The 72,089-nt window shown below is 51.6% G+C and overlaps 1 protein-coding gene across 1 annotated transcript; it reads right to left on the reverse strand.

Moving 5' to 3' along the window:
* Window positions 1–6,487: 6,487 nt before the first annotated feature.
* On the reverse strand, window positions 6,488–54,719 carry LOC134341274 (A disintegrin and metalloproteinase with thrombospondin motifs 5-like). Its single transcript, XM_063039137.1, has 10 exons — window positions 54,234–54,719; window positions 49,442–49,580; window positions 49,173–49,340; window positions 42,011–42,285; window positions 20,772–20,955; window positions 15,893–16,056; window positions 14,197–14,372; window positions 11,044–11,707; window positions 7,390–7,435; window positions 6,488–6,603 (listed from the first exon to the last, which is right to left on the reverse strand). The coding sequence occupies exons 1-10, from the start codon at window positions 54,627–54,629 to the stop codon at window positions 6,488–6,490; spliced, it is 2,328 nt and encodes a 775-aa protein (XP_062895207.1). The 5' UTR covers window positions 54,630–54,719.
* Between the last annotated feature and the right edge of the window lie 17,370 nt (window positions 54,720–72,089).

Here is a 72,089-nt window from a genome sequence, read left to right on the forward strand (position 1 = left end):
TGGACAAGGCTATCAGGACTGGAAATGCACACAACACAATATTCTACCCGTGGAGTGAAGGACAAGACTATGGAAATGCACACAATATTCTACCGGTGGCCTAAAGATTGTTTTAAGACCATAAGACAAAGAAGCAGAAGTCGGCCATTCGGCCTATAGAGTCTGCTCTGCCATTTTATCATGAGCTGATCCATTTTCTCCCATTTAGTCCCACTCCCCCACCTTCTCACCATAACCTTTGAAGCCCTGGCTACTCAGATACCTATCAATCTCTGCCTTAAATACACTCAATGACTTGGCCTTCACTGCCGCCCATGGCAACAAATTCCATAGATTCACCACCCTCTGACTAAAAAAAAATTTCTTCGCATCTCTGTTCTGAATGGGCACCTTTCAATCCTTAAAGTCATGCCCTCTCGTACTAGACTCCCCCATCATGGGAAACAACTTTGCCACATCCACTCTGTCCATGCCTTTCAACATTTGAAATGTTTCTATGAGGTCCCCCCTCATTCTTCTAAACCCCAAGAAATACAGTCGAAGAGCGGACGAGCGTTCCTCATATGTTAACCCTCTCATTCCCAGAATCATTCTAGTGTATCTTCTCTGAACCCTCTCCAACGTCAGCACATCCTTTCTTAAGTAAGGAGACCAAAACTGCCCACAGTACTCCAGGTGAGGTCTCACCAGCGCCTTATAGAGCCTCAACATCACATCCCTGCTCCTATACTCTATTCCTCTAGAAATGAATGCCAACATTGCATTCGCCTTCTTCACCACCAACTCAACCTGGAGGTTAACTTTAAGGGTATCCTGTAAGAGGACTCCCAAGTCCCATTTCATTTCAGAACTTTGAATTCTCTCCCCACTTAAATAATAGTCTGCCCATTTATTTCTTCTGCCAAAGTGCATAACCATACACTTTCCAACATTGTATTTCATTTGCCACTTCTTTGCCCATTCTTCCAATCTATCCAAGTCTCTCTGCAGATTCTCTGTTTCCTAGCACTACTGGCCCCTCCACCTACCTTTGTATCATCAGCAGATTTAGCCACAAAGCCATCTATTCCATAATCCAAATCATTGATGTACAACGTAAAAAGAAGTGGCCCCAACACGTACCCCTGTGAAACACCACTGGTAACCGGCAGCCAACCAGAATAGGATCCCTTTATTCCCACTCTCTGTTTCCTGCCAATCAGCCAACGCTCTATCCACGTATGTAACTTTCCCGTAATTCCATGGGCTCTTATCTTGTTAAGTAGCCTCATGTGTGGCACCTTGTCAAAGGCCTTCTGAAAATCCAAATATACAACATCCACTGCGTCTCCCTTGTCCAGCCTACTTGTAATTTCCTCAAAAAATTGTAATAGGTTTGTCAGGCAGGGTTTTCCTTTAAGGAATCCATGCTGAGTTCTGCCTATCTTGACATATGCCTCCAGGTACACTGTAACCTCATCCTTGACAATCGACTCCAACAACTTCCCAACCACCGATGTCAAGCTAACAGGTCTATAATTTCCTTTTTGCCTCCTTGCCCCCTTCTTAAATAGCGGAGTTACATTTGCAATCTTCCAGTCCTCCGGAACCATGCCAGAATCCATCGACTTTTGAAAGATCATCGCTAATGCCTCCGCAATCTCCACAGCTACTTCCTTCAGAACACGAGGGTGCATTCCATCTGGTCCAGGAGATTTATCTACCTTTAGACTATTCAGCTTCCTGAGTACTTTCTCTGTCGTAATTGTGGCTGCGCACACTTCTCTTCCCTGCCACCCTTGAGTGTCTGGTATACTGCTGATTTCCTCAGTGAAGACTGATGCAAAATACTCATTCAGTTCCTCTGCCATCTCCTTATCTACCATTACAATTTCTCCAGCATCATTTTCTATCGGTCCTATATCTACTCTCACCTGTCTTTTACTCTTTGTATACTTGAAAAAGCTTTTAGTATCCTCTTTGGTATTATTTGCTAGCTTCCTTTCATAGTTAATCTTTTCCCTCTTAATGACCTTCTTAATTTCCTTTTGTAAGCTTTTAAAAACTTCCTAATCCTCTGCCTTCCCACTAATTTTTGCTTCCTTGTATATCCTCTCCTTTGCTTTAACTTTGGCTTTGACTTCTCTTGTCAGCCATGGTTGCATCCTTTTCCCATTCAAAAATTTCTTCTTTTTTGGAATATACCTGTCTTGCACCTTCCTCACTTCTTGCATAAACTCCAGCCACTGCTACTCTGCTGTCCTTCCCACCAGTGTCCCTTTCCAGTCAACTTTGGCCAGTTCCTCTCTCATGCCACTGTAATTTCCTTTACTCCACTGAAATACCGACACATCAGATTTCGGCTTCTTTTTTTCAAATTTTTGTATCTCTGTAACATGGACATCCCTATTCCAGTGCCTTGTTGAAGGCAAGCTGCCACTTCTGCCTTCTGCATCACCCTCTCTCCTCCTGGTAACTATATACCTCCCCCTAGGTCAGTCTGTGATACAACACTCCCCAGGGCCCTATCATTCACTGTAAGTCCCACCCTGATTTCTTGTCTGAGTTAAATTCCATTTGCATTTTTCTTTCTCTTTCACAGTCAACGGAGATCCTGTTCTTCACCGTTCACCCTACCACCAGTTTTGGTGTTATCTACAGATGCACCGACCAGAACACCCGCAATCTCATGACAAACAACAGAGCACCCATCACTGATCTCTGCAGCACCCATCACTGATCACAGGCCTCACGTCCGTAAACAACTCTCCACCATCTCCCACTGGCATTCATGGCAAGAGGATTCGAGTACAGGAGCAGGGAGGTACTACTGCAGTTGTAGAAGGCCTTGGTGAGACCACACCTGGAGTCTCGGCCTGAAACGTTGACTGTACCTTTTCCTAGAGATGCTGCCTGGCCTGCTGCATTCACCAGCAACTTTGATGTGTGTTGATTGAATTTCCAGCATCTGCAGAATTCCTGTTGGTTGCTGGAGTATTGTGTACAGTTTTGGTTCCCTAATCTGAGGAAAGACATTCTTGCCATAGAGGGAGTACAAAGAAGGTTCACCAGATTGATTCCTGAGATGGCAGGACTTTCATATGATGAAAGACTGGATCGACTAGGCTTATACTCGCTGGAATTTAGAAGATTGAGGGGAAATCTGATTGAAACATAAAATTCTAAAGGGGTTGGACAGGCTAGATGCAGGAAGATTGTTCCCGATGTTGGGGAAGTCCAGAATGAGGGGTCACAGTTTGAGGATAAAGGGGAAGCCTTTTAGGACCGAGATGAGGAAAAACTTCTTCACACAGAGAGTGGTGAATCTGTGGAATTCTCTGCCACAGGAAACAGTTGAGGCCAGTTCATTGGCTATATTTAAGAGGGAGTTCGATATGGCCCTTGTGACTAAAGGGATCAGGGGGTATGGAGGGAAGGCTGGTACAGTGTTCTGAGTTGGATGATCAGCCATGATCATACTGAATGGCGGTGCAGGCTCGAAGGGCCGAATAGTCTACTCCTGCACCTAATTTCTATGTTTCTATGTTTCTGTGACTCCTACCACTACTTCAATTTGCTCTGCATCCCATGCGTTCTAACCTACTGGACTGGCCCACCACGAGACCTTGTCATGGACCTTACTGAAGTCCATGTAGACACCATCTACTACCCTGCCCACACCAATCCTCTTGGTCACCTCTTCAAAAAACACACATTTGTTGAGGCATTATTTTCCACACACAAATCCATGCTGACAATCCCTAATCAGTCCTTGCCTTTCCCAATGCAGGTAGATGCTCTCTCTCAGAATCCCCTCAGGGTACCTTCCCACTATTGCTGTTAGGCTCACTGACCTGCCGTTTCCTGGTTTGTGCTTGCAGCCCTTCATAAATAAAGACACAACATCACTCATTCTCCAGTACCTCACCTGTGGGTAATAAAAGTTGAAAAGTCTCAGCCAGGACTCCGGCAATCTATTCTCCTGCTTTGCACAATATCCCAGGATGCATCCACCTTACCCTTCATCTGGTCTCACCTATCATCTGCCAGGTTGACACACACAAAATTCTGGAGGAACACAGAACTCCTCCTCTTTCACTCTCCTCTTACTCTGGCTTCTTCCCTCTTCCTTTCCAGTCCTGATGAAGGGACTTGGCTGGAAGGATTAACTGTTTATTATGCATTTGGTGACTCCTGGGCAGTTATCCACCTATACATGCTTAAAGTCCTCCAGCATCTCCTCTGTAAGTTGATACACACCAAGATCCCGGTTCTTTTCCTAGAACTCACCAGCTTCTGTGTCTTTCTCCATGGTAAACACAGACAAGGAGTACGTATTAATTTAAGTCCTCTCCCATCTCTTATGGTTCCACATATAGGCAATCACACTGATCATATTTATTCCTTGGTTATTTCTTTACTCTTCAGATACTGTACTTCTACAAGCTGTTTGGAGTTTCCTTTTCCCTTCTCTGCCAAAGCTATCTCGTGACCTCTTGTTGCTATCGTGATTTTTCCCTCAAGTATACTCCTATATCTCTTGTGATATAGGAGTATATCCCAAGATAAGGTTGTGATAAGGTTTTCAAAGCTTGCAGAGGGACTTGGACCAGCTGGAAAAATGGGCTGAAAAATGGCAGATGGAGTTTAATACAGACAAGTGTGAGGTATTGCACTTTGGAAGGACAAACCAAGATAGAATATACAGGGTAAATGGTAAGGCACTGAGGAGTGCAGTAGAACAGAGGGATCTGGGAATACAGATACAAAATTCCCTAAAAGTGGCGCCACAGGTAGATAGAGACAGCTTTTGGTACATTGGCCTTTATTAATCATAGTATTGAGTATAAGAGCTGGAATGTTATGATGAGGTTGTATAAGGCATTGGTGAGGCTGAATCTGGAGTATTGTGTTCAGTTTTGGTCACCAAATTACAGGAAGGATATAAATAAGGTTGAAAGAGTGCAGAGAAGATTTACAAGGATATTGCCAGAACTTGAGAAACTCAGTTACAGAGAAAGGTTGAATAGGTTAGGACTTTATTTCCTGGAGCGTAGAAGAATGAGGGGAGATTTGATAGAGGTATATAGAATTATGATGGGTATAGATAGAGTGAATGCAAGCAGGCTTTTTCCACTGAGGCAAGGGGAGAAAAAAACCAGAGGACATGGGTTAAGGGTGAGGGGGGAAAAGTTTAAAGCGAACATTGGGGGGGGGGGTTTCTTCACACAGAGAGTGGTGGGAGTATGGAATGAGCTGCCAGACGAGGTAGTAAATGCTAGTACTTTTTTAACATTTAAGAATAAATTGGACAGATACATGGTTGGGAGGTGTATGGAGGGATATGGTCCGTGTGCAGGTCAGTGGGACTAGGCAGAAAATGGTTCAGCACAGCCAAGAAGGGCCGAAAGGCCTGTTTCTGTGCTGTAGTTGTTCTATGGTTTCTGTATATGCTCACTTGATCGTAGCTGCCACACGCCTCCTTTTTACTTTATTTTATTGTCGCCGAACAATTGATACTAGAGTGCACAATTATCACAGCAATATTTGATTCTGTGCTTTGCGCTCCCTGGAGTACAAATCAATAGTAAATATAGTAAAAATTTAAATTATAAATCATAAATAGAAAATAGAAAAGGGAAAGTAAGGTAGTTCAAAAAATCCAAGAGGCAGGTCTGGATATTTGGAGGGTACGGCCCAGATCCGGGTCAGGATCCATTCGGCAGTCTTATCACAGTTGGAAAGAAGCTGTTCCCAAATCTGGCCGTACGAGTCTTCAAGCTCCTGATCCTTCTCCTGGAGGGAAGAGGGACGAAAAGTGTGTTGGCTGGGTGGGTCGTGTCCTTGATTATCCTGGCAGCACTGCTCCGACAGTGTGCGGTGTAAGGTGAGTCCAAGGACGGAAGATTGGTTTGTGTGATGTGCTGGGCTGTGTTCACGATCTTCTGCAGCTTCTTCTGGTCTTGGACAGGACAACTTCCATACCAGGTTGTGACCAGTTTCCTGCCTTGAGCCTCAATATTCCCCATCCCTCAGGGTTTCCTAACCCTCCAGCCTTGCCCTTCGCTCTAACATGCTAACCTGATCTCACTCTCACTTTAAAACTTTTCCCACTTGCCGGACATCCCCTCACAATCAATCTTCGCAAGTTCCTGTCTACTGCTGTCAAAAATAGCCTTGCCCAATTTAAGACTTTAAGCTGTGGACCAGTTCTATCTTTTATGACTAGTTTGAATGAGTAAGATTGTGATCACTGGTCCCAAAATGCCCACCCACCGATACTTCAGCCCCTTCCCCAGCCTTATTTACCAAGAGAAGGTCCAGTGTTGTCGTCTGTAGTAAAGGAAATTACATATTGTGCAAGGTTCAAGATCCATTTATTATTAAAGTATGTATGCAGTAGACAAACCTGAGATTTGGATGATTAGATGGTGGTGTGCTCGGACTCAATGGCTTCTACAGGGCCAAGCAGAGGTGCTATTGTCTTTTTTAAATTTGCTTTTTACGATCACAAGACCCTGCTGGTCATCAAGAATTTAACGTACTGCAGGCCTATCTCATCAGTGCGTTGCTCGTTGGCGTAGAAACTGAAGGAGCTGGTCTTGGTGCGGTCCGTGATGCTGCCTGCGACAGAGAGGTGCTGGTGCATGATGGCAATATGCAGTTGAAGAGAGAACGATCATCTTAGTCACTTTTATTGTGATTGCAAGACCCTGTTGGACATTGTCAATGTGCAATTCTGCAAGTCCAAATCATGTTTTTTGGCCAACGGCAGGGAAGGGCTGGTCCCACCACTCAGAAGAGAGATGTTGGAGTCGGTGGCTGCACTCGAGGGCCGGAGGCGGTGTGGCGTGGCATACCTGCTGCCCCCCAGTGCCTGCTCGGCAGAGGGTGATGTATTCAGCTGCAGATCGCAGCCACATTTCATGGGCTCGGGGATTTGGACTATATTTTTTGTCACTGTATGTTTGATGCTATCTTAAGTGTGCCTGGTCCCCGTGTATGACTGTTGGTGCTGTGTTTTGCAGCTTGGCTCGGAGTAATGCTAGTTTGTTTGGCTGTATTCATGGGTATTCATCTATGGATGAAAGACAATTACACTTGAACTTAATATTGCTTTGATAATCTTGTTTGAACACAGTATTATTGTCTCTGCCTCTTGTCCATGGATCCAGACCCCCACCACTTTTCCCACTACCTCTGCTTTCTTACCAGCCCCATCTCCAGCCACGTCCATCGGTCAGCCACACCCTTTGGACCTGACTAACTCGGTGTGTGTTGTATCTCTTCCATAATGTAGGTGGCTTTACAGCACACTGTGTTAAACGGCATTTGCTACTTCTCTGCACAGTTCCCGAGTTCCTCCTTCCACTCTTCCTGTCTGCTTTCCTGCTGCACCCTGCAGCCTACCTGCTTTCCCCTGCTTCTTGGGTTCGAGGACGTCCCTCTGGTTGTCCTGAGGTGAGTGACGAGGTCAGTCTTTACCTCAGGTAGGACAGCAGTGTGTGTCGGGATGGACAAGTGAGGAGACCTCTCCCATTGCTCACGTAGGACCCCTGTGTGCCCCTGGTCAACAGCTCCAGATTTCCAACTCCAGCCAACGCTTGCTGCGGTCGTGGGCAGGAGATTCCCAGGAGTCAGTGGGGATGTTGTGTCACTTCATCGAGACTTTAAACAGATTATCCAGTTGTTTCCTCTGTCAGCTTATTGATCTCTTCCCATGATGGAGGAGGCTTGTGAATTATGTTGTTTGTCCGATGGGACAGGATGAGGATGTTACTGGGGATGTCAGTCTGGGAGAAATCACTGATATTGGTTAAATGATCCTTTCAATGGATTGGGAGGGGTTTGTGGGAACAGTAGTAGTGTTGGATCTCTCCAGTACCTGGCAGTGCCCATTGTAGGTACCCAGGCCTCAGGAATGAAGAGGAGAGCAGACTTTCTACCCCTTATGTTTCCCCTCTGACATCCACCCCTTCCCCTCCTACATTCTGTTCTCAACCTCACTGTGTATTAAACCGCACCCACTTTGTCCCTGCCAAATCCTCCAGCTCCTGCTCTCCCTGTCCCCTCTTCCCCCGAACCCTAACTTCAGAACTGATCACCCTCCCAGCAGGACAAAACATGTGAACAACAGACACAGCCCCTCAGTCTGTCTCCGAGTCCCCACTGGTACAGGCATTCAGTCAGTCCCTCTCTGATTCCATTGGTACAGGCGTTCAGTCAGACTGTCTCCAGGTCTCCGTTGGTACAGGCGGTCAGTCAGACTGTCTCAAGGTCCCCATTGGTACAAGCGTTCAGTCAGACTGTCTCAAGGTCCCCATTGGTACAGGCGTTCAGTCAGACTGTCTCAAGGTCCCCATTGGTACAGGCGTTCAGTCAGACTGTCTCAAGGTCCCCATTGGTACAGGCGTTCAGTCAGACTGTCTCCAGGTCCCCATTGGTACAGGCGTTCAGTCAGTCCCTCTCTGATTCCATTGGTACATTCTTTAAGTGAGTCCCCACACCCAGGGATTGGAACGACTGCATGGTTTAGGGTGAGACTTCCCCTCCCTCAAGAGTCTGACTCCTTGCCATAGGACAGGGACAAAACCATACGTGTGTCCTCTGTGACACTGTTCGTACGCACAGCCATGCTGATTGCAGTACAGAAGATGGGCGAGCGTTGAGATCAAACCATGTCCCCCCCCCCACAATCACCTGTATGGAACTGAGGAGCGGGGTGGGGCTGAGATTTGACAATCACATGCAGACGCACAAACACACACACACATGAGTGTTCCTCAAACAGATTCGTTGGATATTGGAAATATGGAAAAGACCAAATATCAGTAGGAGGATCAATAGATTTTGATAGACAAACAGTGAGCGATTTCAGTCTTCATTTCATTTCATTGTAACTTCATGTCTGACCCGTGTCCTGGGAGTGTGTGATGGGACAGTGTAGAGGGAGTGTGTGATGGGACAGTGTAGAGGGAAGTGTGTGATGGGACAGTGTAGGGGAAGTGTGTGATGGGACGGTGTAGAGGGAGTGTGTGTTGGACAGTGTAGGGGGAGTGTGTGATGGGACAGTGTAGAGGGAGTGTGTGTTGGACAGTGTAGAGGGAGTGTGTGATGGGACAGTGTAGGGGAAGTGTGTGTTGGACAGTGTAGGGGGAGTGTGTGATGGGACAGTGTAGAGGGAGTGTGTGATGGGACAGTGTAGAGGGAGTGTGTGTTGGACAGTGTAGGGGAAGTGTGTGATGTGACAGTGTAGAGGGAGTGTGCGATGGGACGGTGTAGGGGAAGTGTGTGATGGGACAGTGTAGGGGGAGTGTGTGATGGGACTGTGTAGGGGAAGTGTGTGATGGGACAGTGTAGGGGGAGTGTGTGATGGGACAGTGTAGGGGAAGTGTGTGATGGGACAGTGTAGGGGGAGTGTGTGATGGGACTGTGTAGGGAAGTGTGTGATGGGACGGTGTAGAGGGCGTGTGTGATGGGACGGTGTAGAGGGAGTGTGTGATGGGACAGTGTAGAGGGAGTATGTGATGGGACAGTGTAGGGGAAGTGTGTGTTGGACAGTGTAGGGGGAGTGTGTGATGGGACAGTGTAGAGGGAGTGTGTGTTGGACAGTGTAGGGGGAGTGTGTGATGGGACAGTGTAGAGGGAGTGTGCGATGGGACGGTGTAGGGGAAGTGTGCGATGGGACAGTGTAGAGGGAGTGTGTGATGGGACAGTGTAGGGGGAGTGTGTGATGGGACAGTGTAGAGGGAGTGTGTGATGTGACAGTGTAGGGGAAGTGTGTGATGGGACAGTGTAGGGGGAGTGTGTGATGGGACAGTGTAGAGGGAGTGTGCGATGGGACGGTGTAGAGGGAGTGTGTGAATGGACAGTGTAGAGGGAGTGTGTGTTGGACAGTGTAGGGAAGTGTGTGATGGGACAGTGTAGAGGGAGTGTGTGATGGGACAGTGTAGAGGGAGTGTGTGATGGGACAGTGTAGAGGGAGTGTGTGAATGGACAGTGTAGAGGGAGTGTGTGTTGGACAGTGTAGGGAAGTGTGTGATGGGACGGTGTAGAGGGAGTGTGTGATGGGACAGTGTAGGGGGAGTGTGTGATGGGACAGTGTAGAGGGAGTGTGTGATGGGACAGTGTAGAGGGAGTGTGCGATGGGACGGTGTAGGGGTAGTGTGTGATGGGACAGTGTAGGGGGAGTGTGTGATGGGACAGTGTAGAGGGAGTGTGCGATGGGACGGTGTAGGGGAAGTGTGTGATGGACAGTGTAGGGGGAGTGTGTGATGGGACAGTGTAGAGGGAGTGTGTGATGTGACAGTGTAGGGGAAGTGTGTGATGGGACAGTGTAGGGGGAGTGTGTGATGGGACAGTGTAGAGGGAGTGTGCGATGGGACGGTGTAGAGGGAGTGTGTGAATGGACAGTGCAGAGGGAGTGTGTGTTGGACAGTGTAGGGAAGTGTGTGATGGGACGGTGTAGAGGGAGTGTGTGATGGGGCGGTGTAGAGGGAGTGTGTGTTGGACAGTGTAGAGGGAGTGTGTGATGGAATGATCGAGGGGGAGTATGTGATGTGACAGTGTAGGGGAGTGTGTGGTGGGATGATCTAGGGGTAGTGTGTGATGGGACCGTGTATGGGATCTCTGAGCCTATCCTTTCCCCCTGCTGCAGCTCCCCCTGACACATAGTGCCGTGCTGTGTGGTCTCCTTTCCATATTGCAAGCCTTCACTTGTCTCCCTGCTTCGTCTGTGCAGACCACCCTTCTCGACACCCAGCCCACGCCGCAGGAGACAGAGCAGAACTGCCAGGATCCCGTCTGCCAGCTTCCTGAGGTGGGGCGCCCTGTGGGGAGAGGAACTGGAACCAGTGTGAGGACAGCGCTGAGGTCCTGTGTGGGGACAGGGGGGGGTTCCTGACTGGGGAAACAGGTGAGGTCCTCTGTAGGAATAGGGGTGGGCTGTTCTTGTGGGGAGAGTGTGGACTGCTGGCTAGAAGCATGGGTGTGTTCTGGTTTTGGGACAGGAGTGATGTCTGGTCTGGGGACTGTAATGGAATCCAGTTTGGAGACTGAGGTTACGTCCGGTCTGGGGACAGAGGTGGGATCTGGTTTGGGGGCAGGAGTAATGCCCTGTCTGGGGACTGTAATGACTTCCAGTTTGGGGACAGAGGTGTGTTCTGGTTTGGGGGCAGGAGTGATGCCCGGTCTGGAGACTGTAATGACTTCCAGTTTGGGAACAGAGGTGGGGTCTGGTTTGGGGGCAGAGCTGGTGTCCAGTTTGGAGACAGGGGTGGTGTCCAGTCTGGGGACAGGGAAGGGATCTGGTCTCAGGACAGGGCGAGGTTCTGGTCTGGCTTTCCCTGCTGGAGCCCTTGCCACCCCTCGCACTTCCTCCCCCTGCATCCTCCTCCTGTGTAGGTAGTAGGAGTAGGTGATGCGGACTGTCCTCCTCAAGCCCAGTTTGTACACCATCAGCCTCAGCTCCTCGGACAGAGGTGCACAGGTGAGTGCCTGCAGCACCTCCCTGTGGGAGCTCCAGCCCGAGTAGTGAAGTGCCACTCCACCTGCTTCAACCAGGCTGGGAAAGCCGCTGATCCGGCCCCGACCGTTCAACACAAAGCTTCCGTCCTCCCGCTGCAGCACCAGGCAGGCCGACAGCTGGAATGGAGCTCTCCTGGGCTGTTGGCGCACCTTCAGGTTGGCTGCTCCCCGTGGGATCACCCCCACCTCGCTGTAGTTCATCCTGCAGCACGGAGAAAGAGGGTCAGGACCCGCCCACTCATGCCACTCCACTCCCCACCCTCTGGGACAGTCACTCGCTCCCCATATACCTTGGTAACAGACCGCAGAGGGAGAAAATGGCTTCTCGTAAGAGAAATACAACATTTAGGAAGGATGTAATCCATTGACAGTGAAGACGAGTACCAGGAAATGTAATGGGATCTGGACTGGTGGCGTAGCTGGGCAGAGGAATGGCAAATGCAGTTTAATTTTTATTTCATTGAGTTGCAGCACAGAACAGATCCTTCGGGCACTTTGAGCTGTGCCCAGCAATTCCCAATTCAACTCCAGCCTAATCATGGAACAATTTACAATGACCAAGTAACCTACAAACCCAAACGTCTTTGGACTGTGGGAGGAAATCGGAGCACCTGGAGAAAACCTATGTGATCTCGGGGATAGAGTACAAACACCTTGTGGGCAGTAGTGGGAATTGAAACTGGGATACTGGTACTATAAAGCGCTTTGCTGACCACTTCACCACCAGGCCACCCCACGGTAATTTAGTTCAGCTAATCGTGCACTCACAAGGCACGAAAGCACAAATCAAAGAAGCAAGGTCACCTGAACAGGAAGATAGTGAAAAAGGAAATGGGAACATTGGCCTTCATCAGTCAGTGTATGAGTACAGAAGGTAGCATATTATGTTGCCAGTGTCCAAGATGCTGGCAAAGTCATATTTGGGGTGTTCGGCAATGTTCTGCTTACTTTGATATAGGAAGCAAGCCATTCAGCTATAGATAAGGCATCCGTTAGTCTTGCGAGACTATGGACCTGCGCCTGGAAAGTCTTCACTCTCCAGGGCGCAGGCCTGGGCAAGGTTGTATGGAAGGACCGGCAGTTGCCTGTGCTGCAAGTCTCCCCTCTCCACTACACCCATGTTGTCCAAGGGAAGGGCATTAGGACCCATACAGCTTGGCACCAGTGTCGTCACAGAGCAATGTGTGATTAAGTACCTTGCTCAAGGACACAACACATTCCCTCGGCTGGGGCTCGAACTCACGACCTTCAGGTCGCTAGTCCAACGCCTTAACCACTTGGCCATGTGCCCACACCATTCAGCTATAAACGGTGCAAAAGAAACGCTTGCAAGAAATTGAGGGACTGAGTTACAGGGAGAGAGGAGACAGTCTGGACTGAGTTACAGTGAGACATTAGACAGACTGAATTCTGTTACAGAGAGATTTGACTGTCTGGTTCAGTTACAGGGAGAGAGGAGAGAGTCTGGACCGAATTACGGGGAGACATTAGACAGTCTGAACTGAGTTATAGGTAGAAATTGGACTGTCTAGACGGTGTTACAGGGAGAGAGGAGACGATCCGGATTGAGTTACAGGGAGAGATTAGACAGTTTGAGCATTTTTTCCTCCAACATGTAGAAACTGAATCCAGGGAACAAAATTTTAAAGCCAGAGTTGAAAGGTTTTATATGAAGCAGAGGGGATTTTTTTTCCACACAGCGGGTGGTGGATAAATAGAACCACCTGTCAGAGGAAGTGCTTCAAGCAGGCTCAGTATGTTAGATACATTGAAGGAATCTGTGCTCAGGGATTTGGATTACAAGAGTTATGAAGGAAATTGGATTAGCTGGACTATATATCTTGGTCAGCCTGAGTATGGATGGTCTGCAGGGCCGTTTATTGCTCTGCACATCTCTGATTTGATGATGGAGTTAATTGAATCGATTAGTCTGGTTGTTTCCCACCGCTCTCTCTCCTGGGACATCTTGCAATCACATTCTGAGGGTTAGATTAAGGCAGATGAAGGTGTCCAACTCATTAGTTGTCTATTGATCAGTAGAGGACATGGTGAGTTTACCAGGAGCAATATGGTGAAAAGGAGTAGTGAGAAGGGTCAGGAAATCAAAGATCTGAGAGTGGAAACGGAGAGATGGTGAAGAAGCGCCCAAAGGGAATATGACGTTATTGTGCACCATGGTAGGTTATAGGTCAGAGCATTGGTCATCTGTTTGGAGGTCAGATGAAGGGTCAAGAGATCAACAGCTGAAAGGCTGAAGGGCTGCCCAGTTAGCGGGTTCAAGAATCAAGAGTGGGGGGAGGGGATGAGCTAGAGAAGGAAAATTGAAGAGTCAATGACCAAAATTTTTGTGAGGTTCCAGGGTCAAAGGTCAAGAGAGTTGTAGGTTTGATGGGTAGGGGGTTGGGGTTTGGCAGGAAGAAATTCATCAGCATTGGGATCTAAGGCAGCGGTGGTCATCATTTTGATGGAGTGAGGGGCATAGGTCCTTAGTGGGTCAGTATTTTAAAAGGTAGGGTTCAGAGGTTGAGGGGCAGGTCATGGGAAGGTTGTGCAGTTAGCTTAGAGTTCAATAAAAGAGTGTGGAGGTTGCAGAACAAGGTTCAGAAGGTCAAGGGGCAGAGCTTGTATACAGAAAGAGGGTTTGGAGATGCAAGGGCAGGGTTCAGAGGTGAAGTTGCAGGGTTCACTCACACTCTCCTATGGTAGTGATGGACCACCCTCTTGCAGTTTCCTTCAAGACCCCCGCACACACCACAAGAGCTGTAGCGCTTCCTGGAGCCAATCAGCCCATCACAGCCGGTCTTCACACACTGGCTGCGCACACACACAGCATTGCTGTGTGGGAAACATGATGTCCCATCCTTCACCTGCACGGAGTTGGGGCAAAGAGCAAAGGTCAGCCTTGGGTTACGTAGTGAGCAGAGGTCAGTCTTGGAGTCACACAGCCTCGAGGTCCTGCAGAGGGCAGGCATGAAGTTACACACAGAAGTGAGGTTAGTTGTGATGTCGCAAAGACAGGAGTGGGAATCCATGGGTTCATTTGCAGGGCGAGAGGTCAGTGTTTGGACTAAGGGACCGGGTCACTGAGGATCAGACACCCAGGCCACCCAGCGTGACCCGCATATGTTGTGAAATTTGTTCTCTTTGCAGCAACAGTAGAACACAATACATAATAATAGAAAAACACCATGAATTACCTTCAGTATATATGATGGTTAAATTAAATAAGTAGTGCAAAAATAAAAATCAAAAAGTGATGTGGTCATGTTCATGGGTTCAAAATCCATTCAGAGGGGAAGAAGCTGTTCCTGAAACATTGTATGCGTGTCTCGGGCTCCTGTACCACCTCCTTGATGGAAACAATGAGAACATAGCATGTCCTGGATGATTTCAGTCCTTAATGATGGGTGTTGCCTTTTTGAGACACTGCTCCTTGAAGATGTCGTGGATACTACGGAGCCTCGTGCCCATGATGGAGCTGACTGAGTTCACAGCTCTCTGCAGTTTGTTGTGATCCTGTGCAGTAGGCCTCACTCCCCTCACCCTATACCAGACTGTGACGCAGCCGGTTAGGGTGCTCTCCACAGTACATCTGTAGAAATCTCTGAATGTCTTTGGTGACAAACCAAATCTCCTCAAACTCCCAATGAAATATAGTCACTGTTGGACCTTCATTATAGCTTCATCGATATGTTGGGCCCAGGATATATCCCCAGGAACTTGAAATTCCTCACTCTTTCCATTTCTGATCCCTCTGAGAGGACCAGTGTGTGTTCCCTCGTCTTACCCTTTTGGAAGTCCACAATTACTTCTTTGGTCTTACTGACGTTGAGTGCAAGGTTGTTGTGACACCACTCAGCTAGGTGATATATCTCACTCCTGTGCGCCCTCTCATCACCATCTGAAATAGTTGTATTGTCAGCAAATTTGTAGATGGCATCTGGGATTTTAGCCGTGCCTAGCCACACAATCATGGGTGGAGAGAGAGCTGAGCAAGCACCCCAGGGTGTGCCCTGAGATTGTCAGCGAGGTGGAGATGTTATTTCCGACCTGCACAAAAGTTGAGGAACCAGTTAAGGAAGGAGGTGCAGAGGGCCAGGGTCTGGAGCTTTTTGATCACAGCTGTAGAAAAAACTGTTGGGGTCACCCAAGGGGGCATCAGCAGGAAGTCGCTGGGGGGGGGGGTGAAGCCAGAAGGAGGTGCTTGTTGACTCTGCTTTGGTGCTACATTGACCCAGTGTTGATGTGTCTTGACCCAATGTAGACGCGTTCCTCTGGGAAGGTAGAGGGAGCTTGTGTGGGCCCTCTGAATAGAAGTCTGGATGGGACTGGGAGGTGGCGGTAGGGGGGTCTCAATGGGGAGAGGTATGGAGAGGTTTAGACAAACCTTGACAGAGAAGACGTTGACACGAGATGTCCCCTTCAGCAGGCAGTTGAGTTTGCAGAGGTCAGCCCAGCGGATGCCATGGTAGTAAGGCTCCCATTCCAGCAGCGTCCCCTCCGGCGACAGCCCGTTCCTCTCCTCACACTGCTCCTGACGGAAGCTCAGGCCTGTCGGCAACAGGGCATCTCCCATTAGGAACATGCCACCTGGCCGCGGAGCGGATGGCGAGGGGAGGGGAGGGGAGGGTAAGGGCGGAGGACTGGGCCCAAGAAAGGGTGGACGTGGCCTTAGCCGCAGGGAACAACGGAGGGGATCAGATGGGAAAGGGCAATGAGGCAGCATGGAGGAGTTGAGGTGGAGGCTGGGGGTGACTGGACTGTGCAGGATGGGTGCAGTTCAGGACGATCACATACAGACTGCAAGGGAATGGTACGCAGACACAGTGGGCATAGCCCCTGCTTCTCAGCTGTAGAGTCTTGGGTGTTGCCTTGGGTGCTATCTTGGGTGTTGTCTTGGGTGCTGCTTTGGGTGCTGCCTGTGTGGTGTCTTGGGTGTTGTCTTGGGTGCTGCCTGTGTGCTGCCTTGGGTGCTGCCTGTGTGCTGTCTTGGGTGCTGCTTTGGGTGCTGCCTGTGTGGTGTCTTGGGTGTTGTCTTGGGTGCTGCCTGTGTGCTGCCTTGGGTGTTGTCTTGGGTGCTGCCTGGGTGCTGTCTTGGGTGTTGTCTTGGGTGCTGCTTTGGGTGCTGCCAGTGTGGTGTCTTGGGTGCTGCTTTGGGTGCTGCCTGTGTGGTGTCTTGGGTGTTGTCTTGGGTGCTGCCTGGGTGCTGTCTTGGGTGTTGTCTTGGGTGCTGTGTTGGGTGCTGTCTTGGGTGTTGTCTTGGGTGCTGCTTTGGGTGCTGCCTGTGTGCTGTCTTGGGTGCTGCTTTGGGTGCTGCCTGTGTGGTGTCTTGGGTGTTGTCTTGGGTGCTGCCTGTGTGCTGCCTTGGGTGCTGCCTGGGTGCTGTCTTGGGTGCTGTCTTGGGTGCTGCTTTGGGTGCTGCCTGTGTGGTGTCTTGGGTGTTGTCTTGGGTGCTGCCTGTGTGCTGCCTTGGGTGCTGCTTTGGGTGCTGCCTGTGTGCTGCCTTGGGTGCTGCCTGTGTGCTGTCTTGGGTGCTGCTTTGGGTGCTGCCTGTGTGGTGTCTTGGGTGCTGCCTGTGTGCTGCCTTGGGTGCTGCCTGTGTGGTGTCTTGGGTGTTGTCTTGGGTGCTGCCTGTGTGCTGCCTTGGGTGCTGCCTGGGTGCTGTCTTGGGTGTTGTCTTGGGTGCTGTGTTGGGTGCTGTCTTGGGTGTTGTCTTGGGTGCTGCTTTGGGTGCTGCCTGTGTGCTGTCTTGGGTGCTGCTTTGGGTGCTGCCTGTGTGGTGTCTTGGGTGTTGTCTTGGGTGCTGCCTGTGTGCTGCCTTGGGTGCTGCCTGGGTGCTGTCTTGGGTGCTGTCTTGGGTGCTGCTTTGGGTGCTGCCTGTGTGGTGTCTTGGGTGTTGTCTTGGGTGCTGCCTGTGTGCTGCCTTGGGTGCTGCTTTGGGTGCTGCCTGTGTGCTGCCTTGGGTGCTGCCTGTGTGCTGTCTTGGGTGCTGCCTGTGTGCTGCCTTGGGTGCTGCCTGTGTGCTGCCTTGGGTGCTGCCTGGGTGCTGTCTTGGGTGCTGCCTTGGGTGCTATCTTGGGTGCTGCCTGTGTGCTGCCTTGGGTGTTGTCTTGGGTGCTGCCTGTGTGCTGCCTTGGGTGCTGCCTGTGTGCTGCCTGTGTGCTGCCTTGGGTGCTGCCTGGGTGCTGTCTTGGGTGTTGTCTTGGGTGCTGTGTTGGGTGCTGCCTGTGTGGGTTTTCCACCTTCTCCCTGATTGCTCCATTTTGCTCCATGTCCAGAGATGTGCAGTTTGGTAAATTGGTTCATTACGTATTTGAGGAACCCCCACTGCTGAGCGTGAGCCAGGCTGACGAGGCGGACAATGAGGACACGTCAGAGGAGGAGGAGGAGGTAGTTCAAAGTAAATTTATTATAAAAGTATGTCTATATCACTATATACAACCCTAAGGTTCATTCTCAATAAAGCTAAGGATCACAATAGGGTACCACAGGCACGTAGTGGTTAGTGTGATGCTATCACAATTAGGGGCGTACTGGAGTTCGGAGTTAAATTCTGGCAGGAGTTTGTATACGTCCTCCCCGTGGAACGTCTGGGTTTTCCCCGTGTGCTCTGGTTTCTTCCCACAGTCCTAAGACGTACGGGATAGGTTCATTGATCATTGTAGATTGCCCAGTGATTAGGTTAGGGTTAATTGAGTTTGTCAGGGGTTGCTGGGGTGGTGTGTCTCAAAGGGTGCTGTATTGTGAAATAAAGAAATAAAATCCATGAAAGACCACACCTAGCAGGACAGACAAACAACCAGTGTGCAAAAGACAGTAACCATGCAAATACAAAGGAAATAATACTACAAATAATTAACACCTGTCTCAGAGATAGAGACCTCTTCCAGAAACAGAAGGGTTCCTTGTGGCAATACAGGATGTGTTTAACAGAACAAATGATCGAAAATACGTAATAAAATAACACATTCAAGATGGTGAGTGTATAAAATACCGAGAGAAACGAGAACCAATCCAACACATTGCAGGATCCTGTAGCAGTTTAGCTCAATCTGATGACTTACAGAGGCACAATCAAGTGGCAAATGTCATTCACCAAAATTTTGTTTTAAAATACAAACTCATAAAAAAACACCATACCTTGCTATAAATACAAGCCTGATCCAGTTTTAGAGTTAGAGTCCTACAAATTATATTACCACCGATCCATTATTACAGATAGGACAATCCATAGTGACTGTCTGGATATTATAATACAGGATAAACAAGCAAGAACAACTTATTTAATAGATAAAGCTATTCCAAACACACATAACTTATAGAAATTACTAAATGAAGAATCAGAAATATGCTGAATTCAAGGATTCAAAGTACATTTATTATCAAAGTATGTGTGCCCTCTACAACCCTGAGATTTCTCTTCCCACAGACAGCCACGAAACAAAGAATCACCACGGAACCCGTTCAAAGGAAAACATCAATCCCCAGCGTGCAAACAAAGAACAAATTGCACAGACAGCAAAATAATGAGCAAAAAAAACACAGAACATAAAACATCAAACCACAAAATCAACAAAACATTCAACTTCAGCTCAGTTCAATTCAATCTAGTGCCGGTCGCAGAACCAATCACTCGATCAACATCGCACAACATAACAACAAAAAATGGAAACACATAAACTGTGCAAGTCCAATCCACAAACCTCATTGATTAAACCTTGCCCAAGACCCAAGACTCTTAACACCATCCTTCAGCAGCAAGCGAGAGGGACAGAGAGAGACTGATCGAAGGCAACACCTTCCTCTGGTAGCAGTGAGCAAAGCGAGAAAAGAGGCAATTGAAAGACTATGGAACATGGACAAGGTATACATTGCCCCAGTAGTAATATCTACAAATGGCAGCAACCCAAAGTCACTACACAGCAATATCTACGTAAATCTCCAGAAGCCACAATATGAGACACCACTAGAATAGTCTGAAAGATCCTAGCAATTGAGAAATGAGTGTTCTTGGCTATTCCTGTACCTCAGGTTTTATCACCTTGAGAGGAGAAAAAGTAAAAATACAATAATAATAATAATAATAATAATAAATAAATAAACAATAAATATTGAGAACATGAGATGGGGTGCTTGAATGTGAGTGTTGAGTTTGTGGAAACAGTTCAGTGATAGGGCGAGTGAAGTTGAGTGCTTATCCCCTTTGGGTTCAAGAGCCTGATGGTTGAGGGGGAATAACCATTCCTGAACCTGGTGGAGTGGGTCCTGAGGCTCCTATACCTTCTTTCTGGTAGCAGCAGTGAGAAGAGTGCACGGCCTGGATGGTCGGAGTCCTTGATGATGGATATTGTTTTTTGCAACTGTGCTCTGTATAGATGTGTTCAATGGAGGGGAAGGCTTTACCCAGGATGGACTGGGCGACATCCAATACTTTTTGAAGGTGTTTCCATACCAGACCATGATGCATCCAGTCAGTACACTCTCCACCACACATCTATAGAAATATGTAAAAGTTTTAGATGTCAAGCCAAATCTTCACAAACTGGGAAGGAAGTAGAGGCACTGCCACACTTCCAAATTGCTCTTATATGCTGGAGCCAGGACAGATTGTTTAACAGGAATTTAAAGTAACTGACCCTCTCCACCTCTGAACCACTGATGGGCTCATGGACCTCTGATTCCTCCTGAAGTCAATAATCAGCTCCTTGGTCTTGCTGACATTGAGTGAGAATATGTTATTGTGGCTCTGCTCAGCTAGATTCTCAATCTCCCTCCCAGACGCTGATTTGTCAGCACCTTTGACTCGGCCAAAAACAGAAGTGTCGTCAACAGGAGCTGTGCTTAGCCGTACAGTCATAGGTAGTGGAGAAGGTGAGTGAGGGAAATTCAAATTGGTTCATTATGGTCATAAGAAGAAAAATACAGTGTAAAATCTGTTTTGCATACTGTTCAAAGAGGTTAATTTATCAAACAGTGCATTGAAGTGGGACAGGGTAAAACAATAATAGTGTAATAGAATGGGGCAATGGGCAATGAGCTGGGTGATGCTAATGGGCAGTGAGGCAGGTGATGTCAATGGGTAATGAAACAGGTGAAGGATGCCAGTGGGCAGTGAGGTGGGTGGAGGAGATGCCAGTGGGCAGTGAGGCAGGTGAAGGATGCCAATGGCCTGGGCAGTGGAAGATGCAGCAGGAAGTAACAATCAACGAGGGATCCTGATACAAGAGGGTTGGTGCTGCCACTGTCCCTGGGTGTAGACCTACCACCATTGTCTGGACAATCTTTCAGGTTACACGACTGGAACATCTCCCGCTTCCCAAGACAGAACTTGCCAAAATTAGCAGGAACAGGATTGTCACAATGGCGCCGTGAGAATTGGACCCCACCCCCACAGGAGCGAGAGCAAGATCCCCAAGGACCCCAGGAACCCCATCTCCCATCCACTGGAGTCTGAAAAACAGCAACAGACAGAGGGTTCAGTCATAAAGTGAAGCTCCCTCTACACCATCCCAAAACACACTACATCTACACTGTCCCATCTCACACTCCCTCTACACCATCCCAAAACACACTACATCTACACTGTCCCATCTCACACTCCCTCTACACCATCCCAAAACACGCTACATCTACACTGTCCCATCTCACACTCCCTCTACACCATCCCAAAACACGCTACATCTACACTGTCCCATCTCACACTACATCTACACTGTCCCATCTCACACTACATCTACACTGTCCCATCTCACACTCCCTCTACACCATCCCAAAACACACTACATCTACACTGTCCCATCTCACACTCCCTCTACACCATCCCAAAACACGCTACATCTACACTGTCCCATCTCACACTCCCTCTACACCATCCCAAAACACGCTACATCTACACTGTCCCATCTCACACTCCCTCTACACCATCCCAAAACACGCTACATCTACACTGTCCCATCTCACACTACATCTACACTGTCCCATCTCACACTACATCTACACTGTCCCATCTCACACTCCCTCTACACCATCCCAAAACACACTACATCTACACTGTCCCATCTCACACTCCCTCTACACCATCCCAAAACACGCTACATCTACACTGTCCCATCTCACACTCCCTCTACACCATCCCAAAACACGCTACATCTACACTGTCCCATCTCACACTCCCTCTACACCATCCCAAAACACGCTACATCTACACTGTCCCATCTCACACTACATCTACACTGTCCCATCTCACACTCCCTCTACACCATCCCAAAACACACTACATCTACACTGTCCCATCTCACACTCCCTCTACACCATCCCAAAACACGCTACATCTACACTGTCCCATCTCACACTACATCTACACTGTCCCATCAAACACATCTACACTGTCCCATCAAACACATCTACACTGGCCCATCACACACTCCCTCTACACCATCCCAAAACACACTACATCTACACTGTCCCATCTCACACTCCCTCTACACCATCCCAAAACACGCTACATCTAGACTGTCCCATCTCACACTACATCTACACTGTCCCATCAAACACATCTACACTGGCCCATCACACACTCCCTCTACACCATCCCAAAACACACTACATCTACACTGTCCCATCTCACACTACATCTACACTGTCCCATCAAACACATCTACACTGGCCCATCACACACTCCCTCTACACCATCCCAAAACACGCTACATCTACACTGGCCCATCACACACGACATCGACACTGTCCCATCAAACACTCCCTCTACACCATCCCAAAACACACTACATCTACACTGGCCCATCACACACTCCCTCTACACCATTCCATCACACACTCCCTCCACACCATCCCATCACACACTCCCTCTACACCATCCCATTACACACTACATCTACACTGTCCCATCACACACTACATCTACACTGTCCCATCACAAACTCCCTCTACACTGTCCCATCACACACTCCATCTACACTGTCCCATCACACACTCCCTCTACACTGTCCCATCACACATTCCCCCTACACTGTACCATCACACACTCCCCTACACTGTCCAATCACACAATCCCCTACACTGTCACATCACACACTCCCTCTACACTGTCACATCACACACTCCCTCTACACTGTCCCATCACACACTACATCTACACAGTCCATCACACACTCCCTCTACACCGTCCCATGACACACTCCCCCTACACTGTCCAATCACACATTCCCTCTACGCAGTCCATCACACACTCCCTCTACACTGTCCAATCACACACTCCCTCTACACCATCCCATCACACACTCCCTCTACACCGTCCATCACACACTCTCTCTACACTGTCCATCACACACTCCCTCTACACTGTCCCATCACACACTCCCCCTGCACCGTCCCATCACACACTCCCTCTACACTGTCCTATCACACATTATATCTACACTGGCCCATCACACACTCCCCTACACCGTCCCATCACACACGCCCTCTACACTGTCTCATCACACACTACTTCAACACTGTCCCATCACACACTCCCTCTACACAGTCCCATCACATACTACATCTACACTGACCCAACACACTCTCGCCCTACACTGTCCCATCACACACTCCCTCTACACCATCCCATCACAGACTCCCTCTACACTGTCCCATCACACACACCCTCTACACTGTCCCATCACACACTCCAACGACACTGTCCCATCACACAATCCAACTACACTGTCCCATCACACACTCCCTCTACACCATCGCATCACACACTCGATCTGCACCATCCCATTACACACTCCATCTACACCATTCCATTACACACTCCCCCTACACTGTCCCATCACGCACTCCCTTTACACTGTCCATTACACACTCCCTCTATACAGTCCATCACACACTCCCTCTACACCATCCCATCACACACACCCTCTACACTGTCCCATCACATACTCCCTCTACACTGGCCCATCACACACTCCCTCTACACTGTCCCATCACACACTCCCCTACACCGTCCCAGCACACACTCCGTCTACACTGTCCCATCACACACTCCCTCTACACTGTCCCATCACACACTACATCTGCACAGTCCATCACACACTCCCTCTACACCGTCCCATCACACACTCCCTCTACAATGTCCCAACACACTCTCCCCCTACACTGTCCATCACACACTCCCTCTACACCGTCACATCACACACTCCGTCTACACTGTTCCATCACACACTCCCCTACACTGTTCCATCACACACTCCCCCTACACCATTCCATCACACACTTCCCCTACACTGTCCCATCACACACTCCTCCTATATTGTCATTCACACACTCCCTTTACACTGTCCATCACACACTCCCTCTATACAATCCATCACACACGCCCTCTACACTGTCCCATCACACACTCCCTGTACACTGTTTCATCACACACTATATCTACACCAGCCCATCACACACTCCCTCTACACTCTGCCATCACACACTCCCTCTACACTCTGCCATCACACACTCCCTTTAAACTGTCCATCACACACTGCCTCTACACTGTCACATTACACACTATATCTACACTGGCCCATCACACACTCCCTCTACACTGTCCCATCACACACTCCCCCTACACGGTCCGATCACACACTCCCTCTACACTGTCTCATCACACACTACTTCTACACTGTCCCATCACACACTCCCTCTACACCATCCATCACACACTCCCTCTACACCATCCCAGCACACACTCCCCATACACTGTCCCATCATGCACTCCCTCTACACTGTCCCATCACACACTACATCTACACAGTCCATCACACACTCCCTCTACACCGTCCCATGACACACTCCTTCTACACTGTCCAATCACACACTCCCTCTACGCAGTCCATCACACACTCCCTCTACACTGTCCAATCACACACTCCCTCTACACCATCCTATCACACACTCCCTCTACACCGTCCATCACACACTCCCTCTACACTGTCAATCACACACGCCCTCTACACTGTCCCATCACACACTCCCCCTGCACCGTCCCATCACACACTCCCTCTACACTGTCCTATCACACACTATAGCTACACTGGCCCATCACACACTTCCCCTACACCGTCCCATCACACACGCCCTCTACACTGTCTCATCACACACTACTTCAACACTGTCCCATCACACATTCCCTCTACACAGTCCCATCACATACTACATCTACACTGACCCAACACACTCTCGCCCTACACTGTCCCATCACACACTCCCCTACACCGTCCCAGCACACACTCCGTCTACACTGTCCCATCACACACTCCCTCTACACTGTCCCATCACACACTACATCTGCACAGTCCATCACACACTCCCTCTACACCGTCCCATCACACACTCCCTCTACAATGTCCCAACACACTCTCCCCCTACACTGTCCATCACACACTCCCTCTACACCGTCACATCACACACTCCGTCTACACTGTTCCATCACACACTCCCCTACACTGTTCCATCACACACTCCCCCTACACCATTCCATCACACACTTCCCCTACACTGTCCCATCACACACTCCTCCTATATTGTCATTCACACACTCCCTTTACACTGTCCATCACACACTCCCTCTATACAATCCATCACACACGCCCTCTACACTGTCCCATCACACACTCCCTGTACACTGTTTCATCACACACTATATCTACACCAGCCCATCACACACTCCCTCTACACTCTGCCATCACACACTCCCTCTACACTCTGCCATCACACACTCCCTTTAAACTGTCCATCACACACTGCCTCTACACTGTCACATTACACACTATATCTACACTGGCCCATCACACACTCCCTCTACACTGTCCCATCACACACTCCCCCTACACGGTCCGATCACACACTCCCTCTACACTGTCTCATCACACACTACTTCTACACTGTCCCATCACACACTCCCTCTACACCATCCATCACACACTCCCTCTACACCATCCCAGCACACACTCCCCATACACTGTCCCATCATGCACTCCCTCTACACTGTCCCATCACACACTACATCTACACAGTCCATCACACACTCCCTCTACACCGTCCCATGACACACTCCTTCTACACTGTCCAATCACACACTCCCTCTACGCAGTCCATCACACACTCCCTCTACACTGTCCAATCACACACTCCCTCTACACTGTCCATCACACACTCCCTCTACACCATCCTATCACACACTCCCTCTACACCATCCTATCACACACTCCCTCTACACCGTCCATCACACACTCCCTCTACACTGTCAATCACACACGCCCTCTACACTGTCCCATCACACACTCCCCCTGCACCGTCCCATCACACACTCCCTCTACACTGTCCTATCACACACTATAGCTACACTGGCCCATCACACACTTCCCCTACACCGTCCCATCACACACGCCCTCTACACTGTCTCATCACACACTACTTCAACACTGTCCCATCACACATTCCCTCTACACAGTCCCATCACATACTACATCTACACTGACCCAACACACTCTCGCCCTACACTGTCCCATCACACACTCCCTCTACACCATCCCATCACAGACTCCCTCTACACTGTCCCATCACACACTCCCTCTACACTGTCCCATCACACACTCCAACTACACTGTCCCATCACACACTCCCTCTACACCATCCCATCACACACTCGATCTGCACCATCCCATTACACACTCCATCTACACCATTCCATTACACACCACATCTACACTGTCCCATCCCACACTACACCTACGCTGGCCCATCACACACTCCCTCTACAATGTCCCAACACACTTTCCCCCTACACAGTCCATCACACACTCCCTCTACACCGTCACATCACACACTCCGTCTACACTGTTCCATCACACACTCCGTCTACACCGTCCAACACACACTCCCCTACACTGTTCCATCACACACCCCCCCTACACAGTCCCATCACACACTTCCCCTACACTGTCCCATCACACACTTCTCCTATGTTGTCCATCACACACTCCCTTTACACTGTCCATTACACACTCCCTCTATACAGTCCATCACACATTCCCTCTACACCATCCCATCACACACTCCCTCTACACTGTCCCATCACATACTTCCTCTACACTGGCCCATCACACACTCCCTCTACACTGTCCCATCACACACTCCCCTACACCGTCCCAGCACACACTCTGTCTACACTGTCCCATCACACACTCCCTCTACACTGTCCCATCACACACTACATCTGCACAGTCCATCACACACTCCCTCTACACCGTCCCATCACACACTCCCTCTACAATGTTCCAACACACTCTCCCCCTACACTGTCCATCACACACTCCCTCTACACCGTCACATCACACACTCCGTCTACACTGTTCCATCACACACTCCCCTACACTGTTCCATCACACACTCCCCCTACACCGTCCCATCACACACTTCCCCTACACTGTCCCATCACACACTCCTCCTATATTGTCCATCACACACTCCCTTTACACTGTCCATCACACACTCCATCTACACTGTACCATCACACACTCCCTGTACACTGTCTCATCACACACTATATCTACACTGGCCCATCACACACTCCCTCTACACTGTCCCATCACACACTCCCCCTACACGGTCCGATCACACACTCCCTCTACACTGTCTCATCACACACTACTTCTACACTGTCCCATCACACACTCACTCTACACCATCCAATCACACACTCCCTCTACACTGTCCCATCACACACTCCCCCTACACCATCCCATCACACACTCCCCCCACACTGTCCATCACACACTCCCTTTACACTGTCCATCACACACTCTCTCTACACCGTCCATCTCACACTCCCTCTCCACCGTCCCATCACACACTCTCCCTACACTGTACCATCACACACTCCCTCTACACTGTCCCATCACACACTACATCTACACAGTCCATCACAAACTCCCTCTACACCGTCCCATCACACACTCCCTCTACATTGTCCCATCAGACACTACATCTACACAGTCTATCACAAACTCCCTCTACACCGTCCCATCACACACTCCCCCTACACCATTCCATCACACACTTCCCCTACACTGTCCCATCACACACTCCTCCTATATTGTCAATCACACACTCCCTTTACACTGTCCATCACACACTCCCTCTATACAATCCATCACACACGCCCTCTACACTGTCCCATCACACACTCCCTGTACACTGTTTCATCACACACTATATCTACACCAGCCCATCACACACACCCTCTACACTCTGCCATCACACACTCCCTTTAAACTGTCCATCACACACTGCCTCTACACTGTCACATTACACACTATATCTACACTGGCCCATCACACACTCCCTCTACACTGTCCCATCACACACTCCCCCTACACGGTCCGATCACACACTCCCTCTACACTGTCTCATCACACACTACTTCTACACTGTCCCATCACACACTCCCTCTACACCATCCATCACACACTCCCTCTACACCATCCCAGCACACACTCCCCATAGACTGTCCCATCATGCACTACCTCTACACTGTCCCATCACACACTACATCTACACAGTCCATCACACACTCCCTCTACACTGTCCCATGACACACTCCCTCTACACCATCCCATCACACACTCCCTCTACACCGTCCATCACACACTCCCTCTACACTGTCAATCTCATACTTCCTCTACACTGGCCCATCACACACTCCCTCTACACTGTCCCATCACACACTCCCCTACACCATCCCAGCACACACTCCCTCTCCACCGTCCCATCACACACTCTCCCTACACTGTACCATCACACACTCCCTCTACACTGTCCCATCACACACTCCAACGACACTGTCCCATCACACAATCCAACTACACTGTCCCATCACACACTCCCTCTACACCATCGCATCACACACTCGATCTGCACCATCCCATTACACACTCCATCTACACCATTCCATTACACACTCCCCCTACACTGTCCCATCACGCACTCCCTTTACACTGTCCATTACACACTCCCTCTATACAGTCCATCACACACTCCCTCTACACCATCCCATCACACACACCCTCTACACTGTCCCATCACATACTCCCTCTACACTGGCCCATCACACACTCCCTCTACACTGTCCCATCACACACTCCCCTACACCGTCCCAGCACACACTCCGTCTACACTGTCCCATCACACACTCCCTCTACACTGTCCCATCACACACTACATCTGCACAGTCCATCACACACTCCCTCTACACCGTCCCATCACACACTCCCTCTACAATGTCCCAACACACTCTCCCCCTACACTGTCCACCACACACTCCCTCTACACCGTCACATCACACACTCCGTTTACACTGTTCCATCACACACTCCCCTACACTGTTCCATCACACACTCCCCCTACACCATTCCATCACACACTTCCCCTACACTGTCCCATCACACACTCCTCCTATATTGTCAATCACACACTCCCTTTACACTGTCCATCACACACTCCCTCTATACAATCCATCACACACGCCCTCTACACTGTCCCATCACACACTCCCTGTACACTGTTTCATCACACACTATATCTACACCAGCCCATCACACACTCCCTCTACACTCTGCCATCACACACTCCCTTTAAACTGTCCATCACACACTGCCTCTACACTGTCACATTACACACTATATCTACACTGGCCCATCACACACTCCCTCTACACTGTCCCATCACACACTCCCCCTTCACGGTCCGATCACACACTCCCTCTACACTGTCTCATCACACACTACTTCTACACTGTCCCATCAGACACTCCCTCTACACCATCCATCACACACTCCCTCTACACCATCCCAGCACACACTCCCCATAGACTGTCCCATCATGCACTCCCTCTACACTGTCCCATCACACACTACATCTACACAGTCCATCACACACTCCCTCTACACCGTCCCATGACACACTCCCTCTACACTGTCCAATCACACACTCCCTCTACGCAGTCCATCACACACTCCCTCTACACTGTCCAATCACACACTCCCTCTACACCATCCTATCACACACTCCCTCTACACCGTCCATCACACACTCCCTCTACACTGTCAATCACACACGCCCTCTACACTGTCCCATCACACACTCCCCCTGCACCGTCCCATCACACACTCCCTCTACACTGTCCTATCACACACTATAGCTACACTGGCCCATCACACACTCCCCCTACACCGTCCCATCACACACGCCCTCTACACTGTCTCATCACACACTACTTCAACACTGTCCGATCACACATTCCCTCTACACAGTCCCATCACATACTACATCTACACTGACCCAACACACTCTCGCCCTACACTGTCCCATCACACACTCCCTCTACACCATCCCATCACAGACTCCCTCTACACTGTCCCATCACACACTCCCTCTACACTGTCCCATCACACACTCCAACTACACTGTCCCATCACACACTCCCTCTACACCATCCCATCACACACTCGATCTGCACCATCCCATTACACACTCCATCTACACCATTCCATTACACACCACATCTACACTGTCCCATCCCACACTACACCTACGCTGGCCCATCACACACTCCCTCTACAATGTCCCAACACACTTTCCCCCTACACAGTCCATCACACACTCCCTCTACACCGTCACATCACACACTCCGTCTACACTGTTCCATCACACACTCCGTCTACACCGTCCAACACACACTCCCCTACACTGTTCCATCACACACCCCCCCTACACAGTCCCATCACACACTTCCCCTACACTGTCCCATCACACACTTCTCCTATGTTGTCCATCACACACTCCCTTTACACTGTCCATTACACACTCCCTCTATACAGTCCATCACACATTCCCTCTACACCATCCCATCACACACTCCCTCTACACTGTCCCATCACATACTTCCTCTACACTGGCCCATCACACACTCCCTCTACACTGTCCCATCACACACTCCCCTACACCGTCCCAGCACACACTCTGTCTACACTGTCCCATCACACACTCCCTCTACACTGTCCCATCACACACTACATCTGCACAGTCCATCACACACTCCCTCTACACCGTCCCATCACACACTCCCTCTACACTGTTCCAACACACTCTCCCCCTACACTGTCCATCACACACTCCCTCTACACCGTCACATCACACACTCCGTCTACACTGTTCCATCACACACTCCCCTACACTGTTCCATCACACACTCCCCATACACCGTCCCATCACACACTTCCCCTACACTGTCCCATCACACACTCCTCCTATATTGTCCATCACACACTCCCTTTACACTGTCCATCACACACTCCATCTACACTGTACCATCACACACTCCCTGTACACTGTCTCATCACACACTATATCTACACTGGCCCATCACACACTCCCTCTACACTGTCCCATCACACACTCCCCCTACACGGTCCGATCACACACTCCCTCTACACTGTCTCATCACACACTACTTCTACACTGTCCCATCACACACTCACTCTACACCATCCAATCACACACTCCCTCTACACTGTCCCATCACACACTCCCCCTACACCATCCCATCACACACTCCCCCCACACTGTCCATCACACACTCCCTTTACACTGTCCATCACACACTCTCTCTACACCGTCCATCTCACACTCCCTCTCCACCGTCCCATCACACACTCTCCCTACACTGTACCATCACACACTCCCTCTACACTGTCCCATCACACACTACATCTACACAGTCCATCACAAACTCCCTCTACACCGTCCCATCACACACTCCCTCTACATTGTCCCATCAGACACTACATCTACACAGTCTATCACAAACTCCCTCTACACCGTCCCATCACACACTCCCCCTACACCATTCCATCACACACTTCCCCTACACTGTCCCATCACACACTCCTCCTATATTGTCAATCACACACTCCCTTTACACTGTCCATCACACACTCCCTCTATACAATCCATCACACACGCCCTCTACACTGTCCCATCACACACTCCCTGTACACTGTTTCATCACACACTATATCTACACCAGCCCATCACACACACCCTCTACACTCTGCCATCACACACTCCCTTTAAACTGTCCATCACACACTGTCTCTACACTGTCACATTACACACTATATCTACACTGGCCCATCACACACTCCCTCTACACTGTCCCATCACACACTCCCCCTACACGGTCCGATCACACACTCCCTCTACACTGTCTCATCACACACTACTTCTACACTGTCCCATCACACACTCCCTCTACACCATCCATCACACACTCCCTCTACACCATCCCAGCACACACTCCCCATACACTGTCCCATCATGCACTACCTCTACACTGTCCCATCACACACTACATCTACACAGTCCATCACACACTCCCTCTACACTGTCCCATGACACACTCCCTCTACACTGTCCAATCACACACTCCCTCTACGCAGTCCATCACACACTCCCTCTACACTGTCCAATCACACACTCCCTCTACACCGTCCATCACACACTCCCTCTACACTGTCAATCACATACTTCCTCTACACTGGCACATCACACACTCCCTCTACACTGTCCCATCACACACTCCCTCTACACTGTCCCATCACACACTCCCCTACACCGTCCCAGCACACACTCTGTCTACACTGTCCCATCACACACTCCCTCTGCACTGTCCCATCACACACTACATCTGCACAGTCCATCACACACTTCCTCTACACCGTCCCATCACACACTCCCTCTACAATGTTCCAACACACTCTCCCACTACACTGTCCATCACACACTCCCTCTACACTGTCACATTACACACTATATCTACACTGGCCCATCACACACTCCCTCTACACTGACCCATCACACACTCCCCCTACACGATCCGATCACACACTCCCTCTACACTGTCCCATCACACACTCCCCCTACACCGTCCCATCACACACGCCCTCTACACTGTCTCATCACACACTACTTCAACACTGTCCCATCACACACTCCCTCTACACAGTCCCATCACATACTACATCTACACTGACCCAACACACACTCCCTCTACACTGTCCCATCACACACTACATCTGCACAGTCCATCACACACTCCCTCTACACCGTCCCATCACACACTCCCTCTACAATGTTCCAACACACTCTCCCCCTACACTGTCCATCACACACTCCCTCTACACCGTCACATCACACACTCCGTCTACACTGTTCCATCACACACTCCCTCTACACTGTTCCATCACACACTCCCCCTACACCGTCCCATCACACACTTCCCCTACACTGTCCCATCACACACTCCTCCTATATTGTCCATCACACACTCCCTTTACACTGTCCATCACACACTCCATCTACACTGTACCATCACACACTCCCTGTACACTGTCTCATCACACACTATATCTACACTGGCCCATCACACACTCCCTCTACACTGTCCCATCACACACTCCCCCTACACGGTCCGATCACACACTCCCTCTACACTGTCTCATCACACACTACTTCTACACTGTCCCATCACACACTCACTCTACACCATCCAATCACACACTCCCTCTACACTGTCCCATCACACACTCCCCCTACACCATCCCATCACACACTCCCCCCACACTGTCCATCACACACTCCCTTTACACTGTCCATCACACACTCTCTCTACACCGTCCATCTCACACTCCCTCTCCACCGTCCCATCACACACTCTCCCTACACTGTACCATCACACACTCCCTCTACACTGTCCCATCACACACTACATCTACACAGTCCATCACAAACTCCCTCTACACCGTCCCATCACACACTCCCTCTACATTGTCCCATCAGACACTACATCTACACAGTCTATCACAAACTCCCTCTACACCGTCCCATCACACACTCCCCCTACACCATTCCATCACACACTTCCCCTACACTGTCCCATCACACACTCCTCCTATATTGTCAATCACACACTCCCTTTACACTGTCCATCACACACTCCCTCTATACAATCCATCACACACGCCCTCTACACTGTCCCATCACACACTCCCTGTACACTGTTTCATCACACACTATATCTACACCAGCCCATCACACACTCCCTCTACACTCTGCCATCACACACTCCCTTTAAACTGTCCATCACACACTGCCTCTACACTGTCACATTACACACTATATCTACACTGGCCCATCACACACTCCCTCTACACTGTCCCATCACACACTCCCCCTACACGGTCCGATCACACACTCCCTCTACACCATCCATCACACACTCCCTCTACACCATCCCAGCACACACTCCCCATACACTGTCCCATCATGCACTCCCTCTACACTGTCCCATCACACACTACATCTACACAGTCCATCACACACTCCCTCTACACCGTCCCATGACACACTCCCTCTACACTGTCCAATCACACACTCCCTCTACGCAGTCCATCACACACTCCCTCTACACTGTCCAATCACACACTCCCTCTACACCATCCTATCACACACTCCCTCTACACCGTCCATCACACACTCCCTCTACACTATCAATCACACACGCCCTCTACACTGTCCCATCACACACTCCCCCTGCACCGTCCCATCACACACTCCCTCTACACTGTCCTATCACACACTATAGCTACACTGGCCCATCACACACTCCCCCTACACCGTCCCATCACACACGCCCTCTACACTGTCTCATCACACACTACTTCAACACTGTCCCATCACACATTCTCTCTACACAGTCCCATCACATACTACATCTACACTGACCCAACACACTCTCGCCCTACACTGTCCCATCACACACTCCCTCTACACCATCCCATCACAGACTCCCTCTACACTGTCCCATCACACACTCCCTCTACACTGTCCCATCACACACTCCCCCTACACCGTCCCATCACACACTTCCCCTACACTGTCCCATCACACACTCCTCCTATATTGTCCATCACACACTCCCTTTACACTGTCCATCACACACTCCATCTACACTGTACCATCACACACTCCCTGTACACTGTCTCATCACACACTATATCTACACTGGCCCATCACACACTCCCTCTACACTGTCCCATCACACACTCCCCCTACACGGTCCGATCACACACTCCCTCTACACTGTCTCATCACACACTACTTCTACACTGTCCCATCACACACTCACTCTACACCATCCAATCACACACTCCCTCTACACTGTCCCATCACACACTCCCCCTACACCATCCCATCACACACTCCCCCCACACTGTCCATCACACACTCCCTTTACACTGTCCATCACACACTCTCTCTACACCGTCCATCTCACACTCCCTCTCCACCGTCCCATCACACACTCTCCCTACACTGTACCATCACACACTCCCTCTACACTGTCCCATCACACACTACATCTACACAGTCCATCACAAACTCCCTCTACACCGTCCCATCACACACTCCCTCTACATTGTCCCATCAGACACTACATCTACACAGTCTATCACAAACTCCCTCTACACCGTCCCATCACACACTCCCCCTACACCATTCCATCACACACTTCCCCTACACTGTCCCATCACACACTCCTCCTATATTGTCAATCACACACTCCCTTTACACTGTCCATCACACACTCCCTCTATACAATCCATCACACACGCCCTCTACACTGTCCCATCACACACTCCCTGTACACTGTTTCATCACACACTATATCTACACCAGCCCATCACACACTCCCTCTACACTCTGCCATCACACACTCCCTTTAAACTGTCCATCACACACTGCCTCTACACTGTCACATTACACACTATATCTACACTGGCCCATCACACACTCCCTCTACACTGTCCCATCACACACTCCCCCTACACGGTCCGATCACACACTCCCTCTACACCATCCATCACACACTCCCTCTACACCATCCCAGCACACACTCCCCATACACTGTCCCATCATGCACTCCCTCTACACTGTCCCATCACACACTACATCTACACAGTCCATCACACACTCCCTCTACACCGTCCCATGACACACTCCCTCTACACTGTCCAATCACACACTCCCTCTACGCAGTCCATCACACACTCCCTCTACACTGTCCAATCACACACTCCCTCTACACCATCCTATCACACACTCCCTCTACACCGTCCATCACACACTCCCTCTACACTATCAATCACACACGCCCTCTACACTGTCCCATCACACACTCCCCCTGCACCGTCCCATCACACACTCCCTCTACACTGTCCTATCACACACTATAGCTACACTGGCCCATCACACACTCCCCCTACACCGTCCCATCACACACGCCCTCTACACTGTCTCATCACACACTACTTCAACACTGTCCCATCACACATTCTCTCTACACAGTCCCATCACATACTACATCTACACTGACCCAACACACTCTCGCCCTACACTGTCCCATCACACACTCCCTCTACACCATCCCATCACAGACTCCCTCTACACTGTCCCATCACACACTCCCTCTACACTGTCCCATCACACACTCCAACTACACTGTCCCATCACACACTCCCTCTACACCATCCCATCACACACTCGATCTGCACCATCCCATTACACACTCCATCTACACCATTCCATTACACACCACATCTACACTGTCCCATCCCACACTACACCTACGCTGGCCCATCACACACTCCCTCTACAATGTCCCAACACACTTTCCCCCTACACAGTCCATCACACACTCCCTCTACACCGTCACATCACACACTCCGTCTACACTGTTCCATCACACACTCCGTCTACACCGTCCAAGACACACTCCCCTACACTGTTCCATCACACAGCCCCCCTACACAGTCCCATCACACACTTCCCCTACACTGTCCCATCACACACTTCTCCTATGTTGTCCATCACACACTCCCTTTACACTGTCCATTACACACTCCCTCTATACAGTCCATCACACATTCCCTCTACACCATCCCATCACACACTCCCTCTACACTGTCCCATCACATACTTCCTCTACACTGGCCCATCACACACTCCCTCTACACTGTCCCATCACACACTCCCCTACACCGTCCCAGCACACACTCTGTCTACACTGTCCCATCACACACTCCCTCTACACTGTCCCATCACACACTACATCTGCACAGTCCATCACACACTCCCTCTACACCGTCCCATCACACACTCCCTCTACAATGTTCCAACACACTCTCCCCCTACACTGTCCATCACACACTCCCTCTACACCGTTACATCACACACTCCGTCTACACTGTTCCATCACACACTCCCCTACACTGTTCCATCACACACTCCCCCTACACCGTCCCATCACACACTTCCCCTACACTGTCCCATCACACACTCCTCCTATATTGTCCATCACACACTCCCTTTACACTGTCCATCACACACTCCATCTACACTGTACCATCACACACTCCCTGTACACTGTCTCATCACACACTATATCTACACTGGCCCATCACACACTCCCTCTACACTGTCCCATCACACACTCCCCCTACACGGTCCGATCACACACTCCCTCTACACTGTCTCATCACACACTACTTCTACACTGTCCCATCACACACTCCTCCTATATTGTCAATCACACACTCCCTTTACACTGTCCATCACACACTCCCTCTATACAATCCATCACACACGCCCTCTACACTGTCCCATCACACACTCCCTGTACACTGTTTCATCACACACTATATCTACACCAGCCCATCACACACTCCCTCTACACTCTGCCATCACACACTCCCTTTAAACTGTCCATCACACACTGCCTCTACACTGTCACATTACACACTATATCTACACTGGCCCATCACACACTCCCTCTACACTGTCCCATCACACACTCCCCCTACACGGTCCGATCACACACTCCCTCTACACTGTCTCATCACACACTACTTCTACACTGTCCCATCACACACTCCCTCTACACCATCCATCACACACTCCCTCTACACCATCCCAGCACACACTCCCCATACACTGTCCCATGACACACTCCCTCTACACTGTCCAATCACACACTCCCTCTACGCAGTCCATCACACACTCCCTCTACACTGTCCAATCACACACTCCCTCTACACCATCCCATCACACACTCCCTCTACACCGTCCATCACACACTCCCTCTACACTGTCAATCACATACTTCCTCTACACTGGCACATCACACACTCCCTCTACACTGTCCCATCACACACTCCCTCTACACTGTCCCATCACACACTCCCCTACACCGTCCCAGCACACACTCTGTCTACACTGTCCCATCACACACTCCCTCTACACTGTCCCATCACACACTACATCTGCACAGTCCATCACACACTCCCTCTACACCGTCCCATCACACACTCCCTCTACAATGTTCCAACACACTCTCCCACTACACTGTCCATCACACACTCCCTCTACACTGTCACATTACACACTATATCTACACTGGCCCATCACACACTCCCTCTACACTGACCCATCACACACTCCCCCTACACGATCCGATCACACACTCCCTCTACACTGTCCCATCACACACTCCCCCTACACCGTCCCATCACACACGCCCTCTACACTGTCTCATCACACACTACTTCAACACTGTCCCATCACACACTCCCTCTACACAGTCCCATCACATACTACATCTACACTGACCCAACACACACTCCCTCTACACTGTCCCATCACACACTACATCTGCACAGTCCATCACACACTCCCTCTACACCGTCCCATCACACACTCCCTCTACAATGTTCCAACACACTCTCCCCCTACACTGTCCATCACACACTCCCTCTACACCGTCACATCACACACTCCGTCTACACTGTTCCATCACACACTCCCCTACACTGTTCCATCACACACTCCCCCTACACCGTCCCATCACACACTTCCCCTACACTGTCCCATCACACACTCCTCCTATATTGTCCATCACACACTCCCTTTACACTGTCCATCACACACTCCATCTACACTGTACCATCACACACTCCCTGTACACTGTCTCATCACACACTACATCTACACTGTCCCATCACACACTCCCTCTACACTGTCCCATCACACACTCACCGACACCGTCCCAGCACACACTCCGTATACACTGTCCCCTCACACACTCTCTCTACACTGTCCCCTCACACACTACAGCTACACAGTCCATCACACACTCCCTCTACACCGTCCCATCACACACTCCCCCTACACCGTCTCATCACACACTCCTCCTACACCGTTCCATCAAACACACCCTCTACACTGTCCCATCACACACTCCCTCTACACTGTCCCATCACACACTATAGCTACACCGGCCCATCACACACTCCCTCTACACAGTCCATCACACACTCCCTCTACACTGTCCCATCACACACTCCCCCTAAACTGTCCCATCACACACTCCCTCTGCACTGTCCCATCACACATTACATCTACACCGGCCCATCACACACTCCAAATACACTGTCCCATCACACACTCCCTCTGCAACGTCCCATCACACACTCCCTCTACACTGTCCCAACACACTCTCCCCCTACACTGTCCCATCACACACTCCCTCTACACTGTCTCAGCACACACTGCTTCCACACTGTCCCATCACACACTCCCTCTACACCGTCCATCACACACTCCCTCTACACCGTCCCATCACACACTTCCCCTACACTGTTCCATCACACACTCCCTCTGCACTGTCCCATCACACACCACATCTACACAGTCCATCACACACTCCCTCTACACCGTCCCATCACACACTCCCTCTACACTGTCCCATCACACACTCCGTCTACACCGCCCATCACACATTCCCCCTACACAGTCCACACAGACTCCCTCTACACTGTCCCATCACACACTACATCTACACCGGCCCATCACACACTCACCCTACACTGTCCCATCACACACTCCCTCTACACTGTCCCATCACACACTATATCTACACAGTCCATCACACACTCCCTGTACACCGTCCCATCACACACACCCCCTACACTGTCCCATCACACACTACTCTACACCATCCCATTACACACTACATCTACACGTCCCATCACACACTACATCTACACTGTCCCATCACACACTCCCTCTACACCATCCCAACACACACTCCCCTGCACTGTCTCATCACACACTCCCTCTACACTGTCCCATCACACACTCCGTCTACACCGCCCATCACACACTCTCCGTACACAGTCCATCACAGACTCTCTCTACACTGTCCCATCACACACTACATCTACACCGTCCCTTCACACACTCCCCCTACACTGTCCCATCACACACTCCCTCTACACTGTCCCATCACACTCTCCCTCTACACTATCCCAAAACACATTACATCTACACTGGCCCATCGCACACTCCCTCTACAGCATCCCATCACACACTCCCTCTATACCATCCCATCACACACTCCCTCTACACCATCCCATTACACACTACATCTACACTGGCCCATCACAGACGACATCGACACTGTCGCATCACACACTACTCTACACCATCCCAAAACACACTACATCTACACTGGCCCATCACACACTCCCTCTAGACCATCCCAAAACACACTACATCTACACTGGCCCATCACACACTCCCTCTAGACCATCCCAAAACACACTACATCTACACTGGCCCATCATACACTCCCTCTACACTGTCCCATCACACACTCCCTCTACACTGTCCCATCAGACACTCCGTCTACACCTTCCAGCACACACTCCCCCTACACTGTCCCATCACACAGTCCCTCTACACTGTCCCATCACACACTCCCGCTACACTGTCCCATCACACACTCCCTCTACACCGTCCCATCACACAGTCCCTCTACACTGTCCTATCACACTCTCCCCCTTCACTGTCCCATCACACACTCCGTCTACACCGCCCATCACACACTCCCCCTACACCGTCCCATCACACAGTCCCTCTACACTGTCCCATCACACACTCCCCCTACATCTTCCCAACACACACTCCCCTGCACTGTCCCATCACACACTCCCTCTACACTGTCCCATCACACATTCCGTCTACACCGCCCATCACACACTCCCCGTACACAGTCCATCACAGACTCCCTCTACACTGTCCCATCACACACTACATCTACACCGGCCCATCACACACTCCCGCTACTGTGTCCCATCACACACTCCCTCTACACTGTCCCATCACACTCTCCCTCTACACCATCCCAAAACACATTATATCTACACTGGCCCATCGCACACTCCCTCTGCAGCATCCCATCACACACTCCCTCTATACTATCCCATCTACACTCCCTCTACACCATCCCATTACACACTACATCTACACTGGCCCATCACAGACGACATCGACACTGTCGCATCACACTCTACTCTACACCATCCCAAAACACACTACATCTACACTGGCCCATCACACACTCCCTCTAGACCATCCCAAAACACACTACATCTACACTGGCCCATCACACACTCCCTCTACACTGTCCCATCACACACTCCCTCTACACTGTCCCATCAGACACTCCGTCCACACCTTCCATCACACACTCCCCCTACACTGTCCCATCACACAGTCCCTCTACACTGTCCCATCACACACTCCCCCTACACTGTCCATCACACACTCCCTCTACACTGTCCCATCACACACTCCCCCTACACTGTCCCATCACCCACTCCCTCTACACCGTCCCATCACACAGTCCCTCTACACTGTCCTATCACACTCTCCCCCTGCACTGTCCCATCACACACTCCCCCTACACTGTTCCATCACACACTCCCCCTACACCGTCCCATCACACAGTCCCTCTACACTGTCCCATCACACACTCCCCCTACACCGTCCCATCACACAGTCCCTCTACACTGTTCCATCAGACACTCCCCCTACAGCGTCCCATCACACAGTCCCTCTACACTGTCCCATCACACACTCCCCCTACACCGTCCCATCACACAGTCCCTCTACACTGTCCTATCACAGTCTCCCTCTGCACTGTCCCATCACACACTCCCCCTGCACTGTTCCATCACACTCTCCCTCTACACTGTCCCATCACACACTATATCTACACAGTCCATCACACACTCCCTGTACACCGTCCCATCACACACTCCCTCTACACTTCCCAACACACACTCCCCCAACACTGTCCATCACACACTCCCTCTACACCGTCCCATCACACACGCCCTCTACACCGTCCCATCACACACTACCAAGGCATCAGTCAGACACAGATTGAAGATCCGTCTACACTGTCCCTGGACACAGGTAGACACTCCCCAGTACGCACCAGGTGTTTCCAGTTCTGGGTACAAATCCCTCGGAGGCAGACGGACCCTTTACCACACGGTGTTCCATCCGCAGCGGGCAGGTGCTTACTGACATGGTGCCACCTCCCCTGGCGCCAAGTCAAGCACCAGAGCACAGGGCAGGGATCGCGTTTCGGCTGGGCTTGGTACCCAGGGCCGAAGGTCAGCTGGCACTGGACGTCGCGGTCGTATGTTAACCCGGCCAGGGGGACGGACTCAGCCAGGGAGACGGGCGGTTTGTTCAGGAGGCAGTCAGCTGTGGAGAGCAGAGGGCAGTCCGTCAGCAGTGGCTGTGCCTGACATGGGGAGGGGATGATGCCCAGGCGATGGGAGCAGGGGGCAGAAAGGGGGAGTTTGGGGGAGAGAATGGGGGCAGAAGAGAGAAGAGGGAGGGATGAAAGCAGAGAAGGGGCAGAAATGAGGGAAGAAAGGGAGGGACAGAAACTGGTAGAATGGCAGTCAGAAATTGGGCAATGGAAAGAGGGAGAGATTGACAATTATGTGTTGTTATGTCATGCTTAAATTTAGAGAAGATCCGTTGTTCAGTTTTTGAATCTAGCCAAGAATTTTATACTTTATGGGGACCATTTCTGAGTTATTTTCAAAACCTTTGATTTGTTGTAAATGTACAGATGATGGCTAATAATATATTTTACTATATGATTAGTGGTTTTTCCCCTTTTTTTTCTTGCTTTTCCTAACAGCTCTGACTTTGGTGGTGGGTTTAGACTTTTTTTCTGTGTAACAAAATTATTATATTTCAATATTATGATTTAATTTAATTTTTATGAATACAGGGTTTAGTGATTGTAACTGTATTTTTAATACAATGTATTTGGTACTATTTTATTTTTTTCTTTTGACATATGTCTTGTACTCTGTATTTGTCTATGCAGACACTAATAAAAATATTGAAACGACAATGGGGGAGGAGTATGATGTAGCGAGGGGGTGGGAAATGGAGAGCAGGGGGTGGTGAGGAGGTTTGGAATGGGGAGCAGGGTTTGGAGGAATGGGTAGTGGGGGGTGGGAGAATGGGGAACGGGGTGTTGGGGAATGGTGAGTGGGTGGTGGTGGGATGTTGAGCAAAGGGGTCGGGAAAGGGAGCAAGGGTGGGGGAATGGAGAGTGAAGGGGTGGGGAATGGGGAATGAGTGGTTCGGGGATAGAGAGGGAGGGGTTGAGGGAATGAGGAGTGAGGGATTGGGGATGGGAAGGGTAGGGAATAGGGAGATATGAGGGATTAGGGTGAAGGCGTGGTTGAATCGAGAGCGAGGGGTGGGGGAATGGGGAGCAGAAATGGGAATGGTGAGCAGTTGGTGGGGATTGGGGTAGCTTATGGGGAATGGGGATCGATGGGTGGGTGACAGGAGAGTGGGAGGGAGTCGTTGGGACAATGGATAGGTCTGGGGATGAGAGGTTGAGGGAGATAGAGGGAGAGAGAGATTTCACCCCTTCTCTCCCTTGCCCCCTCTCCCCCTCTCCCCCTCTCCCTAGCCCCTTCCCACTCACTTCCCCTCCCTCACCTTCTCTCCCTGCTTCCTCTTTCCCTTCTCTTGCTCCCTTCCACTCTTCTTCTCAAACTCCACCCTACCCCCTTCCCCTTCCCCTCCTCCTCCCCTCCTCCTCCCCTTCCCCTACTCCTTCCCAATTCCCCATTCCCCATTCCCCCTTTCCCCTCCCCTTCCCCCTCCCCCTCCCCCTCACACCCCTCCACTTCACTCCCCCTTTCCCCGCTCTCCCTCCTCCTCTCCTTTTAATCTCTCCCCTTTCCCACTTTTCCCCTCCTCTTTCACCTCCCTACCCCAATCCTCCTTTCCCCTCCCACCAACTTATCTGCCCTTTCTGATTTCCAAGCCCTCTCATCCCTGTCTCCTCTCCCCGACCCCTTTCCCTGTCTCCTCTCCCCGCACCCATTCCCCACCCCTCTCTCCCCCCTGATTTCCTCTCCCCACACCCTTCACCGTCCCCTCTCTGACCCCATTCACTCCTGAGGTAGTGTGTTTCTGTTTCAAACCTCCTCTGGAGAATACATTCTCACTCAGGACGCCCCTCTAATCCTCCTCCCTCACCTTCAATCCACACTCCCCTTGCACACCCCTACAAATGGAGAAGGATCCTGCCTCCTCAGCCTCTCTCTGCCTCTTATCACCTCACGTCAGGTTCCCCGTCAGCTTTCCTTGACCCGGGAAAAGCAGACACGCCTGTCTGATCTTCCCCTGCAATTACAGTCCAGGCTCCCAACCACAGCCTTCCTGTCCTGTGCTGTGCTGGCCAGAACTGCACGCTGCGCTCCCACGGTGACCCGTCCCAGTTTCAAACATCGATAATAACACATCTCAGCTCTCACATTCTCTGTCATGTCCAATGAAGAATGAGTCTGTCTGCTCTGCCTCGAACCCGCAGTTCCTCAGTAATTTCTACAATCCCATCACCATCACCATCACGGCCAATATCCATCCGACCTTCTCAATGCATTCATTTCCCACTTAGACGTAAAACACCATACGACATAGGAGCAGAATTCGGCCACTTGACCCATCAAGTCTGCTCCACCGTTCCATCATGGCTGATTTATTAGATAGGGTTATAAAGAAAGCTTTTGGCACATTGGCCTTCATAAATCAAAGCACTGAGTACTGGAGATGAGATGTTATGTTGGAGTTATGTATTCAACTGTGACAGTGGAAAAGTGTGTATGGAACCAAAGGAGATAGCAGAGGTACTTAATGAATACTTTGCTTCAGTATTCACTACGGAAAAGGATCTTGGTGATTGTAGTGATGACTTGCAGTGGACTGAAAAGCTTGAGCATGTAGATATTAAGAAAGAGGATGTGCTGGAGCTTTTGGAAAGCATCAAGTTGGATAAGTCACGGGGACCGGATGAGATGTACCGCAGGTTACTGTGGGAGGCGAGGGAAGAGATTGCTGAGCCTCTGGCGATGATCTTTGAATCATCAATGGGGACGGGAGGGGTTCTGGAGGATTGGAGGGTTGTAGATGTTGTTCCATTATTCAGGAAAGGGAGTAGAGATAGCCCAGGAAATTATAGACCAGTGAGTCTTACTTAAGTGGTCGGTAAGTTGATGGAAAAGATCCTGAGAGGCAGGATTTATGAGCATTTGGAGAGGCATAATATATCAGGAATAGTCAGCATGGCTTTGTGAAAGGCAGGTTGTGCCTTACGAGCCTGATTGAATTTTTTGAGGATGTGACTAAACACGTTGATGAAGGTAAAGCAGTAGATGTGGTGTATATGGATTTCAGCAAGGCATTTGATAAGGTATACCATGCAAGGCTCATTGAGAAAGTAAGGAGGCATGGGATCCAAGGGGACATTGCTTTGTGAATCCAGAACTGGCTTGCCCACTGAGGGCAAAGATTGGTTGGAGACGGGTCATATTCTGCATGGAGGTCGGTGACCAGTGGTGTGCCTCAGGGATCTGTACTGGGACCCCTACACTTCCTGATTTTTATAAATGACCTGGATGAGGAAGTGGAGGGATAGGTTAGTAAATTTGCTGATGAGACAAAGGTTGGGGGTGTTGTGGATGGTGTGGAGGGCTGTCAGAGGTTACAGCAGGACATCGATAGGATGCAAAACTGGGCTGAGAAGTGGCAGATGGAGTTCAAACCAGATAAGTGTGAGGTGGTTCATTTTGGTAGGTCAAGTATGGTGACAGAATATAGTATTAATGGTAAGACTCCTGGCATTGTGGAGGATCAGAGGGAGCTTGGGGTCTGAGTCCATAGGACACTCAAAGCTGCTGTGCAGGTTGACTCTGTGGTTAAGAAGGCACACAGTGTATTGGCCTGAATCAATCATGGGATTGAGTTTAAGAGACGAGAGGCAATGTTGCAGCTATATAGGACCCTGGTCAGACCCCATTTGGAGTACTGTGTTCATTTCTAGTCGCCTCACTACAGGAAGGATGTGGAAACCATGGAAAGGGTGCAGAGGAGATTTACAAGGGTGTTGCCTGGATTGGGGAGCATGTCTTATGAGAATAGGTTGAGTGAACTTGGCCTTTTCTCCTTAGAGCAACGGAGGATGAGAGGTGACCTGATAGAGGTGTGTAAGATGATGAGAGGCATTGATCGTGTGGATAGTCAGAGGCTTTTTCCCAGGGCTGAAATGGCTAGCATAAGAGGGCACAGTTTTAAGGTGCTTGGAAGTAGGTACAGAGGCGATGTCAGGAGTAATTTTTTTATGTAGAGAGTGGTGAGTGCATGGAATGGGTTGCCGGTGACGGTGGTGGAGGTGGAAACGATGGGATCTTTTAAGAGACTCCTGGACAGGTACATGGAGCTCAGAAAAATAGAGGGCTATGGGTAACCCTTGGTAATTTCTAAGGTAGGGACATGTTCGGCACAGCTTTGTGGGCCGAAGGGCCTGTATTTTGCTCTAGGTTTTCTATGTTTCTGCATTGCTAAAACGTTGGTAAGGCCTAGTTTAGAGTAGTGTATGTGGTTTTGGTCACCGACCAAGAGGAAAGACGTAAATGAAGTTGAAAGAGTGCAGAGAAAATTTACAAGGTTGTTGCCAGAACTGGAGGCCCTGAGCCATAAGGAAATATTAAATACGTTGGGACTTTATTCCTTGGAATATCGAAGACTGAGAGGAGATTTGATTGAGGTACATAAAATTGGAGCGGTATAGACGGTAAATGCAAGCAGACGTTTTCCACTGAGGTTGGGTGGGTCATAGGTTAAGGATGAAAGGTGAAAAGTTTAAGGGAACGTAAGGAGAAATTACTTCACTCAGAGGGTGGTGAGAGTGCGGAACGAGCTGCCAGCACGCGTGGTGCATCTGATTTTGATTTCAACATTTAAGAGACGTTTGGATGGGTATGTGGATGGTAGGGGTATGGAAGGCTATGGTCCTGGTGCAGGTCGATGGGAGTGGGCAGCTTCGGCCTGGATTAGATGGGCTGAATGACCTGTTTCTGTACTGTCTTTTCCATGACTCTTTGACTCAACCCTATTCTCCTGCCTTTTCCTCGTAAACTTTGATGTCGTTATTAATCAAGAACCTACCGACCTCCGCTTTAAATACACCCGATGACTTGGTCCCTACAGCTGTGTGTGGCAATGAATTGCACAGATTCATCGGACTCTGGCTAAACTAATTGCTCCTCATCTCTGTTCCAAATGTACGTCCATTTACGCTGAGGCTGTGCCCTCGGGACCTCCACTCCTCCACGACTGGAAACATTCTCGCTGTCCGCTGTCTGGGTCTTTCCATATTCAGTCGATGAAAACTGCGTAGGTGCATGCATGCACAAATGCAAGGGAGAACTTGCAGCTGCACTGGTCAGGGTGCATTCTATTGGAAAATATTCCACCCAGTCTTCCAGCTCTTTGTCTATCCTGCCTTAGATAACCTTCGTCACCATCCACCACTCCACAGGTACCAGTCTTCCACAAACAGCATTCCCTCCCCCCTCACCACCCCTCCCATGGCACAGAGATCCCTCACAACCCCCCCATGACACAGAGATCCCTCACCACCCCTCCCACAGTACAGAGATCCCTCACTGCCCTTCCCACAGTACAGAGCTCCCTCACCACTCCTCCCATGGCACAGAGATCCCTCACCACCCCTCCCATGGCACAGAGATCCCTCACAACCCCTCCCATGGCACAGAGATCCCTCACCACCCCTCCCATAACATGGAGCTCCCTCACAACCCCTCCCACAGTACAGAGATCCCTCACAATACCTCCCACAGTACAGAGATCCCTCACCACCCCCCCATGACACAGAGATCCCTCACCACCCCTCCCACAGTACAGAGATCCCTCACTGCCCTTCCCACAGTACAGAGATCCCTCACGATACCTCCCACAGTACAGAGATCCCTCACCACCCCTCCCACCGTACAGAGATCCCTCATGACCCCTCCCACAGTACAGAGATCCTTCACCACCCCTCTCATAACATGGAGCTCCCTCACAACCCCTCCCACAGTACAGAGCTCCCTCACAACCCCTCCCACAGTACAGAGATCCGTCACCACCCCTCTCATAACATGGAGCTCCCTCACAACCCCTCCCACAGTACAGAGCTCCCTCACAACCCCTCCCACAGTACAGAGATCCTTCACCACCCCTCTCATAACATGGAGCTCCCTCACAACCCCTCCCACAGTACAGAGCTCCCTCACAACCCCTCCCACAGTACAGAGATCCCTCACAACCCCTCCCACAGTAGAGAGCTCCCTCACAACCCCTCTCACAGTACAGAGATCCCTCACAATACTTCCCACAGTACAGAGATCCCTCACCACCCCTCCCACAGTACAGAGATCCCTCATAACCCCTCCCACAGTATAGAGATCCCTCACCACCCCTCCCACAGCATGGAGCTCCCTCACCACCCCTCCCACAGTACAGAGATCCCTCACAACTCCTCCCATTGCACAGAGATCCCTCACCACCCCTCCCACAGTACAGAGATCCCTCACCACCCCTCCCACAGTATAGAGATTCCTCACCACCCCTCCCACAGCATGGAGCTCCCTCACCACCCCTCCCACAGTACAGAGATCACTCACAACCCCTCCCACAGTAGAGAGCTCCCTCACAACCCCTCTCACAGTACAGAGATCCCTCACAATACCTCCCACAGTACGGAGATCCCTCACCACCCCTCCCACAGTACAGAGATCCCTCATGACCCCTCCCACATCTCAGAGCTTCCTCACCACCCCTCCCACACCACAGAGCTCCCTCACCACCCCTCCCACAGCACAAAACTCCCTCACTGCCCCTCCCACTTCTCAGAGCTCCCTTACCACCCCTCCCACAGAGAGCTCCCTCACTGCCCCTCCCACAGCATGGAGCTCCCTCACAGCCCCTCCCACAGAGAGCTCCCTCACCACCCCTCCCACAGAGAGCTCCCTCACTGCCCCTCCCACAGAGACCTCCCTCACCACCCCTCCCACAGAGAGCTCCCTCACCGCCCCTCCCACAGAGAGCTCCTTCACCACCCCTCCCACAGAGAGCTCCCTCACCACCCCTCCCACATCTCAGAGCTCCCTCACTGCCCCTCCCACAGAGAGCTCCCTCACCGCCCCTCCCACAGGCAGATTGTGGAGCTCCTGCATGCTTCTGGCTGAGCAGCCCAGCCACATTCTCACCTCTGCCACTGGCGAAGAACCCCAGGGATAACCGGATGCTGCAGCGAGACCACGGCTCTGAGAAGTCAATTCTAGACAACATGGGGGACATCATCTGGGACCGATGGGACAACTCCCCCATTTGTACACAAATCCCCGAATTATCATGAGCCATTCCCAGCAGGTGTCCTGTGAATGCAATGGTCACACAGAGTGAATCTCCCTCTACTCTGCCCCATCACACCGCCGCGCCCCCCCCCCACCCCGGACTGGTAGCCGGTGCGGATTACCAATTTCATGGGCGATGGTGAAGGAACTTTGGAGGCCTATGTCCTGGATGACAGCACAGTTCTGACCACCATTCACCTCACACACAGTCCCGATGTGGCCAAGGCCCAGAGATTCACAATTGTTTTCCTGACAGAGGTTCTGTGGGGTAAAGAACACAGAGTTTAAAGCTGAAAGACACCGGTCAGTGTACAGATATCGCCTGAGAGAGAGGGACTGAGAGACACCGGTCAGTGTACAGATATCCCCTGAGAGAGAGGGACTGAGAGACACCGGTCAGTGTACAGATATCCCCTGAGAGAGAGGGACTGAGAGACACCGGTCAGTGTACAGATATCCCCTGAGAGAGAGGGACTGAGAGACACCGGTCAGTGTAGAGATATCCCCTGAGAGAGAGGGACTGAGAGACACCGGTCAGTGTAGAGATATCCCCCTGAGAGAGAGGGACTGAGAGACACCGGTCAGTGTACAGATATCCCCTGAGAGAGAGGGACTGAGAGACACCGGTCAGTGTAGAGATATCCCCTGAGAGAGAGGGACTGAGAGACACCGGTCAGTGTACAGATATCCCCTGAGAGAGAGGGACTGAGAGACACCGGTCAGTGTACAGATATCCCCTGAGAGAGAGGGACTGAGAGACATCGGTCAGTGTACAGATATCCCCTGAGAGAGAGGGACTGAGAGACACCAGTCAGTGTACAGATATCCCCTGAGAGAGAGGGACTGAGAAACACCGGTCAGTGTAGAGATATCCTCTGAGAGAGAGGGACTGAGAGACACCGGTCAGTGTACAGATATCCCCTGAGAGAGAGGGACTGAGAGACACCGGTCAGTGTAGAGATATCCCCCTGAGAGAGAGGGACTGAGAGACACTGGTCAGTGTACAGATCTCCCCCTGAGAGAGAGGGACTGAGAGACACCGGTCAGTGTACAGATATCCCCTGAGAGAGAGGGACTGAGAGACACCGGTCAGTGTACAGATACCACTGAGAGAGAGGGACTGAGAGACACCGGTCAGTGTACAGATATCCCCCTGAGAGAGAGGGACTGACAGACACCGGTCAGTGTACAGATATCCCCTGAGAGAGAGGGACTGAGAGACACCGGTCAGTGTACAGATACCCCCTGAGAGAGAGGGACTGAGAGACACCGGTCAGTGTACAGATATCCCCCTGAGAGAGAGGGACTGACAGACACCGGTCAGTGTACAGATATCCCCTGAGAGAGAGGGACTGAGAGACACCGGTCAGTGTAGAGATATCCCCCTGAGAGAGAGGGACTGACAGACACCGGTCAGTGTACAGATATCCCCTGAGAGAGAGGGACTGAGAGACACCGGTCAGTGTACAGATATCCCTTGAGAGAGAGGGACTGAGAGACACCGGTCAGTGTACAGATACCCCCTGAGAGAGAGGGACTGACAGACACCGGTCAGTGTACAGATATCCCCCTGAGAGAGAGGGACTGACAGACACCGGTCAGTGTACAGATATCCCCTGAGAGAGAGGGACTGAGAGACACCGGTCAGTGTAGAGATATCCCCCTGAGAGAGAGGGACTGACAGACACCGGTCAGTGTACAGATATCCCCTGAGAGAGAGGGACTGAGAGACACCGGTCAGTGTACAGATACCCCCTGAGAGAGAGGGACTGACAGACACCGGTCAGTGTACAGATATCCCCCTGAGAGAGAGGGACTGAGAGACACCGGTCAGTGTACAGATATCCCCCTGAGAGAGAGGGACTGAGAGACACCGGTCAGTGTACAGATATCCCCTGAGAGAGAGGGACTGAGAGACACCGGTCAGTGTAGAGATATCCCCCTGAGAGAGAGGGACTGAGAGACACCGGTCAGTGTACAGATATCCCCCTGAGAGAGAGGGACTGACAGACACCGGTCAGTGTACAGATATCCCCCTGAGAGAGAGGGACTGAGAGACACCGGTCAGTGTACAGATATCCCCTGAGAGAGAGGGACTGAGAGATACTGGTCAGTGTACAGATATCCCCCTGAGAGAGAGGGACTGACAGACACTGGTTAGTGTACAGATATCCCCTGAGAGAGAGGGACTGAGAGTCACCGATCAGTGTTCCTTATGTTCTGATGTTATTTGAACTGTGTTGAAGACTGTGGTAGCTGAGATGATATTATATTTGAGAGGTTGAGTTATTTGTTGATGTGGACAAGCTCTGGTTTTGCACAAACACTCTGTGTTTTGTCAGTAACTCCCATCGGGATCTGGGATCCAGCATGTTTTTGTTATTGCCTTTAGGATCTTTTTAAAGGAATGTTTCAGAAGTCTATAAAATGTGAAGGTAAAGATAGAAGTGGGTGGGAGGGGGCAGTGTTGATCCTAATCTCCCCCTCTCTCTTTTTTGTCCTTTTGTCTTCCACATTTTTTGGCTCCTGGCAGAATTCTGTAAAAAGACGTTGTGGCTCTGTCTGGGTACAGGGGTTTTGGTGTGTTTGTGTCTGTGTGAGTGCGCGTGTGATGGTCATGGTCTTATTGAAAGCTGCGTGGCCCAGCTGTATGTGAATGTCACTCACTATGACCCTGACGGGAGTGAACCTTTCTGTCACCTGGTGAGTGTCAGCCAGCAGCGGTGTGTTGTAAATCGGTGTCCAGTCAGTGTGAGTATTGCCCTACCCCAGTGAAATTCGGTCTGACAAATGTGAGCAGAGCATGGCTGGCCTGCCAAGAGTGACCCATGTGTGCATTTAGCTGAGCGGTTGTGACCTGGGGGATTGTGAGCTACGTTTGTGTGGTCCTGGTGAGCGTGAACACTGAGACTCTCAGATGAGTGTGTGTGGTACTGGTCAAAGTGAGCCGGTGAGTGTGAGCACTGTGGGTGCTTGTGTCATGAGCGTGATTAGAGAGGGTAAGTGTGATGACGAGGGTCTGGTGCATGTGAGTGCCAGGAGAGTGTAAGCTGTGCATCTTAGTAGTGGTATCAGACCACTGGGGATGTGCTGAATGACCCCCCAGCAAGGGTGACCCTGGCAGGCGTGGGTGTGACATGGTGACGGGGTGAAGGGTGAGATTGGTGGAGTGGATGTGACGTTGGCGATCGTGTCCTGCCAAGTAACACCCAGGATGTGTGTCAGTCAGCGCGAGTGTGGTGTGTGTGAATTGTTGAAAATATCCCCGGCAAGTCTGACCTGTAAATGTGCCCTGGGGAGTGATCCTCACTCTGTGATGAAAGGGTGGGTGAGCACAGCAGGTGTAACCCAATGGAAGAGCACAAAGTATGGCCGGATATGAGCACGGAGAGGGTGACATAGTGTGTAAACACCAGCACCTGTGACTGATGTGTCCCAGTGAGAGTGATCTGGTGAGCATTTCCCAGCGTGACCTCATGCGCATCACTCAGTGTGATCGGTGTGCCCGTATGAGGGCGATATGGTGAGTATGATCCAGTGAACGTGCCCCAATATGAGTGACCCTGTGTGCCATAGTGAGTGTGCCCCAGTCAATGTGTCGCAGAGAGTGTGCCCCAGAGAGTGTGCCCCAGAGATTGTGTCCCAGAGTGTGTAATCCAGTGAGTGAGCCATGGTGAGTATCTCACAGTGATGGTTTTCTAGTGAGTGTGCCACAGTGAGTGTGCCCCTGAGAGTGTGCCCCAGAGAGTTTGCCCCTGAGAGTTTGCCCCAGAGAGTTTGCCCTAGAGAGTGTGCCCCAGAGAGTTTGCCCCTGAGAGTTTGCCCCAGAGAGTTTGCCCCTGAGAGTTTGCCCCTGAGAGTTTGCCCCAGAGAGTGTGCCCCAGAGAGTTTGCCCCAGAGAGTTTGCCCTAGAGAGTGTGCCCCAGAGAGTTTGCCCCTGAGAGTTTGCCCCAGAGAGTTTGCCCCTGAGAGTTTGCCCCAGAGAGTGTGCCCAGAGAGTGTGCCCAGAGAGTGTGCCCAGAGAGTGTGCCCCAGAGAGTTTGCCCCAGAGAGTGTGCCCAGAGTGTGCCCAGAGAGTGTGCCCCAGAGAGTTTGCCCCAGAGAGTGTGCCCAGAGTGTGCCCAGAGAGTGTGCCCCAGAGAGTTTGCCCCAGAGAGTTTGCCCCTGAGAGTTTGCCCCAGAGAGTGTGCCCAGAGAGTGTGCCCAGAGAGTGTGCCCCTGAGAGTGTGCCCCAGAGAGTGTACCCAGAGAGTGTGCCCAGAGAGTGTGCCCTGAGAGTGTGCCCCAGAGAGTGTGCCCAGAGAGTGTGCCCAGAGAGTGTGCCCCAGAGAGTGTGCCCAGAGAGTGTGCCCAGAGAGTTTGCCCCAGAGAGTGTGCCCAGAGAGTGTGCCCAGAGAGTTTGCCCCAGAGAGTGTGCCCCAGAGAGTTTGCCCCAGAGAGTGTGCCCAGAGAGTGTGCCCAGAGAGTGTGCCCCTGAGAGTGTGCCCCAGAGAGTATGCCCAGTGAGTGTGCCCAGAGAGTGTGCCCAGAGAGTGTGCCCCAGAGAGTGTGCCCCAGAGAGTGTGCCCAGAGAGTGTGCCCAGAGAGTTTGCCCCAGAGAGTGTGCCCAGAGAGTGTGCCCAGTGAGTGTGCCCAGAGAGTGTGCCCTGAGAGTGTGCCCCAGAGAGTGTGCCCCAGAGAGTGTGCCCAGAGAGTGTGCCCAGAGAGTTTGCCCCAGAGAGTGTGCCCAGAGAGTGTGCCCAGAGAGTGTGCCCCAGAGAGTGTGCCCCTGAGAGTGTGCCCAGTGAGTGTGCCCCAGAGAGTGTGCCCAGAGAGTGTGCCCAGAGAGTGTGCCCAGAGAGTGTGCCCCAGAGAGCGTGCCCAGCTGTGTCCTGGCATGTGTCCCGGTGAGCACGCCGCAATATGTCACCCTACCTGCCTTGTCAGTAAGAGGGCCACATCGTATGGGGTTTCTGCCCAATCGCCCCTGGCCCGGCGGTCCTGCTGCCAGCCACAGAACTCGTGAAGGGTCTGGCGGGCATCAGAGCCCACCCGTAGCCCCTTCGCCTCATCCCAGAGCACCTCAAGCCAGACCACAGGAAGGCGCACGTCGCTGCCAAGCGAGGGGTGTCGGTACAGCCGCTCAACTGCGCCCAGCAGAGCCAGAGTGTAGGGCCGCACCTCGCTGCCCAGCGCTCGCGCCAGCTCCATGTCCACCACCACCAGCAGCTCCACGTGCCGCGTCCGCGACACCCACTGCTCGCTTGGCAACCCTTCCTGCACCCCCACCACCAGCAGGCACGACAACCCCAGCAGTCCACCAGACATCATCTCTGCTGGCACGGGGTGGGGGGAGCCGGCAGGACTCGGGGGGAGTGGATTCTGTCGGAGATTCACAGGCCAACAAATCAGACCAGAGCGGGGATGGAGGGAAGGGAGGGGTACAGAGGGGAGAGACTTCCGTGGTTAGCAGCTCGGAATGGGGAGGGAGAGAGAAGAGAGTATGGGGAGTGTGGAGGTGAGGAGTCACAGAGGTTAATGGAAAGGCCTGGAGGGGGGTGGACTGGAAGGAGGATCTCAGGTTATTAGATCGGATCAGAGGAGGGTGGGAGGGGAAGGGATCAGAACAGGCTGGGGAGGAGGGGAAGGGGAGAGGATAGCAGGGAGGGAGGGAAGGGGAGAGGGGAGCAGGGAGGGAGGGAAGGGAAGAGGGGAGCAGGGAGGGAGGGAAGGACAGAGGGGAGCAGGGAGGGAGGGAAGGACAGAGGGGAGCAGGGAGGGAGGGAAGGGGAGAGGGGAGCAGGGAGGGAGGGAAGGGGAGAGGGGAGCAGGTGCACAGTGTTTACAGGTTCAGAGCAGACAGGGAAGGGTTGGGAGGAGAGGGGAGTGTGGGCCCACAGGTTAGAGACTCAGACCGGGACAACGGAGGGAGGAGAAGAGAAGGTGGTGGGGGAGAGGGTGTGGGTTTGCAGGTTAACGGCACAGACTGGAGCAGGGGAAGGGAGGGGAGGGGAGGAGAGGGAGGCAGGCTGAGGATACAGGCAGTCCAGTTAGGGTAGCACAGCACTGGAGCCCTGGATCGCGAATAAAGGCAATGCTCACGACGCCCCGATTACAAGAACAGGTTTCTGATGACATGTCGCTTCGAGGAGGGAGGAGGCATTGCAGAGCACAGTCAGAAAATCCCAAAATTGGCAGTCTGCCCTCGTCAGTGTTAACCCTCTCACCCACCTTCTCTCCCTAAGCACACACACGGGGCAGCCCCCCCAGTCACTGAAAATCAACCCCTACCCTCTCCCCTCTCCCCAAACACACACACGGGGCAGCCCCCCCAGTCACTGAAAATCAACCCTCACCCCTCTCCCCCCAAGCACACACACAGGGTAGCCCACCCCCAGTCACCGAAAATCAACCCTCACCCTCTCTCCCCAAACACACACACGGGGCAGCCCACCCCCAGTCACTGAAAATCAACCCTCACCCTCTCTCCTCAAACACACACACACGGGGCAGCCCACCCCCAGTCACTGAAGATCAACACCCACCCCTCACCCTCTCTCCCCAAACACACACAGGGCAGCCCACCCCCAGTCACTGAAAATCAACCCTCATCCCTCTCCCCTCTCCCCCTCCCCTCTCCCCTCTCCCCTCTCCCCCTCCCCTCTCCCCCTCCCCTCTCCCCTCTCCCCTCTCGCCCTCACCCCAAACACACACACACGGGGCAGCCCACCCCCAGTCACTGAAAATCAACCCTCACCCTCTCTCCTCAAACACACACACGGGGCAGCCCACCCCCAGTCACTGAAAATCAACCCTCACCCCTCTCCCCTCTCCCCTCTCCCCCTCCCCTCTCCCCTCTCGCCCTCACCTCAAACACACTCATGGGGCAGCCCCCCGGTCATTGAAAACCAACTCCTCTCCCCAAGCACACACAGGGCAGCCCACCCCCAGTCACTGAAAATCAACCCTCATCCCTCTCCCCTCTCCCCCTCCCCTCTCCCCTCTCCCCTCTCCCCCTCCCCTCTCCCCCTCCCCTCTCCCCTCTCGCCCTCACCCCAAACACACACACGGGGCAGCCCACCCCCAGTGACTGAAAATCAACCCTCTCCCTCTCTCCCCAAACACACACACAGGGTAGCCCACCCCCAGTCACCGAAAATCAACCCCCACCCTCTCTCCCCAAGTGCACACACGGGGCAGCCCACCCCTAGTCACTGAAAATGAACCCCCACCCTCTTCCCTCTCCCCAAACACACACACGGGGCAGCCCACCCCTAGTCACTGAAAATGAACCCCCACCCTCTTCCCTCTCCCCAAACACACACACGGGGCAGCCCACCCCCAGTCACTGAAAGTCAACCCCCACCCTCTCTCCCCAAACACACACATGGGGCAGCCCACCCCCAGTCACTGAAAATCAACCCTCTCCCCTCTCCCCCCAAGCACACACACGGGGCAGCCCACCCCCAGTCACTGAAAATCAACCCTCACCCTCTCTCCTCAAACACACACAGGGCAGCCCACCCCCAGTCACTGAAAATCAACCCTCTCCCCTCTCCCCCCAAGCACACACACGGGGCAGCCCACCCCCAGTCACTGAAAATCAACCCTCTCCCTCTCTCCCCAACATACACACCAGGCAGCCTGGTCCCTGTTAGAGGTTATTAACTCCCTTCCACCGTATATAACCCCCCACCCCCCCCCCACACACACACACGCACCCTTCCCCCCCGGATGGTATTGACCCCCTTATACTGTATCTGCCCCCCCCCGCACACACACAGACATTCTCCCCTGTTGGTGGGTATTGACCCCCTTACACTGTATCCGCCCCCTCAATTAACCTGGTGTGAAATTAATCCAGTATGTGTCTCCAGGTTCAGATCTCTGTGCCAGATGAGAGCAGTTTGGCTGGTTCTGCGTTCAATTTATATACCGACTGAAATTCTTGAAATGATGACCTTGACCGTAATGTTTACAGCAGAGCACTGCCACATATACAAAAGTTCTATTAAATTCATATGGGCTCACACACACACTGAAATCAGTTATAAAGGAATATGCTGACAGACCCTGGCTCACACAGTGAGATGAGAACGATGCCGTCTGAAGGAGTTTCCCTGCCAAATACAAGAGGGGTAGCTGTTTGTGAGGGTTAAAGTGTCCTTTCCATTATTCACTTGTTTACGTCTCCTGTCATTAATCAAGATATTTTGCAACGTGTTTTCTCTCGTTCTCCTTGCTGAGCTGCTCTGGGTGGATGGATGTCATCTTCACTCTGTGTCTCCAATGGCTCAGCCTCCATGTTGTAAGTCTCAACGTGCCTCCCCCCACCCGCTGTCCGTGGACACTCGGCAGACCGGGGGCTGGCCAGGTATTGTCACTTTAACATGGCGCCTGTGATTCCCAGTCGGAATGGGGACACGGCAGCAGACTGGGGCAAGGACAGAGAGAGCAAGCAGTGGGGTTACTGTCAGTGGACAGCAACTCAGGGTGCTGGAGGAGATTCAGATCACCTGGGCCCCACCATGAAGGTCGAGATCACACACTCCTGAACTTCCAGCACCACAGAAAAGCCTCCACACTCTACCCATATCTCCATGACCTCGTTTGATCACAACACCCATCCTATCTCAGTAACCTTCTCCTGTCTCAAACATCCTCCCTGTCTCTGTGACCCGCTCTGACCCCACTATATCTCTGTAACCCCTACCCGCCCCTCCCTATATCTGTTAAACCTCCATCCCCTCCCTATCTCTGTAAACCCCTACCCGCCCCTCCCTCTCTCTGTAAAACCCTACCTGCCCCTCCCTCTCTCTGTAACCCCTACACGCCCCTCCCTCTCTCTGTAAAACTCTACCCACCCCTCCCTCTCTCTGTAACTCCTCCATCCCCTCCTTATCTCTGTAACCCCCTCCATCCCCTCCCTGTCTCTGTAGGAGTGTGTGATGGGACAGTGTAGAGGGAGTTTCACTCTGTGTCTGACCCATACCCGGGGAGTGTGTGATGGGACAATGTAGAGGGAGCTTCACTCTGTGTCTGACCCATACCCGGGGAGTGTGTGATGGGACAGTGTAGAGGGAGCTTCACTCTGTGTCTGACCCGTGTCCTGGGAGTGTGAGATGGGACAGTGTAGAGGGAGCTTCACGCTGTGTCTGACCTGTGCCCAGGGAGTGTGTGATGGGACAGTGTAGAGGGAGTCTCAATCAGTGTCTGTCCCATGTCCTGGGAGTGTGTGATGGAACAGTGCAGAGGGAGTTTCACTCTGTGTCTGATCCTGGGAGTGTGTGATGGGACAGTGTAGAGGGAGCTTCACTCTGTGTCTGACTCTGGGAGTGTGTGATGGGACAGTGTAGAGGGAGTTTCACTCTGAGTCTGACCCGTGTCCTGGGAGTGTGTGATGGGGCAGTGTAGAGGGAGTTTCACTCTGTGTCTGACCCATACCCGGGGAGTGTGTGACGGGACAGTGTAGAGGGAGTCTCAATCAGTGTCTGTCCCATGTCCTGGGAGTGTGTGATGGGACAGTGCAGAGGGAGTTTCACTCTGTGTCTGATCCTGGGAGTGTGTGATGGGACAGTGCAGAGGGAGTTTCACTCTGTGTCTGATCCTGGGAGTGTGTGATGGGACAGTGTAGAGGGAGTCTCACTCTGTGTCTGACCCATACCCGGGGAGTGTGTGATGGGACAGTGCAGAGGGAGCTTCACTCTGTGTCTGACCCGTGTCCTGGGAGTGTGTGATGGGACAGTGTAGAGGGAGTGTGAGATGGACAGTGTAGAGGGAGTGTGTGATGGGACAGTGTAGAGGGAGTGTGAGATGGACAGTGTAGAGGGAGTGTGTGATGGGACAGTGTAGAGGGAGTGTGAGATGGACAGTGTAGAGGGAGTGTGTGATGGGACAGTGTAGAGGGAGTTTCACTCTGTGCTTGACCCGTACCCGGGGAGTGTGTGATGGTGCATCTGTGCTGATGGAGATCCTGGAGGAGATATTGTTTCCAATCTGAACTGACTGAGGTCTGCAAGTGAGGAAATCCTGGATTCAATTGCACAAGGAGTTATTGAGGCCAAGGTCTTGTCGCTTATTAATTAGTTTTGATGGGATGATGGTGTTTAATGCTGAGCTGTCATCAATAAAGAGCATCCTGATGTTGCATCTTTGCTGACCAGATGTTCCCAGATTGAGTGAAAAACCAATGAGATGGCATCTACTGTGGACCTGTTGTTCTGGTAGGCAAACTAGAGAAGATCCAAGTCACCTCTCAGGCAGGTTCTGATATGACTGTGTGGCGAGGCATAGCTCAAATGGCATCTACAAATCTGCTGGTGATATAAGCATTGTTGGCAGAATTTCAGATGTGATGAAAGGGTGCACAAGAATGAGATATACTAGTCATGGCAACAACCTTGCACACAACGTCAGAAAGTCCAAAAAGCTGATTGTGGACTTCAGGAAGGGTAAGACGAGGAAACACAAACCAATCCTTATGGAGGGATCAGAAGTGGAGAGAGTGAGCAATTTAGATACAACGAAACATAGAAATATAGAAAACAATCAATACCTCTCATCATCTTATACACCTCTATCAGGTCACCTCTCATCCTCTGTCACTCCAAGGAGAAAAGGCCAAGTTCACTCAACCTATTCTCATAAGGCATGCTCCCCAATCCAGGCAACATCTTTGTAAATCTCCTCTGCACCCTTTCTATGGTTTCCACATCCTTCCTGTAGTGAGGTGACCAGAACTGAGCACAGTACTCCAAGTGGGGTCTGACCAGGGTCCTATATAGCTGCAACATTACCTCCTGGCTCTTAAACTCAATTCCACGATTGATGAAGACCAATACGCCGTATGCTTTCTTAACCACAGTCAACCTGCGTAGCAACTTTGAGTGTCCTATGGACTCAGACCCCAAGATCCCTCTGATCCTCCACACTGCCAAGAGTCTTACCATTAATACTATATTCTGCCATCATATTTGATCGACCAAAATGAACCACCTCACACTTATCTGGATTGAACTCCATCTGCCACTTCTCAGCCCAGTTTTGTATCCTATCAATGTCCCGCTGTAACCTCTGACATCCCTCCATACTATCCACAGCATCCCCGACCTTTGAGTCATCAGCAAATTTACTAACCCATCCCTCCACTTCCTCATCCAGGTCATTTATAGAAATCACGAAGAGTAGGGGTCTCAGAACAGATCCCTGAGGCACTCCACTGGTGACCAGCCTCCATGCAGAATATGACCCGTCTACAACCACGCTTTGCCTTCTGAGAACAAGCCAATTCTGAATCCACAAAGCAAGGTCCCCTTTGATCCCATGCCTCCTTACTTTCTCAATTAATCTTGCATGGGGTACCTTATCAAATGCCTTGCTGAAACCCATATACACTACATCTACTGCTGTACCTTCATCAATGTGTTTAGTCACATCCTCAAAAAATTCAATCAGGCTCGTAAGGCATGATGTGCTTTTGACAAAGTCATGCTGACTATTCCTAATCATATTATACCTCTCCAAATGTTCATAAATCCTGCCTCTGAGTGTCTTTTCCATCAACTTACTAACCATTGAAATAAGACTCACTGGTCTATAATTTCTTGGGCTACCTCTACTCCCTTTCTTGATCAGGGGAACAACATCCGCTACCCTCCAATCCTCCGGAACTTCCCCCATCCCCATTGATGATGCAAAGGTCATCGCCAGAGGCTCAGCAATCTCCTCCCTCGCCTCCCACAGTAGCCTGGGGTACATCTTGTCCAGTCCCGGTGACTTATCCAACTTGATGCTTTCCAAAAGCTCCAGCACATCCTCTTTCTTAATGTCTAAATGCTCAAGCTTTTCAATCCACTGTAAGTCATCCCTACAATCGCCAAGATCCTTTTCCATAGCAAATACTGAAGTGAAATATTCATTAAGTACCTCTGCTGTTTCCTCTGGTTCCATACACACTTTTCCACTGTCACACTTGATTGGTCCTATTCTCTCACGTCTTATCCTCTTGCTCTTCACCAACTTGTAGAATGCCTTGGGGTTTTCCTTAATCCTGTCCGCCAAGGCCTTCTCATGGCCCCTTCTGGCTCTCCTAAATTCATTCTTAGCTCCTTGCTGCTAGCCTTATAACCTTCTAAATCTCTATCATTACCTAATTTTTTGAACCTTTCGTAAGCTTTTCTTTTCTTCTTGACTAGATTTTCAACAGCCTTTGTACAGCATGGTTCCTGTATCCTACTATCCTTTCTCTGTCTCATTGGAACGTACCTATGCAGAACACCACGCAAATATCCCTTGAACATTTGCCACATTTCTGCCGTACATTTCCCTGAAAACATTTGTTCCCAATTTATGCTTCAAAGTTCCTGCCTGATAGCTTCATATTTTCCCTTACTCCAATTAAAAACTTTCCTAACTTGTCTGTTCCTATCCTTCTCCAAAGCTATGGTAAAGGAGATAGAATTTCAAGTTCCTGGGTGTCAAGATCTCTGAGGATCTAACCTGGACGTAACATATTGATGCAGCTATAAAGAAGGCAAGCGAGCGGTTATATTTCATTAGGAGTTTGAGGAGTTTTGGTTTGACAACTAACTCACTTGAAAACTTCTACAAATGTACCATGGAGAGCATTCTGACTGGCTGCATCACTGTCTGGTAATGGGGAGTGGGGTGGGGGGCTACTGCACAAGATCGAAACAAGTTGTAGAAACTTGTAAAATTAGTCAGCTGCATCCTGGGTACCAGCCTCTGTATAATCCAAGACATTTTCAAGGCTCATTAAGGATCCCCACCACCCAGGATATGCCTCTTCACACTGTTACAGAAGCCTGAAGGCAGGCACTCAGTAATTCAGAAACAGCTTCTTCCCCTCTGCCATCTGATTTCTAAATGAACACGACCTCACTACTTTTTACTTCTGTTTCTTTTTGCACTGCTTATTTAATAGACCTTCGTAACCTTGCTGCAATTCAGTTTTTTCCTCTATATTTATTTATCATGTACTTCATTGTACTGCTGCCGTAAAGTTAACAAATTGAACCACATATGCTGGTGATAGTAAACCTGATTCTAATTCTGCTTCATGACCAGCCTCTCAAAACACTTCATCACTGTGGGTGTCAGGGCAACTGGGTGATAGTCACTGAGGGAGGTCACTAGGCTCTCTTGGACACTGGTATAACTGAGGCCTGTGTAAAACATACTGCTGAAGCAAGAGGTTAAAGATCTCAGTGAACGCAGCCAGCTGGTCAGCAGAGGTCTTTAGGACACGGCCAGGTACCCTGTCCGGTCTGGATGGTTTCCTTGGATTCTCCCTCCTGAAGGCAGTCCACACACCAGCTTCAAATACGGAAATCAAAGGATCAGCGGGCGATGTGGGGATTCACAATGGTTTCTCATATTCTGATGGTCAAAGCAGGCATAGAAGACACTGAGGTCACCTGGAAGCAAAGCCCTGCTTTCCCCTATGTTGCTTGATTTAACTTAGTAGGAGGTTACAGCATTCAAACCGTGTCACAACAGTCCAGCATCCCTTGTTGATTCCAATTTGATCTGAAATCTCCACTTTGCCCGTGAGATGACTTTCCGGAGATCATACCTGTATCTCTTGTAGCATTCTTAGTCTCCAGGCTTGAATGATCTTGGTCTGGCCCTCATGGTTCATCCAGTGCTTCTGATTGGGGAAGACTGGGGACACATTAATCTAAAGATGCTTTAATAAAGCTGCGACAGTGTAGAGGGAGTTTCACTCTGTGTCTGACCCGTGTCCTGGGAGTGTGTGTTGCGACAGTGTAGAGGGAGCTTCACTCTGTCTGACCCGTGTCCTGGGAGTGTGTGATGGGACAGTGTAGACTGAGGGAAGTAAAGTTGGGCAACACTGCCACCTGCAGGCAACGTGTGGTCTGTGTTGGTTGTCTGTGACAGGAAGCAGAAGATTTCAACAGCATACTCATTCTATTTCTCCACACCCCAGCCCTAGCAACCCTGAGATGTTCGACGGCAGAGTTGCAGATTCTGTTTTCCTTTCAGCGGTTCTTAGTGAGAACAGCAATGTCACCTAATCAGCCTGGCCACTGTCTTCCCTCTTACCAACACTCTCCCAGACGCCTATAGATGTCTTGTTCTTGGTACTTCCCAACACCAGACAAAATGAGAGGATGTAGAGTAAGGGTAAGGGCCAGATTTGGAGGGGTGTGAGGGGGGCATTTGTCACCAGACAGAGGGGTGTGCCTGGAATGTAGGACCGAGAGAGTAGTGGAGAGGCAGGAGAGACACGATGTCTACACCAGCGGTTCCCTGAGGGTTCACAGACCCTTCGTTATTTATTGAGATACCGTGTGGAATAGATCCTTCCGGTCCTTTGGGCTGTGCCGCCAAGCAGCTCCTGATTCAATCCGAGCATAATGATGGGACAATTTACAATCACTAATTAACCTACCCACGGCTACACCTTTGGAACCGGAGCACCCGGAGAAATCACACACACAGTCTCGAGAAGAACATTCAAACTTCTTGCTGGCAGCATCAGGAATAGAACCCGGGTCCTGTACTGTAAAACATTGTGCTGACCACTACACTACCGTGTGATGGGAATTGAACCCGGGTCACTGGTACTGTAAAACATTGTGCTGACCACTACACCTAATGGTGAATAGTAAGGGTCCAGCTTGACCCTTAAGCCCTGGTGTAGGTGAAGACTTGAATCCACCCCCCGACACAGATGCTACGGTTGAATGTTGGGAAATGGGATCATTACAGATAATTCCCCACTGGTCAGTGTGGCGCTCTGTAACACTTCCAAATGAACGGGTTTCTTCGTGCTGGACCGTCTTGTTGCAGGAAAACAAGCCCAGGGCTCCCACTGATTCAGCGATATTTACGTGTTGCAATGATTTTATATGTTCATACGGGGAAAAACGTTACTTAAAATGCTATGATGCTATTGACTTATCACCTATATTCCAGTCGTGATAAACACACCCCCCACCCCCCCGGACGGTCGGTCTGCAAGAATATTGTCAATATTAAACTGGTCTGCGGTGCAAAAAATGTTGGGGACCCCTGCTCGGTAGACCTGTCAGTTTTCTCTGTGGGCGGGCTTTACAGTCGGCCTCAAAAATAATGACAGTGTTGCTCACTGCACTGTTTGCAACAGTGACTTTTCTATTGCCCATGGTGGGTTAAAATGTAAAAGACATGTTGAGGTGAGTTTAACAGGTGTCATTACAGCATAGCTAACGTTATTTAAACTAGCTGGCTGGCTGCTAAGGAGCTATGTTATTGATGTCCTACGTGATGAGGCCAAACTCCCTGTAGACTTGCTTAAAGTTGTAATAGAATAAACATGATAATATAATATAAGTACACATTTTAATGTCACATTTGCTGCATATACCCAACTTGGTTTACAGATTAGACAAAATCACTAAGCAAAGTATTATGTACACCCTTGGAGGTCAACCGGTGGGGGGGAGGGGGCTGGTGTGCTACCTCCCTGAAATGAGTTTTTGCAGGGTGGGATGTCTGTGACTGGGACAGTGTTGTCTGAGGTTGAAGTTTTCTCCCTGTCAGAGTGAGCCTCTGTGACTGGTACAATCTTGTCTGAGACTGAGGCTTTCTCCCAGGATGAGGCCTGAGACCCTCGGCCTGGCTGTTCAGGGTTAGACTGCAAAATCCTGGCTTGGTGTTGGAGGGCAAGGCCATACAGCCTGGGCCTGGAGTTTAGTGGTAGTTCAGTCTGTGACTGGAATTTAGAGTGAGGCCACGTAACCTTTTCCTTTACTTGAATCTGATTCAACCCCCCAGCCTGGACTCAAGCCATGAGAAAATTGATCCCAGACCACTTTTCAGCCAAATTTATTGCACAGGCTGAATCCACAGACAGCTGAGAACAGCAGTGGCAGGTTGTTCGTTGAGCTGTTCGACCACATGTGGCTCACCTCCTGGTTCCGAGATTCAAAGTGTTCCTCACCCAACTCATGCAGATTTTAAACACCCCACCCAGAATCACCAGTCCCCATGTCCCCTTCACTACAACCTGATCACACCCAAACATAGAGGGGCTGAACGACCTCCTGCTGTTCTTGCCCCAAACAAAGGGGGTAAATGACCTCAGGGACAAGAGATGGACAAAGGATTGGCAAGGTAAACATACTGTGAACATCACTGTTAGCCCACCCACCATCACCCTCACCCTCCGACAGCCAAACCTCCCCACCCCCCTGCCCCTGAACCCTGGAGATCAGCATCATCACTACATCTTCTTCGGAGCTTGGCGTGGATGAGAATCGTGGGTGGAATTGCAGAATTCTCCGATATCCTGTGGGGAGATGGAGAGGGAATTAGTGATAAACTATAGAGGAGCAAGAGAACAGAGTAAACAGAGAGTGAGCAGTGACGAAGGGGGAGGGGTGAGGGGGAGCAGGGGTGAGGGGGCAGGAATGAGGGGGACAGGGCTGAGGGGGCAGGGGTGAGAGGGACAGGGTTGAGGGGGGCAGAGCTGAGGGGCACAGGGGTGAAGGGTGAGGGGTGAGGGGTGAGACAGGAGCAGTGGCGAGGGTGCGGTGGGTGGGGGGCAGGGGTGTGGGGGACAGGGGTGAAGGGTGAGGGGTGAGACGCGAGCAGTGGCGACGGGTGAGGTGGGTGGGCGGCAGGGGTGAGGGAGACAGAGCTGAGGGGGACAGGGGTGAAGGGTGAGGGGTGAGACGCGAGCAGTGGCGAGGGTGGGGGTGAGGGGGCAGGGGTGGGGGAGAGCAGTGGCTGGACTGGCAGAGGAGATATTGTGAAGGTTAGTGGGGACAAAGGGAGGAGTGAGAGAGGGTGCAGCGGGCGAAGATGAAGGGGTAAAGGAGCAGGGGTGCTGAGAGAATCGGATGGGAGAACGAGGGCAGAGAGGGTAGGAAGTAGGGGTGGGGATGGATGTGCGGACCGTGAGTGGGGAGCGGTGTGAGAGAAAGGAGAGGCAAAAGTAACAAAAAAGATTAAAAATAGATGAAAATGAGAGAGTCTGAGCAACACAAAATGCTGCAGATTCTCATCAGGACAGGCAGCATCAACGGGAAACAGTGAAGTCAGTGTGACTCAGTGACTGTGTGTGTGTGTGGTGGGGTCAGTGTGACTCAGTGACTGTCTGTGTGTGTGGTGGGGTCAGTGTGACTCAGTGACTGTGTGTGTGTGGGGGGGTCAGTGTGACTCAGTGACTGTGTGTGTGTGGGGGGGTCACTGTGACTCAGTGACTGTGTGTGTGGGGGGGAGTCAGTGTGACTCAGTGACTGTGTGTGTGTGGGGGGGGTCAGTGTGACTCAGTGACTGTGTGTGTGTGTGGGGGGGGTCAGTGTGACTCAGTGACTGTGTGTGTGTGGGGGGGGTCACTGTGACTCAGTGACTGTGTGTGTGTGTGGGGGGGGGTCAGTGTGACTCAGTGACTGTGTGTGTGTGGGGGAGTCAGTGTGACTCAGTGACTGTGTGTGTGTGGGGGGGAGTCAGTGTGACTCAGTGACTGTGTGTGTGTGTGGGGGGGGTCAGTGTGACTCAGTGAATGTGTGTGTGTGGGGGGGGTCACTGTGACTCAGTGACTGTGTGTGTGTGGGGGGGGGTCACTGTGACTCAGTGACTGTGTGTGTAGGGGGGGTCACTGTGACTCAGTGACTGTGTGTGTGGGGGGGGGTCAGTGTGACTCAGTGACTGTGTGTGTGTGTGGGGGGTCACTGTGACTCAGTGACTGTGTGTGTGGGGGGTCAGTGTGACTCAGTGACTGTGTGGGGGGGGTCAGTGTGACTCAGTGACTGTGTGTGTGGGGGGGTCAGTGTGACTCAGTGACTATGTGTGTGTGGGGGGGTCACTGTGACTCAGTGACTGTGTGTGTGGGGGGGTCAGTGTGACTCAGTGACTGTGTGTGTGTGGGGGGGTCACTGTGACTCAGTGACTGTGTGTGTGGGGGGGTCAGTGTGACTCAGTGACTGTGTGTGTGGGGGGGAGTCAGTGTGACTCAGTGACTGTGTGTGTGTGGGGGGGGTCAGTGTGACTCAGTGACTGTGTGTGTGTGTGGGGGGGGTCAGTGTGACTCAGTGACTGTGTGTGTGTGGGGGGGGTCACTGTGACTCAGTGACTGTGTGTGTGTGTGGGGGGGGGTCAGTGTGACTCAGTGACTGTGTGTGTGTGGGGGGAGTCAGTGTGACTCAGTGACTGTGTGTGTGTGTGGGGGGGTCACTGTGACTCAGTGACTGTGTGTGTGTGTGGGGGGGTCAGTGTGACTCAGTGACTGTGTGTGTGTGTGGGGGGGTCAGTGTGACTCAGTGACTGTGTGTGTGTGTGGGGGGGGTCAGTGTGACTCAGTGAATGTGTGTGTGTGGGGGGGGTCACTGTGACTCAGTGACTGTGTGTGTGTGGGGGGGGGTCACTGTGACTCAGTGACTGTGTGTGTAGGGGGGGTCACTGTGACTCAGTGACTGTGTGTGTGGGGGGGGGTCAGTGTGACACAGTGACAGTGTGTGTGTGTGGGGGGGGTCAGTGTGACTCAGTGACTGTGTGTGTGTGGGGGGGGTCAGTGTGACTCAGTGACTGTGTGTGGGGGGGGTCACTGTGACTCAGTGACTGTGTGTGTGGGGGGGGTCACTGTGACTCAGTGACTGTGTGTGTGTGGGGGTCAGTGTGACTCAGTGACTGTGTGTGTGTGGGGGGGGTCAGTGTGACTCAGTGACTGTGTGTGTGGGGGGGAGTCAGTGTGACTCAGTGACTGTGTGTGGGGGGGTCAGTGTGACTCAGTGACTGTGTGTGGGGGGGAGTCAGTGTGACTCAGTGACTGTGTGTGTGGGGGGGGTCAGTGTGACTCAGTGACTGTGTGTGTGTGGGGGGGGTCAGTGTGACTCAGTGACTGTGTGTGTGTGGGGGGGGTCACTGTGACTCAGTGACTGTGTGTGTGTGGGGGGGGTCACTGTGACTCAGTGACTGTGTGTGTGGGGGGGGTCACTGTGACTCAGTGACTGAGTGTGTGTGGGGGGGGTCACTGTGACTCAGTGACTGTGTGTGTGGGGGTGTCAGAGTGACTCAGTGACTGTGTGTGTGTGGGGGGGGGTCAGTGTGACTCAGTGACTGTGTGTGTGGGGGGGACACTGTGACTCAGTGACTGTGTGTGTGTGTGGGGGGGGTCAGTGTGACTCAGTGACTGTGTGTGGGGGGGGTCAGTGTGACTCAGTGACTGTGTGTGTGGGGGGGTCAGTGTGACTCAGTGACTGTGTGTGGGGGGGGTCACTGTGACTCAGTGACTGTGTGTGTGGGGGGGGGTCACTGTGACTCAGTGACTGTGTGTGTGTGGGGGGGGTCACTGTGACTCAGTGACTGTGTGTGTGTGGGGGGGTCAGTGTGACTCAGTGACTGTGTGTGTGTGGGGGGGGGTCAGTGTGACTCAGTGACTGTGTGTGTGGGCGGGTCAGTGTGACACAGTGACTGTGTGTGTGTGTGTGGGGGGTCAGTGTGACTCAGTGACTGTGTGTGTGTGGGGGGGTCAGTGTGACTCAGTGACTGTGTGTGGGGGGGGTCACTGTGACTCAGTGACTGTGTGTTGGGGGGGTCACTGTGACTAAGTGACTGTGTGTGTGTGGGGGGGGTCACTGTGACTCAGTGACTGTGTGTGTGGGGGGGTCAGTGTGACTCAGTGACTGTGTGTGTGTGTGGGGGGGGTCAGTGTGACTCAATGACTGTGTGTGTGTGTGGGGGGGTCAGTGTGACTCAGTGACTGTTTGTGTGGGGGGGGTCAGTGTGACTCAGTGACTGTGTGTGTGGGGGGGGTCACTGTGACTCAGTGACTGTGTGTGTGTGGGGGGGGTCACTGTGACTCAGTGACTGTGTGTGTGGGGGGGTCAGTGTGACTCAGTGACTGTGTGTGTGTGTGGGGGGGGTCAGTGTGACTCAATGACTGTCTGTGTGTGTGGGGGGGCAGTGTGACTCAGTGACTGTTTGTGTGGGGGGGGGTCAGTGTGACTCAGTGACTGTGTGTGTGTGGGGGGGTCAGTGTGACTCAGTGACTGTGTGTGTGGGGGGAGTCAGTGTGACTCAGTGACAGTGTGTGTGGGGGGGTCAGTGTGACTCAGTGACTGTGTGTGTGGGGGGGGTCACTGTGACTCAGTGACTGTGTGTGTGTGGGGGGGTCACTGTGACTCAGTGACTGTGTGTGTGGGGGGGTCAGTGTGACTCAGTGACTGTTTGTGTGGGGGGGGTCAGTGTGACACAGTGACTGTGTGTGGGGGGAGTCAGTGTGACTCAGTGACTGTGTGTGTGTGGGGGGGGTCAGTGTGACTCAGTGACTGTGTGTGTGTGGGAGGGTCACTGATGTGTGGGGGGGGGGTCAGTGTGACTCAGTGACTGTGTGTGTGGGGGGGTCAGTGTGACTCAGTGACTGTGTGTGTGTGTGGGGGGGGGTCAGTGTGACTCAGTGACTGTGTGTGTGGGGGGGGGGTCAGTGTGACTCAGTGACTGTGTGTGTGTGGGGGGGGTCACTGTGACTCAGTGACTGTGTGTGTGTGGGGGGGTCAGTGTGACTCAGTGACTGTGTGTGTGTGGGGGGGTCAGTGTGACTCAGTGACTGTGTGTGTGTGGGGGGGGGTCAGTGTGACTCAGTGACTGTGTGTGTGGGCGGGTCAGTGTGACACAGTGACTGTGTGTGTGTGTGTGGGGGGTCAGTGTGACTCAGTGACTGTGTGTGTGGGGGGGTCAGTGTGACTCAGTGACTGTGTGTGGGGGGGTCACTGTGACTCAGTGACTGTGTGTGTGGGGGGGGTCACTGTGACTAAGTGACTGTGTGTGTGTGGGGGGGGTCACTGTGACTCAGTGACTATGTGTGTGGGGGGGTCAGTGTGACTCAGTGACTGTGTGTGTGTGTGGGGGGGGTCAGTGTGACTCAATGACTGTGTGTGTGTGTGGGGGGGTCAGTGTGACTCAGTGACTGTTTGTGTGGGGGGGGTCAGTGTGACTCAGTGACTGTGTGTGTGGGGGGGTCACTGTGACTCAGTGACTGTGTGTGTGTGGGGGGGGGTCACTGTGACTCAGTGACTGTGTGTGTGGGGGGGTCAGTGTGACTCAGTGACTGTGTGTGTGTGTGGGGGGGGTCAGTGTGACTCAATGACTGTCTGTTTGTGTGTGGGGGGGTCACTGTGACTCAGTGACTGTTTGTGTGGGGAGGGGTCAGTGTGACTCAGTGACTGTGTGTGTGTGGGGGGGTCAGTGTGACTCAGTGACTGTGTGTGTGGGGGGAGTCAGTGTGACTCAGTGACAGTGTGTGTGGGGGGGTCAGTGTGACTCAGTGACTGTGTGTGGGGGGGGTCACTGTGACTCAGTGACTGTGTGTGTGTGGGGGGGTCACTGTGACTCAGTGACTGTGTGTGTGGGGGGGGTCAGTGTGACTCAGTGACTGTTTGTGTGGGGGGGGTCAGTGTGACACAGTGACTGTGTGTGGGGGGAGTCAGTGTGACTCAGTGACTGTGTGTGTGTGGGGGGGGGTCAGTGTGACTCAGTGACTGTGTGTGTGTGGGGGGGTCACTGTGACTCAGTGACTGTGTATGTGTGGGGGGGGGGTCAGTGTGACTCAGTGACTGTGTGTGTGGGGGGGTCAGTGTGACTCAGTGACTGTGTGTGTGTGGGGGGGGGGATCAGTGTGACTCAGTGACTGTGTGTGTGGGGGGGTCAGTGTGACTCAGTGACTGTGTGTGTGTGTGGGGGGTCAGTGTGACTCAGTGACTGTGTGTGTGGGGGGGTCAGTGTGACTCAGTGACTGTGTGGGTGGGGGGGGTCACTGTGACTCAGTGACTGTGTGTGTGTGGGGGGGTCAGTGTGACTCAGTGACTGTGTGTGTGGGGGGGTCAGTGTGACTCAGTGACTGTTTGTGTGGGGGGGGTCAGTGTGACTCAGTGACTGTGTGGGGGGGGGTCAGTGTGACTCAGTGACTGTGTGTGTGGGGGGGGTCAGTGTGACTCAGTGACTGTGTGTGGGGGGGTCAGTGTGACTCAGTGACTGTGTGCGTGTGGGGGGGGTCAGTCTGACTCAGTGACTGTGGGGGGGGGTCAGTGTGACTCACTGACTGTGTGTGTGGGGGGGTCAGTGTGACTCAGTGACTGTGTGTGTGGGGGGGTCAGTCTGACTCAGTGACTGTGTGGGGGGGGTCAGTTTGACTCAGTGACTGTGTGTGTGGGGGGGTCAGTGTGACTCAGTGACAGTGTGTGGGGGGTCACTGTGACTCAGTGACTGTGTGTGGGGGGGTCAGTGTGACTCAGTGACTATGTGTGTGGGGGGGGTCAGTGTGACTCAGTGATTGTGTGTGTGGGGGGGTCAGTGTGACTCAGTGACTGTGTGTGTGGGGGGGGTCACTGTGACTCAGTGACTGTGTGTGTGGGGGGGTCAGTGTGACTCAGTGACTGTGTGTGTGTGTGGGGGGTCAGTGTGACTCAGTGACTGTGTGTGTGGGGGGGGTCAGTGTGACTCAGTGACTGTGTGTGTGGGGGGGGTCAGTCTGACTCAGTGACTGTGTGTGTGGGGGGGTCAGTGTGACTCAGTGACTGTGTGTGTGGGGGGGGTCAGTGTGACTCAGTGACTGTGTGTGTGTGGGGGGGTCAGTGTGACTCAGTGACTGTGTGTGTGTGGGGGGGGGGTCAGTGTGACTCAGTGACTGTGTGTGTGGGGGGGGTCAGTGTGACTCAGTGACTGTGTGTGTGTGGGGGGGTCAGTGTGACTCAGTGACTGTGTGTGGGGGGGGTCACTGTGACTCAGTGACTGTGTGTGTGGGGGGGGTCAGTGTGACTCAGTGAC

The sequence above is a fragment of the Mobula hypostoma genome (assembly GCF_963921235.1).
Source record: "Mobula hypostoma chromosome 13 unlocalized genomic scaffold, sMobHyp1.1 SUPER_13_unloc_1, whole genome shotgun sequence".
Lineage (NCBI taxonomy): Eukaryota > Metazoa > Chordata > Chondrichthyes > Myliobatiformes > Myliobatidae > Mobula > Mobula hypostoma.

Excerpts from the sequence above, each read along its gene's own strand:
- LOC134341274 (XM_063039137.1), bottom strand. The coding sequence starts at position 54,629 with ATGATGTCTGGTGGACTGCTGGGGTTGTCGTGCCTGCTGGTGGTGGGG. Across the intron at positions 49,581-54,233 it reads CCCTCTTACTGACAAGGCAG|AACCTCTGTCAGGAAAACAA; the intron begins GTAGGGTGACAT and ends TTTACCCCACAG. Across the intron at positions 7,436-11,043 it reads CCTCTGTCCCCAGACCGGAC|GACAACCAGAGGGACGTCCT; the intron begins GTAACCTCAGTC and ends CACTCACCTCAG.